The sequence below is a fragment of the Scatophagus argus genome, chromosome 3 (genome assembly GCF_020382885.2).
Source record: "Scatophagus argus isolate fScaArg1 chromosome 3, fScaArg1.pri, whole genome shotgun sequence".
Taxonomy (NCBI): domain Eukaryota; kingdom Metazoa; phylum Chordata; class Actinopteri; family Scatophagidae; genus Scatophagus; species Scatophagus argus.
Window position 1 is genome coordinate 18028744 of NC_058495.1, and position 69159 is coordinate 18097902.

The following is a 69159-nucleotide window of genomic DNA, read 5'->3' on the forward strand; positions in this document are numbered from 1 at the left end:
TGGCATGCTAAGGAAGCATTATTTTGGACTTGGCCCTCATGTTTATACATTTAAAAAAAAAATAAATAAAATAAACTTTTATTCTCTAAACCTGACTAACTGCTCCCTCTCTCCAACTGATTTTTATGTGATTTTAAAAAAGCAAATCTGCTTGGTGCCTGGCCTAATCCAACAGCAGATCTTCTAAACTAATGAGTTCCACAGCAACACAGCAAGAACACAAAAATGGCCCATCATAGTGACAAAATATGTAAAATGCTTTCTGTTATATTACAAAAGTACATACACAAGGCATGAAAGAGCCACTGTTTAATGGTTAACATGGCTTCTCACTTTAACAAAAGTATTGATTATTCACGTGATCAAATGGGTGGATTTGACTGGCGGTTATTGAGTTGACATCTCTGAGGTGCTGACATTATTGGCCCTGACCTCAAGCAGGCAACACTGCAGATACCCACTACATACTGCACAGCCAGCGCTTGACACGTATGGACTGTATTTTCAATCAGTCAATACAGCGATAACTGAATTAAATAATGCATTGATTGTATTCAGCTTCCAGCGATAGTAAGAGTTCAGTTAGGTTCTTCTGGGATCACTGTCTGCAGTTCACTGTATAAATAAAGGAATTAAATAGTGCTGTTGTTGCTGTGTGTTTACCAGCTTACATTGTAATTTATTTAAGAGCTCTTAATTGGACTAGTTACTCATTTGGCCCTCACTTTTCCCACAGCAGAGTGGAGCTCTATCACAGCACGCTGGGCATGCTGGAATATGGAGCTACAGAGACACACTGCACACAGCCAGCTGTTTGATGTCTGCAGCCGCTGAGCGTATGCTGCACCGTACAGCATAAATAAACACACAATCCCCCGATGAGAGGACAGATCGACACACAGGAGACCTTATTTCAGGCTAATGAACTATTAATGCTGATTTGAAATTCAAACATTTTTGGAGGGTCTTCTCTGCAGTCATTCATGGCTCTTAGTGTGTGTGTGTGTGTGTGTGAGAGAGAGAGAGAGAGAGAGAGAGAGAGAGAGAGAAAGGAAGTGAGAACAAACTAATTTGGATGAACTCTGCACACCATATTTTCATTTCTCTTCCCCAAACTGCTGGGTGTAGATCTCCAAGGGCCTCGTGTGTTGTTGAAGCTCTGTATTGAATGAAGCCATGTAAAATGTATGTCAATGGATTGAACCCGGCTTTGCACTCTCCACAGCTCAAATGTTAATGGAATAACTATAAGATGTATAAATGATCCCTGCTTTAATTCATAATAATGTTAAGACCTCATCGCCTGCCCACTCAGCCCAATAGATTATAGAAATAACAGTAATGACTCTTGGAACAATGAGCCAAATTGCATTATCATTCAGTGCCACCTCGGCTTTGGAATAACTGCCATTGAGCTTTTGCTCTTTCACTAAAGATCTTGAATAACAATAGCAAACATTCGATTTACACCGTGAAAATGAAGATGAAGCGTGTTAAACACAAATGGCTGTGTGGCTTTAGGCTGAGTGAATTATACAATAATTTTTATTTAATATACTCAGTTAATCGGGTAACACTAATCCATATCCAGGTGTAAGGAGATTTTTTTTTTATTATTATTAGGCTGAATTGCTGGTAACAAAAGCCACACATCCTACATCCAGCATGTATGTGTGACATGCTCAAGGGCCTCAATTCAGCAGGGTTCATTGCCCCACATGCTCTTCTCATGCATAAACCACATCCACCAAGACAAAAGAACCAGTCTTTTGATGTTTTATTTTCAGCTCAACCGTGATGTTGTTTGAGCTAATACAAAGGAATGATCGCTAACATTCAGTAGAGAAAATCTTGTGTGAAAGTAACTTCGCCAGATGGACAAGATTTCAATAGAGAAATAGAATCATATAAAGGAATAAATGTACAAGAGCATATAAAATATAATGTGTTATTAATGAAGTCTTAAAACCTGAAATATTTTTCTTCATTGGTTTTAATGTCTCAGCACTGTCAATCAGCTTTTCAACATTTCTCCTCTAATAAAGGCTGAACCAGTAAAGTCACCATCGTGCTAAAATCTGGAGCATGAAGGTGACAGTGAGAGCAGCAGACAAAAGAAGTTTCCTCAGAGGAAATATCACTTCATGTGCGATACTGGTGATGTAACTGTACAAGAAAGGTACTGTGGATACAAAAAATCAAAGTGTGCATGAAAATCAGTTTTCACATTCAAAACTTAAAGAATTTTAATGTGAAAATAATGGCTCAACTGTTCAAAAATCACAAGAAAAAACTTACAGTATTTCCAGTGATGTGATGATAAGTCAATATAAGTCAGTAAGGCTGATGGGTTGTGTGCATAATATACAGTAGACCTTTTATATTGGTTAAGCCTTGCACATGAAAAGTGGTGCAGCAGCAGCCTCTAGTGGTGCATTCTCCCTGGTAGATAACACATTCAGATTGTTGCAGATACAGTGCAAAATGCAACATTTTTTCCCAGTTAGTATCAGTGTATAGTATTGTTAAAGCATATAAAATGTTATGATTGGTATACATTGTTACACACATTCAACATAAATATAAAACAAAAATGTCAAATCAAGAAAACAATTAAGATATCAGTTTCAGGACAATGCCAAGGCAAACACAGCCCAAAAAAATAAACAACCAAAAAAAAAAAAACAAACACTCTGGCCGTTAACTTTTTTCTCTTTGTTCAGGCTGTGTGTTTCACATATGCTTGAACATCCCTGTTGCCGTGGTTACAACCACAGCTTGAAAGATGGACCAACACCAGTGAATGCATAGCTTCTGAACATCAGTCCCACGTGTTAAACACAAAGCAGAAGTTTTGAATGGTTGCTTGCTCATTAAAGCCCTCAAACCTCTTACAATCGCATAGTCACCACAGTTTTGGTCAATAATAAATCATTAGTAATCAAAGATGTTTTTTTTAAAAAAAACAACTCACTTAAACACTGCGTGCAGGAATATATATATATATATATAAAGAATCTGGTTAGAAAGACTTGCATAAAATACTCGATTAAAAAAAAATAATAAAACTGTTATATGATAAAATTGCACAGTAGTTTTTCCACATGATTGCGTGAATATACACTCAGTTATTGCAATAAGTAACTCAGAAATACAACATGGGTGAACTCTTTTTTTTTTTTTTTTCCTTTTTTCCTCCATTGTTTGCCATTACTTCAGCTGTGGTGAAGCGAAGAAGTTGCCCTGGCGATTGGAGGCAGCAGATGCTTTGCTCTTGCTTCCAAATCTAAAGTGTGGAGGGTTGGGTTTGAGGGACAGACAACAGAATTTAAAGCTTAATAAAATGAACTTCTGCAAACATAATTAGTCAAACAAAGAAATTAGATTCCCAGGCCAGCACAACACTCGTCATCCTGGGAAAGATCAATGTTGAACTAAGAAAGAAAGAATTTGAATTCAACACTTTCTAGCAATCGAGTTACTCAAGGAATCATTTCAGCCCCATTCATGACAGCGCAACAGTGAGCCACCATGACCAACACCTAGGTGACATCTGAGGAATGCAGTCCTGCTTTTTCTCTGTTTTGTAAGAACAGACTGTGAGAGGGTGTGTCAGTGTATAAGTGAGCTTACATGGTGGTGCTGGAGAGGGTGTGCATCACGCGCTGGGACAGGGAGCTGGAGGAGGGTGTTTTGACCATCGTCTGGTGCTCCGGAGTGGTCACTGGTCCCAATATGCTCACTGCAGATCAAAACATCCTCAGTTCAACATGACTCATTTTGTCAACCAAAGACAATAGACAGACAAAACAGAACATGCTGTATTATTCTCATGCTGTTCATTTTGGAGGAACTTTTACTCTTTGTCATCACCTGTCAGTGATTTACCTTTGTGGTCTGGAGTGTCAGTGTGGTGAGCATTGTCCATGCCTGTATTATCTGGATAAGCAAACTGTCCCCAGTACTTTGCTGGAATACTGAGCAAGCGCTCTATTACCTGAGACACAAAAGAAGTCCATTATTTGTAATCAAAACCAGAATGAAGAACAGAAACAGTGGCCTTGAAGTAAAGAAAAGCACAATAAGGCATATACTTGGACAAAAGCATTGGGACACACCCTTTAATTGTTGAATTCAGGTGTGGTACAGGGCTGTTTTTCAGGGGCTGGGCTCAGCCCCTTACTTCCAGTGAAGAGAAATCTTAATACTTCAGCACACCAAGACATTTTGGACAATGCTATGCTTCCAACTTTGTAACAACACTTTGTTGAAGGCCCTTTTCTATTCCAGCATGACTGTGTCCCAGTGCACAAAGCAAAGTCCATAAAGACATGGTTGTATGAGTTTGGTGTGGAAGAACTTGACTGGCCCACACAGAGTCCTGACCTCAACCCCATCAAACACCTTTGGGATGAACTGGAACAGAGATTGTGAGCCAGGTCTTTTGGTCCAACATCAACATTGTGAGGTGTCTGACCTCACAAATGCACTACTGGATGAATGGACAAAAATTCCCACAGAAACATGCCAAAATCCTGTGGAAAGCCTTCCCAGAGGAGTGGAAGCTGTTATAGATGCAAAGGAGGGACCAACTCCATATTAATGTCTGTGTATTTAGAATGTGAGATCATTGAAGTCCCTGTTGGTGTAACGGTGAGGTGTCCCAATACTTTTTTCTATATAATGCATGTTCTACTTGAGTAAAGGTGCTCTGCACATAATGCATAGTCAGAGCAGTTGTTCTTTATCCTCATGCACTTTACCCTTGGCTGTCTGTTTGTGTCATGCAGGATGGTCATAGGGTCTGGGTCGGGAACAGCATGACCCACAAGTGTAGGGCCAAACACCCTGGCCAGGTTGTTCACATCCATCTTGGTGTCAACACACTGAGAGACTCTGGGAAAAGAGCAGAGTGCAAAATTTCTTTCCTACAGTGAAAGTTGATCTGTAACGGAGAGATGTGTGAAGCTGTCTAATGGGTAGAAAGCAATGGGGGCAGATGGAAGTGAGAAATTTGTTAAACCAACGGGCTTGTTAGCGGTGCTGAAATGTGGAAAAGGGAAATTACTTCTGCAGATGGATCATCAGGCAGGCCAGTGTGTCTCGATTGGGTTGAGGCAGTTCACTGATGGTCTGATACAACATGGCGAGACTGTTGCCATCATCTTGGATTTCTGCAAAATCATTAACACCAATTATTTCATATTCATGTACATGCCTGTTTGTGCTACAGACAGATTAAGACCACTGTGGACACAGCAATCTTCTCTAAGTGATTCTCAGAAAGTCTCACCAGCGGCTTCCATGAAGACTTTGTTGAGGTGGAAGGTGAGCAGTGGCTCTGGAAGGTTTCTGAGGAAGTCTTTGAGGACACCTGTAATGACGTTAATGTCTTCTATTTTGTTAAGCGGAGGCAGAGTCTTTCCTCTGATCAGCTTCTCCTTTAGCTCTTTCACCAAGCGCTCGTGGCCAGAGATTCTGTACAGGCCGACCTGAGGCAAGGAAAAGATTAAAGAAACCAGCTCTCATCGTCTGGCTGTCTGTGATACAGCACTACTGAATGAGATGACCAATTAGAGTGAAATTATATCCTGTAATCAGTCAAAGGAAAGGATCAAAGCATGACATGAAGGTGAAAAGTATACACAGACTTTAATTAGGTCTTTCTCACCTCATGTAGGCCTCTGTTTTCAATCTCCTTAATGCAGTAGATAACCAAAGCTGGGATTTTAGGTGAGGTGACTGGAGCAAAGTCAGCCAGGGTGGCCTGCACACAAATTCCATCAATTTATGTAAGTAAGTGAAATTATGTAAGTAACATGAAAGTAAAAGAAAATAATGGAAGGTTATATAGTGAAAACATGCCATAAAGCAATGAGAAAAATGTACCTCTGTACCTCCCTTCATGGGAGTGCCAACAGCTGTGGGATTACAAGGCAGGGAGCAGCGGTCACGACACTCAGGGTGGGTCACCACCCTACAGTCCTGGCAGCGAAGGTACATCTTGCCAAACTTTGTCCTTCTTCCACATGGAGCACAGAACTCAGACTTGATCACCTTAGTGATAGAAGGAACACAGTGCCTAAGGTGAGCGGATACTTCAAGAAACAGTATCTCAACAAGATGAACCTGCTTGTGATGTCGAGGCAGGTGGATATACAATCTGAAATGCTTCATTTCACAACAGTAAGTATGTGGTCTTACGGTTTTGGTAATGAAGTGGTGCTTCTTCCCTCCTGCTCCATTACCTCGGAGGGTTCGGAGTTGGGCTGGGAAATCTGAGACCGGGGTGCTGGGAGCCTCACTGGCAGTCTCAGATTGGTCAGTGGTGGTTGTATCGACCCATGTTTGAGCCGCTGTGGACATAATCACGTGTCAGTAAAATCCCAAAATCAGTTCATTTAACTTTGTTGTAAGGTCTCATGAGGGGGATAAAAATGAATCTACAAAACTCTCACCACTCTTTCTGCTGCGTGTCCAGTAAGGCACAGTTTCAATGGTGGACACAGCCTCAACAGCACCACCATTCACAGGCACAGTGATGGTCGTTTTGGCCACTATAGACTCATTCATCTGAGTCCAAAAAACAAAACGACATTTAAAGATCTTTTAAACTGAACGAATGGGCATTTTTCTTGGTTTAGGATGGACATCACTGAGTTTTACTTTCTCTTGTTAGCCATTTTAGGCTATGTTATTTTAATAAAGAGACACAATCAACCAAAGCAGATGCAGACTGTTTTATATCTTTGTGCTATATTGTACATTGAGCAGAAGAGGTCAGCATTACCCTATCTGATGTGCGTCCAGTGGAGCGAGGTTTCTTCACTGTCTGTGGAGGAAGCTCAGAAAGTTTCCTGGAGGAACGCTGTGGATTTAATTTAATTTAATTTAGTTTTTAAGTTACTTTATTAATCCCAAGCTGGGAAATTACTTCCCTGCATTTAACCCATCACTGATTGAAACACACACACGCAACATACAACATGCAACATGCAGTGAAACACACAGGAGCAGTGGGCTGCATCAAACGCTCAAGGAGCATATTGGGGGTTAAGTACCTTGCTCAAGGGCACATCAGCCGGCTAATGGTGGGTGGGGGCATTATCACTCCACCACACTCAAATTTTTCCTGCCTGTCCTGTGGGGGAATTGAACCAGCGACCTTCCGATCACAAGCCGCTTCTCCAAACTCTAGGCCACGGCTGCCCCCAAATATCAATTAAAATATTAAAATATCAAGTAACTTTCAAAAACATTGGCTGCTGAAAACAGTACAACAAAAAGCAAGACAAAGTTGGAGAAACACACGAATCAAGCTAACAACTGTCTTTACACCTAACCTGAATCCAACTACCACAATTACTCATTCATTAATGCATGCACAAAGGCATCTAACTAATATGGAAATTATCCATCTGTCTGAATATCCTTAGATTATCTCACCAACTGTTCTTCCAATTGACTTCACACTTAGTCGTTGTATTGCTAAAGACGCAAGGAAGTGCAGTGTCTAATGTTAAGTAGTTTGAATGAATACTTCTCGAGAAACCAGCAATCGAGTCATTCCAAAAAAGCACAATTTGAATGACAACTGCACTTAACTATTCAAAATATAAGAGTCCCATTACTCACTCGTTTCTGCCGTTTACGCAGTCTTACAGTCTTCATCGCAGAGGCGTCCCAGTCCTACAAAAAAAAGTGTAGAGATGTAAACTACAGGACTCAAAAGACCAATTCGCTACAAGAGCCCCTAATAAGCAACTATTTGATCCACAAATCATCACGTCACTTAAACCGTGCAGTGATACTTTTAAGAAAATGAGTCCACATACCAGAGATTCATCTGTTTGGTCATAACTGATGTCTGACAGCAAAGAAGCCGATTCATCGATGGTAGTTAACCTGTAAGATAAGATCCAAGTCAGAATTTAATCCTCCTGTCTGATGTACTTCCTAAGTCTATGAGTAGTTAGAGAATGACATAATATTCTGGTGAATCATACGAGTTTTAATATAGGAACTTATACTTCTACACGGCATGTATACTGCACCTTTATACAATTAATGGCAGATAGTGCATTCACTAGCTACACAAAATGCCAAAGTACCTGAAATAAAACTGAAAGCTTAAGAAAGGATGAAGCACAAACGTAAGGTCAATATCTAAAATCATATTTACTATCTTATCAATACATTGAGAAAAAAAAGATAATGGTCATTTCAGAACAAGAAAAAAGGAAGTGACCTTCGACTGGAGTTGAGGTTACTTTTAGCAGCCTGTGCTGCCTGGGAATGGGCACTGAGGAAGGCCAGGGCGGAGCGCTGCTCCTCACTCAGGAGGACACTGCTGCCATTGTTCTCAGATATCAGCAACTCCCGAATTAGCTGTAGCTGACGTTCCTATGACAACAACAAACCAGGAGGTTGACAGGGAAGGGTCAGTAAATTAAAACACAGACAAATGCATTATTTTGTGATAACGAACAATCACCAGTTAGACCACAATTATTCACATACAGTGACCAATAAGGTGAGCTTTACCAAGTGCATTGATCAGTGGCATTATCTGCAAATTAACTTCTAGTTTTTTCTTTTTTCAAATTTCCTTGTATCCAAGTGTGCAGCTATCCAAGATTTATTATTCGTGTTGCACCAACCAGCTTCTCATAGACTGCTTCAGCCTTCTGCCGCCGCCGAATCTCCACATCCACCTGGTTGCGAGCGTGCTTTAGTTTGACCTCCAGGGCTCCCCTCTCAGTCTCTGTTTTAGCCAGCATCTCTTTACAGGAAACCAGATCCTCATCGGCCAGCAGCCACTTCTTACGGCATTCCTCAAAGTTCACGGCCATCTGGAGGAATTCTGAATAAGACAAAGGGAAGAGGAGATTGTTGCATTGCCACTGTGCACAACGTGCTACTTTCCTCTTGGGTGGGCAGGTGGCCATGATGCAAATTTTTTATAGATGGAGAACAAAAAGAGTTCTATGCTGTTAAGTGAGCAAATGAGCAACCCTGCTTTGCTGTTAGTTAAATGAAAATTAAGTTCATTATCTAGACAACTGAAGTGGAAATTTTACTACAACCCAATAACCATTTCAACCTCAATTTGTTCCATTGGCTGCACCGTCAGTTTCCACAGACTGGCGCTCTGGTCTTGTCAGCCTCAGTAGTGCTTCAGCATTCATCATCTGTGGTTGATAGCTTGTTGCAGCAACAAACATTTTGGGATGGAAACGTACCCAGCAGAAGTCTTCAACTACTCTAAAGCTAAGACTTAAACTCCATTGTATTTCATTGACAGGCTTCTAAAGAGGTGGCAAATACCAAAACACAGCGTGGAAATAACTTACGTGGTTCAATGCCCTCATTCAGACCTTCCATCTGGGCTCTCAGACTCTGGAACTGGTTGTACAGGTTCACCACAGACGACTCCATCGTGTCTTACTGCAGCTGGGTTAGCTAAAGTTGACATAAGCTTAATTTAGTAGAGAGAAATGGCTGAGTTAGATGATAATACTAATCTATGTTTCTTTATCTGTTTTAACTTTTTACATCATTGTTGGCATTGTGTTAGCACCGTTCAGGACTAGCGTTAGCACTGAATGAGCAGTAACATGACGGGAGAACCTTCAGACATGGAACAAAACAAATGACTACATCACAGTACGAAAAAAACCTCACCTTATTTTATATGTTACTTCTCCATTGTTTTCATAACAACGTTACGCCAGGTCTGCTGCACCCGTGTTGAAACTATCAGCGTGCTAACATTACCGTTAGCAACTTTGTGTTGACCTGGCTTCGCTATCTATCGTTACGTTGTTCGAAAATACAATAAAAAAACAACACTTACCTGTGCAAAGTTGTTCCTGTGGTAGTGCGGCTGACATGTAACGTGACAACGTCCGATACTAAAAGCAGAGGTTAGATGTTTATTCCAACACCAGCGGCAGCAAAGCCACACCTGCCTGATAAAGTTTGCACATTCTTCTTCAAAGTTCAAAATCAGCGCCGGTTTTCTTCCTCGTCCGCTGCAGTGGCGGATGTCCCGTGCACTCTATCGCCCCCACACATTCAGAGTCGCAACTGCACAGGGTTAAAGTTTTACTATTTAAGCCATCTCAAGAAACGTACAGCAAGAAGAAAATTAAATTGGTATTTGAACATGACTGTCTGCCAGAACCTAAGGTTTCCCCACAGAATACACACACACACACACATATATACTCATTGTACCAATAAACTCCATTAGTAATATCAGTAGTTTTGATATATGAGACGTTTATTCCACAATGAATAAAAAGTTCTCCTTGCTCCTTGCTGTGCATCAAAGTATGAAGTACAGTATAATTATGTGTGAAATCCTAAAATCCTTTGGAACAGTCAGCAACTGTGTCTTGGTGTCTGAATGTATCATTAATCAGTCACGGATGGCATATCTAGGTGCAGCAGCAGCTCTACTGTGCAACATTTAATGAGGCTAACACGCTCTTACACTAAATCACTTGCAAACAATTTGTATGTATGTGAATTTTTAAACAACTTAACGGCAGACTCTAATGTATGTGTGCACGTGTGTTTTTATAATGCATTGGCAGTATGATTTAGCATTACACTTGTCCTCGGAACTTTGTGTGTTCTTACTTCATGTGCCTTGCAGGTCCATTACAGCTGATGTGAGATAATAGGATCTGTCAGTCAATATGCACTCTGTCTTTATCAGTTATTCATCTCTGTATGTATATTTCCCCCAGTCATGGATCATTTGACTGCCAGAGTTCTCTCTTTACACCATTCTCTGTCTGCCCTTTCTTAAAATAAGTGGGCTATTATTGCTATCTGATAAGTGTAATCTGGCATCAACCAAGTGCGTGATCAAGAGTGAAAAATGGAAAATCACTGAGCAGTTGCTTTCAGGAGAATTTTTTTTCCTTTCACAATAATGCTTGTTTTTTTAATGTGATTACAGTATAGTGCAATTAGATCTTAACTGATTGTTTACAAGATTAGACAACATATTGTAAAAGGCACGTGAATACTTCACTGATTTTATTCAGACAGGCAGCATAAGTCAAGATACACCCCCACAATCACATTAAGCTTTGCACACCAGTAAATTGAATGTCATTCCCGCACATATTTTCTTACATTTACAAGCAGTGTTTAAGACCAAGTGTTTACCTGAATAACAACTTCACATATGTGTAGCTGTCTGTCAAAAAGGTGCATGATATGACAACAGCAAGGTCCAGATTTCACCTCAAAGTGCATCTCAGGAGTGAACAAAAGGAGGCTCTAATGCACCTAAGTTTCCGAGGAAGCACCTGAGGATTGTGCTGACTACAGGATTAGGCCTCAGTGGCACCACTGGAAAGGTAATGGATCCACAAACGGCCTCATGGGGAACACTTGGCAGATATACCTCTACTTAAGAGGATGCACTGAGGCAGACCACGCCCTCTTTACATCCTGTGCATTTTTTGTGCTCAAAAAGCAAAGCAAAGTTTAAGGGTCAGGATCAGATAAAGAAGATCATGATACATTTTTTTTTCTCCCCACGATGTGTATATAATTTCTGTCCACTTTGACATATAAATCATAAATGAAGAAAGGTGCCTATCTTTTAGTGAACATAAACAAAATTATCCATATCAATAAAGGGAGCGGACAAAAAACAAATGCCTAGAAAATTTTATGCAATCCAATACACTATCCCTGCAATCAATTAAAGTATTGAGATGGTCAGGTATTAAATTTCTCTATTTATTTAGTTTGAGGCCGTAGTTGCTGATTACATAGTTTACAATGTATTGTAAAGAGTGCCTCTTACCAAAGTGTTGTACATATTCTACATTGCTTCACATCTCTTTGATAGAGTCTCAACAAAAAAATGAACATTACAAGCTTCACAAAGAGTTTCCTTTTTATTGCAGAATTATTATATTGACTGTCATTCTATTTTAAAAGTGTACATGTTTTCATGTCAACCTCTCCACCCATATTTTACAGTGTGGCACCGAAAGTCAATTTAAATATAACGTCTCCTGAGTTAACAGGATGTTTTAACAAAATGGAATGTCACACTACTGGCAAAACCACTTTCATCATCTGCGTAAGGACGCCAGATGAATCTGTTGGTGCTAAGTGAGTCTGCAGGTATGTGGAAAAGCTCTGGCAAAGTGACTACAGGGAAAAGATAATGTGCCTAGGTGCACTCCAAACATCCCATCAATTGAATTACAAGTGGAATATCCCTCTCAGAGAGTGTTTACTGGAAAAGGCTGCCCTCTTTCCTTCACTGCTTCAACAACAACAACAAGATATTTATCTTCCATTTTTTGAAACCCAACACTTGGTAAACACCCAAAACCCAAACACATTTAAGAGTGGATTAAACAGCTTATATTTTCCAGCTTTAAAAATGGTAGGGAACACTATAAAAATATTATTTTTATTGATTTAAGCCTTTTTGAGCAGCAAATCTTGTTGCTTAAAGGAAAGATATGAACATCAAACTAAAAGAAAATAAAAATGCTGCTCCTGTCCACAGAATCCATTACCATTTATAAATTGTAGATGTAAAACTCTTATGCAGTGATAAAACTAGTATCTTACACTGAAGTGAAATAAGTCCTGTAGTGTTCTCAGGGGAACAGCAAGAAAGAGTCAGGCAGTGCTTAAGGCTGAAGCTAATTCACAACGCATTTGCAACACTCGGTGTTTCTCAGGAGAGAGCAGATAAAATGAGAAAATGAAAGGAAATTGACACCTTCACAATGGCTCAGCATAACTTGGCATTCGAGATTACTTACAAATTGTTGTAACTGCATGTCAAAGAGCTTTCAAAGTTAGCTACAGTTCGAATACTAATGTTTTAAATAATGTCATAAATAATGGTCCTGTGTGCAGAGATGTGTACTGCATGTTAAATGATCACTGATCCAGCTGTCACAGTTTCTCATCTACTAATCCCCATGAGAAAGGAGTGCAACTTCCTGGGCACAGCACATAGCTGCTGAAAATAAAGAAAGTAAAAACAGGCAACAGTGTGAGCTTTCTCTAAGGGTCTTCACGACCCCATGGTGCAAATGACAATGACGACGATGAGAATGATAGTCAGTGCAATGCCAATGAGTGCAGCCAGTTTGCAGATCTTGGCCCTACGGAGGCCAGCCTCTTTACGCCTGAGAAGAGCATCGTAGCCCGGAGTGTAGATGTCATCCATCCAGAACTCCATGTTGTTGGGGTTCAGAGACTCCTGGGCCTGAGGAACATGATGCCATTTAAAGATTTTTAGAGCAGACATCAATTTACAGACTGATTATCTACAAATACTAATCTAATCTAAGATGTTAAAGGAAATTTTCAATATTGTATCATATATTTGTATTTATATGTATTGTATCATTGATCTGTGTTGAGGTTATTTTATGACACAGAATTTCACATTGCTCAATTTTCCTCAAGCCTGCATGATGAGCTAGAATGTATAAATTTTACTGAAACAATCCAGAAACCATCTTTATTCATGCATAGGCTACAACCACTGACTTCATGTTAGAGACATGGCAGAAAACAGAAAGTAATAAAAAGGTTCAACCAGGTCAAAATCTTACTTGTAAATCCAAGGTGGTGACTCGTGCCGCTCTGTCATCTACAGTCCATATAGGCCTTCCCCTCCCCTCAGCTGATTTGGGCTCCACGATCTTCCCAGAGGTCAGCCCACCTGTCAGACTGCTGTCTTTCTGACGAAACAGGGACGAGTTAAATACTTGTTCCACCAGGTTGGAGGACTTCTGGGAGATTAGATTAGTTGTGCTGCTTGACTGATCTCCCTAGAAAGAAAACAGTCCAAACACAGATTTTATATATACTACATAGGCAACAATACATACTTTAACCTAAACCCCCCCATGCAATTCAGGCAAAGTTGACAATGTTAGTTTAAATCAATACCACATGATTTTGAATTGATGTGCCATGTTTGTTTACAAGCCTGACTAAAACAGAGTAAAGGTTCAAATTAATATCTCACAAACTGGCCTGATTAGCTTGTCAACTGACCACATAATGTCATACATCAGCCATAGCGTCAACTATAGGCCTAACACATTGTGTAATTGCACAGCATGGATACTTTCATATGCCAAGAAAACCATCTCTCATCTAACTGCTGTCATTTTTTCACGTGCATGGAAAATACAGTATAAAATGTACTGAGTGGGGTCACTCTACCTGTCCGTGTGAGGCTTTGCCATCTTTACTTTTCGAGAAAGACACTGTCCAGTCTCTTGCAGAGGTAGAGACATTTGGCTGTTTGGCATCAGAGACATTTTTCTCTTCCAGCTGGGTTTTGGAGGCACGACGAGACGACGCATCCTTCTTCCCCTCTTTCTTTCCCTTTGAATCAGCCTGCGTTTTGCTGCTCTCTGTTTTCTCCCCAGGAGTGTTCCATCGACTCCAGTCCAGGCTACTTGTGCTAGTCCCTGGGTACAGATGTCCAGATGCAGACAGAGGCTGAGGATCCGATGACTCAGAAGGGGTTAGAGGGTGGCTCATAAAGGAGGAGACACCGCTGAGAGGCTCCAGCCATCGCCCACCGGTGCCTTGTCCTCCACCACCACTGAGAGGCTGCTGGATCTTTTCATCCAGTCGCTGCAGAGCAGACAATACCTGGGAAATCTCAGCTTTTACATCATTCAGTGACTCTAGTTGTCTTTCTATCTGGCTCATACGGAGCAGCAGCTTACAGACACTCGCCTTGAGCCCATCATCACTACTTTCCAGAGAGTGGAAAAGCCTTTGGAGTTGGCCTAGGCGGCCACGTCTTGTCTCAGTGGTGTCCTGGTTAATGCCTCCCGATCCATCATTGGGGTGCAGGACTCCCGTGGAGCCGCACATGCTTATGTCATCTAAGAAACGAAAGATGGCACTGATGTCATCCTCACCAAATTCAGGGTCATCTAATGAGGTCATGAAGGAGAGCCGATCAGCGTGGACCAGGCTACGAAGCCGCCGGGGATCCGGTGGATCAGTCTGGGTGCCCTGGGCCTTGAATACATCGCCTCCGCTTGGCAATCCACTATCCCCGCTCTCACCTCCCGAGGACTCCCCCAAACTGCTGATAGCAGGGGTTGATCGTCTTGGAAGTTTCCCCGCTTGTGACTCCATACCCAGTCCAATGCTTCCCCGGCCTATCCGGTCTTCTAGACTGTGACTCTTGTTATTCCAAATGGGCCTCTGGCTCTTCGGAGGTTGAAGGTGCTGGGGGGACCACTCTGCGATTGATCCTGGTCCAAAGTAAGTTGAGTCCTGTAGGTCATCAAGACTCTCATGTTTAGCCCGCTGCTCTGGAGACTGGTGGACTGTTGTTGGTGACGGGTAAGGGTTTGGGATCATTTCAAAGCTGTGATTGTCAAAACCTTTCTGCCCCTTGCTGGGGCTGGGAGACTCACTGCTAACGGTCACCTGGGGTATCAGAGGCGGCTGGTTATGGAAATCCTTCCTAAAGATGTTTCTTTTCTGGTCGACAGATGATCCCTGTTCAGGTTCAAACACCTCCATAGGCGCAGAATCTCCGCTGGACTCACTATCCGTATCCAGTGGCAGGTAGATATTCTTCATGACTTCATTAGGGATTTGACTACTAGGGTACAAAAGTGTTGTGTGAGGCAAGTCGAAAGACACAGCCCTCGCCCTGATTGGAGGGGAAGACACAAGCGAGATAGGATCCGGGGGAAGACTTGCTCGCTTTCGGGCTGAGTAATTAGATCTCGGAAACAGCATGTGCTGGTCGATAGGCCTGCCACTGGAGTCAGAATGGGCACGTGCTCTTTCTCGACCATATACGTTCAGCTGGTGGATTCCAGGCAGGCTGGGACCTGGGGACTGGTCGACGGGGAGGACCGTCTGGCCTCTCATTGGTTGGCTATCATCAGTGGCCCCACCCGTCATCTGAATGAGATTGAATATAGTTACAATGTCAGCAGCGACACCTATGGGTGATAGCCCCTGGCCTCTGGTATTAACCCTGTCCCTGAAGAGAGTAGCTGGGAAACAGGGGTCCCGACTGGCAGCAGCAAACAGTAAACTCCTGAGCTCGATGAGGTGCTCCAGGTCAAAGCGGGTGCTGACCATGCGACAGAGGTCCTGGAAGGACAGCAAGTGACGCATATTGGCCAGTTCCTCCAGGATTCCAAGAAGGACCCCAGGGTATTCCTGTTGCAGGTTAGCCATGGCTGCTCACCTGAGAGGGAAAACAAGGCTGTTAGCAAAGCAAAGCACCTTTCAAAAACAAGGCAATTCAAAGTACTTTATAAAAGATGTAAAAAGCCAATAAGACAAGATGTGACGCAAACATAATTAAAGGGGGAATTTAAGTCCCATATCCAATCTGACAGGTGAATGCAAATCCAAAACGGCAGACTTTTTTTCCAACCTTTGATGAAAGTACAGTAAAATCTATATTAGCTATGACATGGGGTTGATATGAATAATAAAGCAATAGTATGCTACATGTTAATTAAAGTCAAAGAACGATGACGATACATCGAACGTTTGGTATTAAAATAAAATGGGTCGCAGCTCTCCACTAATATTTTTTGGACTTTAAGTTCTACGTCTATACAAAAGCAAAAGTGCTGCAGATTTACTCTTTTTAAGTACGACAATTAAAGAGGACTTTTTCAGCTCGGACGGTAAAAGCCCTGTTAGCGGGAAACTGGGAAAAACGACCTTATTTTTAGGCCCTAAAATAACCGATCATCTGATGTGATGACGCTGGCACACTTGGCACATCTTTACCTCACTGCTGCACACTTTTAATCCTCTCATTTCTACGAACAGCTCCGGGCCATAGTCACCACATGAATGAACAAATGCGGGATGTATCGATGAATACATTTAAATGCTTTCGGTAACTTTAATCCAGGCACCTTTGAAAACCTGTCTGAAGATGTAGGACAGAGAAAGGACGCTACAATCTGCCAAGCGAGTCCTCTTATTGCGTTTGCGTGCCAGCTGGGACAACAGCTCAGTGTTGCAAATGCAATTCGGGTTGTAAACTTACTCGAGGTGTAGCTTGCCGAGGTGAGCCTGGGAGTATTTCCACTTACCCGAATCTACTGAACGAGAATTACAGTCACGTCTGCGTCCATGAAAAACGTCAAATAAAAATCCAGTTTTACGCCAGCAGCGTGGCCATATTCCAAACTGATCCGGGGCAGCTCATATTGTCACCCTCTTTTCATGGGCTTCTCTGTTTGTAGCAGCGAATAGCCGACAGCCCAGGCAGGAGAGGAGAAAATTAGAAATCAGGTCATCTTCCCACAAGTCCCTGCAGTCCCCTAAGGGACCTTAAAATACATCCAAACGGTTTCCCCTCTCCACAGATCAGCGACACGCAAAGTCAACAGTGGATTTCTAATTGACACACTGGAGGAGAGCCATTTCCTGTCCTGTCCGGACACTCCAGAGGGTTTGAGTGGGTCAGGAGCATATTTTCTTAGGGTGCTGTAATAATAATTTGTTATGTGTGCAAGTTGAGCATGCTTATAAAGGACCGATTAAAAATTGATGGTTGCTAATTGACACTCCGAAAGCTCCAAACTGACAGTAAAGCATGAGGTAGAAGAGGGTAAATTGAAGGCTAGATTACTGCCCACACACAGAACTGTCTGCATGTCTTCAGCCCTCCCAGACTTTTCACCATTACTCTGCATTATCATCCATAAAAGGCTGTACTTAAAACCCCATTAGAGCAAGAGAAGGGCAAGGCTTTCATCCCTGAGTAGTAAGCACTCTGCTACAATCAGAACGGACATCTCTAATTCACCTAACAACTAAGAGAGCAGCACATCCATCATCCCAAGTGGAATCACTGGGAATCAATGCGGTGAATGAGCCGTGGTATGAAAAGCAAATGTAGGTGCAGGTACAGCGCAATAATGTATAACTGTCAGGCCTGCAGCATGCTACTTCTGTATGCCAGGGGAAAAAAAGGAGATAAGATGAATTTTGTTTTCTTAAAGATAATCTGCTTTATTTTTTTTTTTAAAGAATTGCATTATTTGATGAAACATGACGCTAACAAAAACACAGACTAATTGTTATCATTGTGACATTCCCTTAAACCACCGAAGCCCTCTTGTTTAATACAAAACAAACCTGGTGGCAGCTGACAGGTAAGCGAGACTGAGGATAAACTTTTCTACAGGACAGTATTGTATGACATACATAAACATCACTGTGCTAAGACTTCAGAGAAGATGAGATTCTCCTTCTCTTTTCTTCTTTGGTTTTGATTTCACTGCTGGAGTTACAATCGTTGGAGTCAGTGAAGGATTCAAAGCCGGATCTAATGCTGGGTTCAGGGAAAGCAGGTCCAGTATAGTAGGGTTCTCATTACCTGTAGAAAAGATATGATCATGAAGGACAGAGGAGCGGTGTATAGATATTTTTACTGTCCGACGTCCTTACCTGTGTTGTCCTCACAGCTGGTTTCTGGATCTGGATTCTGGAGAGAAACACGGGCCAAGGCTGCCAGTTCAGTTATAAAGCTTTCTTCTGCCTCCTAATGGACACAGATACACAGTGCTTACAGAAAATAGCTACGCAAGCTCGTAAATCACAACACATACCTATTATCATGTAGAAAAACACAGTGGACAGTAAACATACTAACCAGCAGCTGTGCTTTGATCCTTTCCACTGTCTGATCCTGGGCTACTTTTTTTCGCCTCAGTTCCTCGTAAATCGTTTCCTGTTCCTGATCACACTGCTCCAACACCTTCCTTTTGTGGAGCTCAACCCTGACACACGAGAAGACACACAAACAATCCCAGTTAGTCTTAATAAACATATTTAAAGACTGACAAAACTGTGTGGTGCAGGAAGGTTTTGGCTGCTGTACCTCTGTTGAAACTCAGCAGATGTGGGTTTCTTGCCCCAGTTCATCAGCTCCCTCAGTAAGGATCTGTTCAGCTGACTCTCTCGTTCCTCATTCTCCTCTGAGGGAAAGGTTAACAACAGAAAAATTAACACACATGGTGAAACACACTGTTGCAAGGTTTAAGATTTGGTAAATTAACAATCCACACATCCTTATGCTCTGTATTTACAGCAAACACTACATATTACATCCACACTGGAGTTCATACAGATGTGGATGCATGCATGTGTGCTGTGACTGTCATCTCACCCTGGTTTATGTTTGACTCATCCAGTTGGAAGTTTTTCATGATGTCCTGCAGGTGGGAGTTGTAGCTTCGGACCAGTGATGTGAGAGAATCTTTGGTCACGTACACACTCTCCGAGGCAGCCTCTATCAGGTGGCGCTTATGAGTGGAAAAAAAAAATACGGTAATGTGCCAAGAAAACACACCTAAAGCAACAGAAATTTGATCCTAATTAATGAGAGATTAATAAAATAATCCTCTCAGAGAAATAACCCAAACGCTACCTTCAAGTCGTCGCACGGTCTGGGAGAGGTCTGTGAGTGAGTGGGCGGGCGCTCCATCATCTGTTGAATGGCGTGGCTGAGGGCGTTGCCGAGCACCAGCTGTGCATGGCTCTGAAGAAGCTCCGTCCCAGTTTCCAGCTCAGACAGGAACTCCTGCTGGAAGCTGTGGCCCACCAGTTGACTCTCTGGACCAAGATGCCTCTCTGCTAGGCTGGCATTGCTATTCTGTGATTGGTGCAGGAACAACAACTGTCTTCATTCTGCTGTGAGCGTCATCTACTCCTACTGGGACAGACTGTACTTTGCAGTGGTTTACAGCTGTTTTGTGGTGCTTAAAAGAATGGATGTAAAATATAATAATAAAAAGAATAAAGAATAAGAATAAAATAACACATTTTCTCCTACCTTGAGAGTTGAATTGACGCAGGACTGGCCTTTACTGGGATCCTCCATTAGCACTGCTCTAAAGTCAGTCTGAGTGAGTACCTTCAGCTTGGAAAGCCTCATCTCCTTCAGCATGTGCAGGCAGAAGTGTCTGACCACAAAGTACCTCTGCACCGCTGCCAACAGGTGCTCATGTTTCTTCTCTATCAACCTCCCCACTTGGCTGAAATGAAGATTGTATTGCATTATTTCAAAGTAACTCATAAAAATTGATTTAGATACTGTATAAGTGGATAAGGCCACATGGGAAAAAAGCTGTGTTGTAAGTCTGTCATTACTGCAGATTTCTGTTTTCGTTCACACCTCAATATGCCATAAATACTTTTTGACAGAGGTCTTGCAGTCTCACCTGTCGAGTGTGTAACTCTGTCTGGCCACCATAGCTTGGACAATCTTCATCTGTTGTTCACTCAGATGTTTGAGACAGGCCTGAACCAGAGCCATCTCCTCACTCCACACCTACATATAATAGGCAATCGAAAGCTTGGATTTGAATAACATAAAACAACGTTTAAAACTGAATCTGAAAATTATTGATGATGCTCCAAATGGTTTCAACCTGTATATCTTTATCAAGCTGAGCCCTTATGTCCTCCAGTTGCAGCTCGGTTGTGTGCTCGGCTTGCTGCAGCTGTGCGGAAAGCTCCTGCTCTAAATCCAACCACAGCTCCTCACAGCGCTGAGCAGAGACCTTTGACTGGGATGGGACGGAGGCGAGAAACGCGTCCTTGGCAAGCTCTCCAAGCCTCTTTGACCAGGAGGTACGGAGTTTCTGAGGATGAAAAATAAAAGATATATAAGGATAACGGAAATACATTTGCATAAGTACACATATAAATCCAACTAAAAGAATTCCACCTTTTACCTTCAAGTGATCACAGAGGACTTCAGCCACCCTGTTGTCCTGCTGCAGCTCCAAATCAGAGATCTGCTGCCTATGTTTCATCAGCAGGTCCTGGTACACCTGGAGGAAAGGAGTCAGCTCAGAGTTAGATACCAGTGGATTTACATGTGCCTTTTTCTACCTTGTAATCATTGATACAGCTAAGAATATAGAAGAGATTTAAGAACCATCAAAGTCATCATCAGTAATCCCTGAGCTACATACTGATGTCAGGGGAGACAAAATGTTCCGACCTTGATGAGCTGCTGCACATCACTGTGAGCTTGTCTCAGCTCCAGTGCACGGCTCTTCTCCTTGGTGTGACTCCTCAGAAGCTTCTTCCTCTTGGACTCCATTCTGCTGCACTTGTCGTTCACCAGCTCTTTTGTCTTCCTCGTGCACTCTGGAACATTATCAGTGCACTTCTGGATGAGCCAGCAAAAGCTAACACAACAATAGTGATACAGTATGTTGTGATATAGAAAAAGTGCATTTGTTTTACTCAGTATTTTAAGTCGTTGTTGCTGCATCGCTATATGCTCTAATGAGGCTACAGAGAGTGAAAAAACTCTTGTATGACGGATGCTTTTTCTGTGAGATTACTGAACGTGAGTACAAGCGCTCATGTCTAGAAAGAATACCTTTGTCTGTGATTTTGAGGGACAGACATTTAAATCTTATCCTTATTATTGTTTTAAATATTTACAGAGGCCAAAAGATACACAGATATACAGGGGGACACTGCTGAATTGGACAACAGCACGCCTTTTATTACATAGTAGATCAGCTGTAACAATCTGTGTCAGGTACAGAGAGGTTGTGCATGGGAAGACATTCTGTGCTGTCCTGAAAGAACCTGACCTTATTTAAGGAGCTGAGGAAGACTCACAGAAAAAGGTCTATTTAGAGAAAGTACGTCATGTAAGTCTCAAAAGTAGGCTAAACATCGTCCACTGCTACCTGCCTCTGGAAACTAGTTGAGCATAATGTCAGAACATGACACACACATTCGGGTAACTGTGTTACTACGCTCATTTTTCACATCGCCTGCAATCCCCTCATTTCACCAACAAAATGTTTACTATAAAATGCCAAGCATCTTTTGTCTGTTGTGGTGCCTTGCAGTGAATTTGCTTCGATGAAACTGAAGCTGTTTTTACTTTAAGTGTCTTACCCTCAGTGCACTGTTGAAGGCCTTCAGTCAGAGTTGCCTGAACCTCTGAAAGTATCTTTTCCATGTGGCTAAAGGTCAAGACGTCATCACTCGTCAGCTGCTCCAGTGTTGTAGCAATTAAGCTCTGCCTCAGAGATACTTCCCACTTTAGCAAGGCAGGCTGAGACTGAAGAAGCCCCGTCAGCTCCTCCCACCACAACAACTTCTGTTGGATCCTCTAAGAGAAGTGAAAAGGAAAGGCTTTAGTGTAGCAAGTTCTCTCCCATAAAGACACAAGGGCAGCAAAATGACGATGAATGATTGATCACCGTCCAATAATGACTACTGCTTTACCTTAAGTTCAGCTTCTTGTGTGTTCTTCAGGTGGTTCTCTACCAGCAGAAGAGTCTGGATGAGAGAGAGAATCACATTTTGGGCTTCATCTGGAGAAAAAACACTGGTCTTCTTCAGCAGATGCTGACACAAGTCCTCCACCTGTTTGCTGAAACGTCTGGACTGTGAAGAGACAAGGACATCAGTTTTCTGTTCAGAGCCGTCTGTGTAAATAAAGGTGCTGTAATAGCCTTATTAGTATTATATAATTATTAAATCATTTTCTTTTCTGGCTTTTCCTCTCCACTTTTACCACTTGAAGGCCATGTTCAAGGAAATCTTTCTGAGCTCTCTCTATTTCCTCCAAAGTACAGGGAGCATCATCATTTTTCTCATTGGCAGTGTGGTCTGTTGGCAGCAATTTCTTCAGCTCATTCAATTCCTGAAATGACAATATGTAATTCCAGTGTTTCTATGTGATGAATAAGTAAAGATATTTGTTGGCAAAAAAAAAACACATCTGGCTCTACCTTTTCTTGCATTTGAAGAATATTCTTGGAGAAGTCAGCATCATTTTTATCCTTTGGAAAACGACAACTGAATATTATTTTCACCAAGTGAAGAAAAATCTACAGCAGGAAAAAAAGCAATAGGTGAGGTTAAAACGACCATTTGAGCTTTGACAGAGTTTGAGGAATGTACTTGATAACTACGATATTAATGTGTTTAAGAAAGAAAAACAAAAACTAACCAGACATTTTTCTTCCTGAAGCTGGGAACAATGCTGTTGTATATCCTGCAGCGCCAAACAGTAAAGGCTGATCCTACTTTCAAAACTGCAGCGATAAAGAGAGTCTTATCACTTCCAGCAAACTCGGATTCGTGTGTACTTGCTGTAAGGTTAAAGTGTATCGTTATGCTTTCACTTTCAGAAACTATGGGTTTTTACCCTGGTTGTGTCAGCGTGTGAGGGTAGCGAGAGACCCTGGTGAAGCTCTGGTTCTGCAGGCTCTTGGGGACCAGCGAGGAGGAGATAAACTGACTGCTGTCATCGTTGTCCTGATCTTGGCTCAGAGACTCTCCGTCCGTGGGGGAGGATGACTCCTCATTGGGCCCAGCTGGCAACTTGGAGTGCTCGTGCAGTGATGGATTTGATGCTCCATCTGCTAAGGGCTGACAGATAGAGCAAAGGTTTGCAGGCAGGATGTCAGTGGCTAACTTGGTGGTATTCAGGCAAAGTAAAACAAGTATAATCATTAGCCAACTCATTGCGCAAAAAATATTATACCTTAATGATACTCAGTTGTCCATGACTTGGCTTGCTTTCATCATGCTAGCACTTCTATTAAAAGTGCTTTGGGTCAAGGCTTCAGTACTCATTTGTTTACTACAGTCACACTACAAATGACTGTATACCAGTATTTATGCTTAACAAAAACATAAAAAGGCCTGATAAAATGTGCCCCTGCTCAAAACAGATAAGCCTTTATTTCAGCAGTTTTGTAAAGAGTCTGGCAGAAGCTGTGTGGTTATTATGGTGATATGCTGTATATTTATGACATACTTACTCTGTATTTTTGGTTGATGGGATAAACCACCTTTGCTCTAGATGCAAATGCAGCCACATCGCTGTTCATGGGTGGCTGCTTCTTCTCCTGAGCAGTGAGCAAGCAGACTTAATACGTTATTGGGAAGTTAATTAGTAAACACCAAAAATGGGCAACCATGAATGCAGAATATGTTTTTTCCCAGGTATTTGACATTAATACAATGGTATATATTTCATGTATGTGACATCCATTAATGCAAAGCTACAATAAGTGTCAGACAGTGTGCACCTTGTGTTTGATTTTAAAGAGAATAATACTTTATCATTGGTGGTGCCACTTGGAGCCTCCTTTCTGCTGTTGCTGACACAGTCACTCTGGTTGTTGTCCAATTCCCCATCATCAGGTTCAAGCAGTCGCCTTGCGTTGTAACCCTGTCAGGATGATAACCGAGAAGATACATTCAAGGATGGAACATAACGCCGCGATGAAGACTAACAGATTGTGTGATATGTGCTTACTTGTCTCGTCAACAGCAAAGGTTTCAGGCAGAAGACATATAGGAGAGCAGCAGCTAATATCCCCGAAAGTCCTCCACATACTGTAGCCACCGTCAGCAGTCCTGTGTATATGTGCAGCGACTCAGCGAAACTGACCGACACATCAGTGCCGCATCCCGATATCAGTTCCAGCTCTGTCATTTCTTATCAAAGCGTTGGAAGAATAACGTTACGAACGTTAGCATTTTTGTCGCCAACATCCAGCTAAGTTAGCTAACGTTAACAAAACTCATCTTCTCGTGGAAAGTAGCTCCATGTTGTTCTCGTTGAGGTTTCTTGCAAGCATGTGATGTTTTTGCCTAAAAAGATTTTACATTTGAAACATTAGCAATCTACGAACTTTTTCCAGCAAAACTTTTTTCTCCCAAAACGACGAACTGTATCTATGTCGTAGCCAATGGGAGGACGCAGATTTCAGAAGATAACCAAGCTGCGTCAAGACATTAGAGCTACCCAGAAAGAGGCCGGAAAGAGATTCATTTGCCTTCACTATAATAGTGCAACAGTTTTGCTTGGTAGAAACTGAAGCAATTACCTTCCATAAGAATATTGACACAAATACAGGCGGCATCTGTTTCTATTGTTTCTCAGTATATTTAGGTAAAATATATATAAGGATCTACATTTCCCATCACACCACACGCTGACTTTGTTTTAATTTGAAATGCCCGACCGGAAACGGACATGAGTACTTTGTGATTCTTTAAAAATACTTGACCAGTTTCTCGTTCTTCCCAAGTTTTGGAACTGTTTTCCGAAGTTGTGGAACAACTTTGATTATGGACCTTGTGTTCGTGTATAAGTCTTTGAAACGGCGTACGTAGCTTCTCCTGCAATATTAACATACAAATAAGATATCCTTGTTTGTCAGAAACGGTAGTACGGTTGGTAATATTCAAGCAAAAGCTGTGGAAAATGTTTTCATCACGGTGGTTCAACAGTGGCACAATGCAGCCCGTTAGCTAGCGGCTCTCCTTGGTGAGGGTGGCACACCAGCTTACGAATGCTTCTGGTACACTTTATCGCGACGAGGGTCACGATTTGGTCATTTATCTTGAATATCCATGTGTCATGTTTGTTGCCGCCTCCTTTATATCTCCGTTGGTGTCACAATGTAACCCGGCATGAGACTCGGCATGCCGGTGTTTTGGAGTCTAGTTCTGGACATAAGCCTTGTTGTGACGGCGCTTCTCAGGATGCATCATGCCGCGCAACACTAACACGCCTTTCTTCCTCGGATAAACAAGAGGTAGGACGCCTAATGTTAAAAAAACGATGATGTTTTCCATGTTAAAAACCTCACATTTTCTTAAAAGTGTAATTGGGGTTATTTGTTTTTATTGTAACCTCGAACCGTATTTTAGCAAAAAGTACTTTGCGTTGTGTGTCTTAGATATGACCAGATATTGCACATCTGTAGGCTGTCATTAGATTCAAATATTTAAGGTTTGTTAATAAACAGTTAACATGGTCCATTTCCGTTATCAGAGGCTCTCCGGTACCCATGTAAAACACCATGACTCCAGTGGGAAATTTGCAGAGTTGACATTGCGCCGGACGGATGGTTTGTTTTGTTTTGTTTTGTTTTTGTTTTCTTTCAAAATAAATGACATACAGACTATTACACTAAAGATCTGTGTTACCACAAAAGTATTCATTTGTTTAATTAATGTCAGTTTTGTAACTATGTTTTTGCTTAGGCTGTTCAAACAACCTATACTTAACCTGACAGGTACCATGGAAATCAATGGGGCCATGGTGTTGTCTGCAGACGGTCCACTCTGTTCTTCAGCTGCCACTGGTCCATGGGGACACTCCATTTATGCTCCATTTGCCTATGTGTCAAACATTTTGCTTGCCCGGCGACGCAGAAGCACACTCACCAGATATAACCCAGGCCCTATCCTGCCTCAGGTAGGTTTCTAAGAGGCATTTTGGTTTTTGTACACAGTATGCAGATGTAGTAAGCAATGCACCTTTTTATAGGCATTTATGAGATTGTTTATTTGCATTTATTGTTCAAACGTTTCTGTGCATTATAGTATTTTCCTATTTTCCTATTTCCTATTTTTACATTTTTCAAAATTAGTATATGTTGAATTTCCATTCACACGCCAAGCAAATTGTCACATGATTACTTCTTATTGCATCCCATTCCTATGATTAACCTTCCTTAACATGATTCAAAAAAAGGATCATCATGCTGGAAGAAACTAATTGTACATTGTGTTAAATGTTCCTGCAGTTTCAGACTGTGGCACATCCATCTGCATTTGGGGTCAAATTTCACAAGTGTGCACAGGTACATCAACGTAATTGTTTGAATATAGCCCATTTAATCTATGCAAATTTAATTCCAACATATTTTTAAGTTTTAAACTGCAAATACTGAATTTCATCCAATCTGCTTCGTACTCTGCTTGTTGCCTCCAGGTGAAGATTGACACTGATCCTCCTCAGCTGACGTTCTTCCTGCTGATTCACAACATGGGCCCAGTGGGTGGCAGTGCCACCAACCTGTCTCAGGTCGCTATCCGGGATTCCATTTCTGGAATAGTACCTCTAAAAACTGAAGGCAGGGTGGTGGAGAGAGGTTACCAGGCGTTTGCCATTGATTCATTATCTGGTATGTCTGTCACTCAGTCTGTTTTAAAAGATGATTCGACCAGACATGCCAAGTTTGAATTTTCTGCACCCTGCATCCACAATACATAACATGCTATTAATTTTACTTCTTTAGCTGGATCCCAGGTTGTGGTCAATTATACTGCTCACATAAGGAGTCATAAGAGTGAAGTCCTGGACCTTCCAGCTTTTCTCACCTTCTCTAATGCATCACAGGTATTTTTTCCTCCTGTTTGTGCACTTTTTTTTTTCTTTTTTTTTAACTTAAAAGCAACTTTGCTTTTAAACTTTATTACACCCAAATAGTTTATCTGTTATTAATTATTTGAATTTCATTATGTCAGTATTTGCAATATACTATATTTGAATGTTGTTTTCTGAACTACACAGAATGATGTCAGCATGTTTGGTCCACTGACAGCTAATCTAACCTTGAGGGTGAATTCCACTGACAGGGTAAGTTGTGGACAGTTCCTTAACGAGAAACACACCAGCAGCCTCTAACATTGCATGTTTGTGTTTTTGCTGTTTTCAAAAAGTCTGATGTTTCTGCCTGTCATTTTAGATTTATCCTAACCATGGGGTCCATTTTGCTGGATTTGTTGTGGGATTCTTTGTCACATTGGTGTTGCTGTCACTGGGGTTTCTGGCCATGAACCTGATTGGTCCCAGAACCAGGCTGAACCTTCTTCAGCAAAGGGTACCACAAATTCAAATTCAATCAAAAATCTCAGTGTTGTGCTGTTTTGTTCTAGTTAATCAAACAATATAAACTGTTATTAAAAACTCATTAATTACACACGGTATAAATGTGTGTGTTAATGTTATAAAAGTGTTGTTGTTAATTGAAAATTTTATATTTTTATCCAACGAAACTGCATAGAGTCTATGACAGTTATATGTTAATATATTGTGCATATATTTTCTTGCTTAAGAGAAAGAGAGGTGATTCAGATCCAGAGTATGCAGAGTGCAACATGAATGAGACTGTCAAAGAAGAGGCAACATTTGAAGACAAGATGGTGGACATCATGGTGTTGGAGGATCCCCAGAACATGTATCAGGCTTTGGAAAAGTGAGTAGACCATTTATGAGGGATTTAAATATCTCTCCATAAGCCTTATGGAACAAAAAATGATCAAATTCACTGCCACCAGATTGCCAGTGAAGGAAAAAAAATCAAAAATAAGTTAATGTAATGTATTAAACAGAAGCTGTCAGTTTTCTCCTTGATAATTTTTCCATTGATTAATCTGTCAATTAATTGATTCATTGTTCACTTTATAAAATCTCAAAAAATGGTTAAAGGTCGTTCTGACCTCATAAAACAAGTTTTTGGCCTCAAGGGATCATAAAATGTCACATAAGCGTCTAATAGTATAAAATTATGAGATGATTACATTTTCTATTCAAAATCTCAAATGTTCTGCATAAACACTTTTCTGCCCATTATTCAGCATCATAACTGAAGAACAGAAGGAGAGATTGTGACCCTAATTCACATTTGGTTGGAAACTGAAGTCTTCAGTTTCAGTATAATATATGAGCTTGGACCAACCTGAACATAAACTGCAACTTGACTGGTGCAGGGAGGCATATAACCGCAAAGCGGTAATTCTAGTTACAATATATCTCAACAAAAACCCACAAGGTATGAGTTTACTCTTACTCTACATTTTATCCTTCTAAGCCTTGAAATGTCCACACTGCTGCGAGCCACAAATAACGTGGAGGCCACACGGATTCAGATCTACAAGGATGTGATGTCCTCCCTGCTGGGCGGCCTGCGGTCCCAAGGCCAGGCCAGCGCCCAGGTCCAGCAGAGGCTGCTCAGTGTGCTCCACGGACAGCTGCTTGGCATGGAGGGTCGGCTGAAGGAGGAGCGAGGGACCCGCATGGCTGCTCTTGCTGGCCAGTGTAACCTGGAGACTCGGGAAGAAATGGAAGCAGAGCACCGCAGAGAAGCTGCTGAGAAGGCCCAGGCTGAGCTGCTGTGTCAACATGCAGACCAACAGGTAATAAAGTTTAGTGTTTTTTCTATTTTCTCACTTAAAAGAGCAACCAAAAAGACAATGTGTTTTACTTGTGAAAAATAGGATAGATGAAGTGACGATTAAAGCTTGTCTGGGAAGTAAGAGATGGAAACTCGAGAGAATCATGTTAGCGTATTGCTTTCACTACATTCCGTCACTAACCTCATTTTGTTATGGTACTAGGAGCTCCTCCGCTGCAGCGTCCTCCTGGAGAAGCTCCACAAGCTGAGACAGAGTCAGCTCCAGCGCATCCTGTTGGTCCGACATGAAGAGGCCTCAGCGAAGGTCCAGAGGCAGATCATTGAGTGGCGTCGGGTGGAACTGCACAAAATTTTCTCTGAAGAAATGGAGGAGGCCATCAGGATGGGCGAATTGGAAAAGAGCACAGCCAAAAGTCTTCAACACGATTACTTTGCCTGTCAAGTGAGCAATCAAATTTTTATTTATTTCTCCTTCTTTTTCAGCTCTCTGTATTTGTGCTAATTGTTACATGAAGCAGAACATATAAAATATATCATGTGACATGTTCTTCCCCGTTCTGGCCAGGATCAGCTAGAGGAGATGCTGGATTTGGTCCTTGCCAATCAGCGCTTTGTGCTAGCTGAACGCCATGCACAGAGGAAGTTCTTGGTTCACAGCCTTCACAGCCTCAACAGCTTGATTTCTGACACCTTCACCAGCACCTCCAGCAATCTGGACAGCTGGTTCACTCACATCAGGAGGTCGGTGCCCATTATAGTTGCTGTTCACGTTTCACTGTTAGACTACACTACATATGGCACAGCAAGCTTCTGTGGCAGCTTGAAAGCAGTTTCTTAAGATTTAATGTGGGGTGCTTCTTTTTGAGATGTAAAATACACAATAGAAAATATAGATTTGCTAAAAAATAAACAGAAATATTTAACATATCAGTTTACAAAGAAAAGGAAATGTTATTCTGGTATTTTACAGAAAATGTATACATTATATCAAGTTCAGTTTTGTTGCAGCTTTAAGCAAAAGCTGTCTAAACCTGGCATGCTTTTCTCTCTCCACCAGAGGGAGCATTGTGCCTGAGGAGCAGATAGACCAGCTACAGGAGAAAGCCCAGAAAGAGCTGGTGATGGTGAGGCAGAGACTGGACGAGGCACTGAGCCAAGAAAGGAGAGCCATGCGCTGTGACCTGATTAAGAAGAGGCGGGAACTCATCTCTGACATGGTGAGTAAATCATGCAAATTTAAACTTTTATTCCAAACATATATTTTTAATTGATTGTGCATTGATGCCACAAAACCTACATTTACTACCTTTAATCCTGCCTTCCAGCTGCGGATCCACAAACAGAGACAGAAGGATCTGTCAGGATTGTCCAAGGGTCTGGAGGGAAGAATAGATGTCGCTCAGCACCTGCACTGTTGGCAGAACCTACTGACAGCTCACAGTTTGGAGTTAGCCGAGCTCATCAACAACCTCGATGAGGAGGCTGCAGCCGACATCCGCAAGGTGCCACTCTGACATCGCACCTTCGTCATCCAGTCGCTTTGGAAGATACATAAAAACCCATGCAGAAATATATCACTGAGTTTGACTAACTTGTTCTGTTCCTCTGCCTGTTCCATAGGTGACTATGCGTGTGATCCAGGGTGCCATAACAGAACTCAAAGCCATCCAGCCCTCTGCAACCCAGGCCCTATTAACACTCTTGCCTCCAGGGGCCCAACGCTCATTGCTGCAGGTAGAACCAGAGGCAGGAGCAGGACAAGCCCAGGGACAAGGAGTGAGTGCTCTCCTGCAGGGTCAGGAAAAGTTGCACCAGGAAGGCAAGGCAGCCTTGCGCACCCTCAGCTGCACTAGGGAGGCTCTGCGGAAAGCCATGGAGAGGGAGCTACAGGATCAAAGGGAGCTCAGGGAACACTGCAGAGCTTTCTTCAGGTCAGTGGTGCAATCAGGTCATTCAAACATGGGAAAATTATATGCATGTGTTGCCATGCATCTAGAAGAAGAAGAAAAAAAGAGCATTTTTTTTGGGATAATGTGTGTTTATCTGTCAGTCTTCCTTTTCTTCTTTCTGTCCCAGTTGTTTGTGTTCGTCGCAGTTGACTCTGTGTGAAGACGACCGGCTCAGGATGAAATTAGAATTTCAGAAGTGTCTCTCTGTGATGGACCATTGCCTGGTGCTGCCCCATGCTGTCTCCAGAACAAAACTCCACACAGCTCTGGCAGCTTGGAGAAAGGACAGCGAGCAACAGATGGTGAGCACATAATCACACATCATTAAATTCTCTTGTTTTGTTCTAGACTATGCACTGGACTTTGGCTACTGCTAGCTGTAATATTCTACTAAAAATGTCACAGTGGCAGACACCAAAGCACACTGCTTCCTTCTTTTGGTGTAATATCTGTGTTGCCTGTTTTACAGCTAATCACATCCAATCTATTTGAATAAAAATACAGTAATAATGGAAGGTCAAAAATATTTCTTTCTCTAAGACATGAACCATTGCAAATTTCAGTTCTTGCACTGAAATTTGTGCTGTAGTTGCCCAGAGAAAATAGAAAATTCTTCCTCAGCCTGCTCTTTAAAAATTGTATATAATGTATATGAAATCAAATTAGCAATACTTTTTTTTTATAAATATCCTCATGATATGACAGTTAAGATAAACCAAAGGGAGGAATCCACTAGTATTCAGCTACTGCATTGAAGTTTTTTCAAATGAATAAGGACTGACAGCCACCAATGCTAACCACACTGCAGTTGGCCTCAATTTTGTAGGCCTTTGGATGAGTGCATATTGTTATTCAAAAATAATAAAAGGCTGCACAGAGTGGTTTCATTTCTTATCATCATAACAGCATGGAGTCTTTTATGCATCCACTTTATGGATATTGTGGTTTTTGCAGATGAATATGCAATCCAAGGGGAAAACCAGTGAGACCAGACAGATGGCGGAGACATCTGACCTTCTGCTTTTCCAGAAAAGCCTTGAGGACAGAATTCAACTGTTTGAGAAGGAGAAGGAGATGGAGAGCGGTGTCATGAACAAAGTAAAACATTTTTTCTCAGTAATTTCATTCCAGTCAGCTTACCGTAAGTCGCTTTCAAGTGCAGTAAGTTATTGAAAGGCAGGAAGAGTCCAGTATATTAAGCTCATTCAGTAGCATAAACCTTTCTCTTTGGGTAAATGACAATGTTTGCCGAAGTACGTCTACACTGAACATAAGGTTGGTTTGAGTTCATACATGGTGACTGAAATGCATCCATTCCAATTTTGGCAGGTGATGGAGGAGATGCAGAGGCAGCGAGAGGATGACCTGCATTCTCAGGCTGACAGTCTGGCAATGCAGATGGCCACCATCCACTACCAGAAGGATGAGAGGAGGACCAAAGTTTCGGAGACCTCCAGAGCAATGCTCACTTTGCAAAGCCTGCTCATTCAGCAGCTCAGGGAGAGAAAGAGCCTGGAGAGACAAGACATGGCCCAGAGTATACAGAATCACTGCTTGGTAGGCAATGCTTGATTCCAGGGTTAACTCCTGCATTGGTTTCTTCTCAGACTTCTCACTGAACTTTGTAGATTTTTATCAGAGTGAAACTTGACTCTTTCAACAGGGCCTGGAGGAAGCAGAGCAGCAGCTTCAGAAGGAGAGGACAGAGATGGGTGGCCTGCGAGTGTACCAGTCCAGAGTCGAGTCAAATGCCGGACAGAACTGCGACGAGGGAGAGGAGGAAAACGAGGAGGAGCGGCTGTTTCAGGTGCGGCAGGATTGCAGGATGACGTCCATCCTCCAGGAGGCGCTCTACAAGCGTGAAGAGGTCGACACACTGTTGGCTGAGAGGTGAGCTGTCATGTCAGTGTTATCTCAGGAGTAATGAGGAATGTGGAATCAGCACGGGCCATTAAATTTAACAGTGCTTTCAGGTTGCAAGAAATGACTGCCAACAATCAAGCCTTGGAGGATTTAAAAGAACAAATGGGGCTCAAGAGACTTTATGCAAACTGTGACCAGGTCTGAATTTATCAAGACAGTATTTTTTTCGGTGTTATATTAACACAGCCATATTAATGGAATGTGTCCTGCTCTTCATCTCAGGATCTGGAGTTTGCGTCTCGGCTGGTGAAGCAGAGCCAGCTGTCGACCGACGTTCTCCTGGAGGCCCTGCGCCTCCTCCTCCCCACCCTGCCTGAAATTGATCTCCTTTCCATCACTGACGCCCTCTGCCCCAAGCAGCACCCAGTTTCATCCTCTGTGGAGCAGGAACACTCAGGGTAAGAACCAGGTGGAGCTTCTCTCTACTGGCAGACAGTTTCTGAGTTTTACACAGTGTAGTGTCACATCAGGTGAGTGTGTTTGACACAGAGGGGCAGTTGTTAATGCAGGTTTCCATTTGGGGTGGGTTTTTTTTCTGTATTAGTGTTATTCCTTTGGACTTTTGATAATTCTTGTGTAGCATCAATATAAAGAGAATGGAGACTATCTGTATAGTTATTAGACACACTTTTTGAAAATCTATAGATTTGACAGTTACACAGTACATCTTAAGATAACTGATGAACCAGTATGCCAGGTTTCAGCACTTACTAGCTTAGACTTGTCCACCCCATAAAAAGCATTTGTCTATTTAGTCTGTTCAAAGTAATATCAGGCTTTACCTGTTGGAAATGGGGCAAGGACATTGTGTCATACTTCCCTGGTCACTGATATCATTTTACCTAATGTCATTAAACTACTCGTGTGGGTTTTACCATACTGCACTAGTTTTCTGCTTCATGTTATACCCCTCCCCCCTTTTAAAGGAGAAAAAGAATAGAACATCAATGAAAACTTTTTGTTGCCCAGAGTCTCCACGATTCAGGTTTTGTGGTTTTAGAAAGTGGTTTTCTCCAGTGAAGTTGCTGATTAAGTCAAAACCGAGTTGAAATGCAGCATCTGGCTGAAGCAAACCCATGTGCAAGCGTCTTAATTTTAAACAACAAACACAGTTTGAACACAGTTCCACAAGGGTCTTTTTCCCCAAGCCAAGATGGAGAGATAAATGATTTTGCTCATCATTTAATTTCCCCCTCTTCCTGATGCACTGGAACACTGATGCCTGGCCCCCGCTGAGTTTGGATTACTTTTCTTATGAATAATGTCTCATGCATGAGGTCTCTTTGGATCTGAGCTGTCTGGCCAAAGGACAAGTGAATCAAAATGCTCAGTTTGGAACAATATGCAAGACATGTGTTTGCCTTCTCTTTCTCAGATCCTTTGTTTCTGCAGCTAGTTTGCAGAACAGAGTTTGCACATTACTTATTTTTTAAGATATGGAGCGAACATTTACATCCTCGATTCCAGAACAGGTGGTGCTCTGTGTAGAATGTAAGTAGAAACAGAGTTGAATCTCTTTCAAACAAACACGCAGTGTGCCAGCTTTTTTTGGAATCACGGTTGTAAGCAGAGAAAAAGAAGCTGAGAACTTGCTGGATCTGACCAACCAGGGATAATTGACTAGATTGTCGCTACTTTGAAATCCTTTGAAAATTTGTTTTTATTTATTTGCAGTGCAGTCGTCCGTATCCAAACATATAGCAAATTATCAAAGAAAGTTGAAGTGGAGCGGAGCGAAGAAAACTGACTCCTCGTCGACCAGGTTCAGATATGTCTGAGAACACGGTCTAAGTCGGCATGTGTGTTTAACTGATTCAGCTTCTGATTCTGACTGAATTTATTTTTAAAAAATGCAAACACGTGTCACCTAGCTATAGTTTTAACATTTTAACCAAACATTTGCACCCTTACTTGATGGAGCACCGGCAGTACACTCACACGTCTGGCCTCTGAAGTGTTTCTTTCATCCACTGCTGTTCTTTGCCCTCCTGCTTCTCAGCATCCTTCACTTTACATTATGCAACCTCCCGGTTTGATCATTCACACCGTACGCTGTTTAAAATTTGCAGTTAAGTGTGGTCATCTTTGCTACATGTAATCAAATGCCTGTAACCTGTGGGATGCCCTTAACGTAATGAAATAACATGTGGTAGCCCCGACAAAAATGTGCTTTTCTATTCTGTGTTTTTCAAGAAACCACAAGTTCTATGTTTAGAGGCCAATCTGAGATGTCAATCCTCTTGATGAAAACATTCCTTGTGTGAGTTTCCAGTTGGAATTATCCATATTCATTAATTAATCTGACAGGCCCAGCGTACTGTGCCCTGCCAGGAAAGAGACAGAGTCCATTTTACGTTAACAGGAAAGATCACAAGGCTGTCCCCTCTAAGCCAGTGAGAAGTTATTGCAGTGTATCTGATAGCCAGGCGTCCTTGACCATTTTATGATCAAAGCCAAAGCAGAGATTGTATCACAGTTACCAGCTTAATTATGTACTGATGACTCTTTGGCCAGGTGTGTCGAGGAGGTGAACAGACATTTCTCTGTCAAACTGAGAGAAGATGTGGTGCGCAGAAACATGCTAAATATGCCAAGCTGCACTGTGGAAAGAGAGAGGTGAGTGCTACTCTACTAGCTGCTATTTAAAGACTTGATGTTACACCGCCATTGAGACTAATTTGTAGCTCTGTGGTCGGCGAAACCATACACGAATCTTTTCATAATGTGCAAAATGCCTTTCATCAGTTACATGGCTGAGCTGCAGTGACCACATGCATGAGGTAAGCGCTTCAACTCTCCGGTCCCACTAACAACAGCGCCTTTGTCTTCCAACTCTCACAGACTCCAGGCAAAGAGGCAAAGTCTGATGGAAAAACTGCTCCCCAGATCCTGCCTCCCAGTTCCAAGAGATGTTGCACCAGCGCTGGTCGAAGAGAAGCGAAACGAGGACAGTTTGACTGTTTGTAAATCAGGCACAGTTACGCAGCAGAACAGTGACGCCGCAGAACAAAGGGCTGTGGACACAGTGAATGAAACGTTATACAGCGCGGCAGAGGAATACACAACGCCAGCCTCTGCCAGCGCTGCCCTGGGCGCCCCTGATACTGGAGAAAGGCTGTTTGTGTTCCGGGATCCACCTGAATCATTGGACCCCGTGGGCGCCCCTAAAAGAAAAAGGAAAAAGAACTTTCTGAATCTGAAGAAAGGCTCAGTGGCTCCAACAAACCTACCTTGAGACTTACAGACCTTGTCTTTCGAAAGTTTTTTTTTTTTTTTAAGGTAATAGTCCTTTATGGTGGTATATTATAATACAAGAATCCAAAAATAATTTTGCTGTGTAGCGAAAAAAAAAATGTATGTAGAACCTGGCTTTGTTTTTAAGTAAAGGCAGCTGACTTGTTTCCAGAGTTTTGTTTGGGGATTTTTTGTTTCTTTGCATCAGGTTGTTAACAGGGAAAGTGATTTGCAAGTTTCCAAATGAATTTTGGACAAGAGAACAGATCAAAACCCTCCTTCCTTCCTCCTCCTGTGTACTCTTCACGTTCATGTCAAAGTCATGGTCAAAACTCCAGACATTTGGCAAGTCACTGTGTTTTTGTGGTTTGGTGTGAGGACTAAACCTTCCTACGCCTGAGATTTGCAGGTACATTTAACGTTGAATGTTGCTGGAATCTGCTGGCCTCCCCTTGTTGAGCCTCATGGCTGCTAATCAAACTCCCCCACACCGGTTCCCTCGCTGATAATTAATAACTATCATTAATATTCTATTTTTTAAGGAGTCGACAAGGCTTAAAATTGTGCGTGGGTATAAAAAGTTCCAACTGTGTGTTATCAGCAGGAGAAGCTCAATCATCCCTGCTACTTGGAGCTTGCATGAGCACAATATTTGCTCTCCAGCAACACAGCAAACCCCAAATGTTTTCCTCAGGCCTCCACGTCATCGTCCACCCCCCTCAACCCCCCCACCTCCACCGCTCCATCCTTAAAACTGCCGCCAGTCCCGCTCTTTACTGTGTGAAACTGTGCTGAGTGTCGCAGCAGCCGGTAGCTCTCCTGAGCAGCGCATCAGAGCCGACATGAGGCTGGGACTCGCCGCCGTCTTGTGTTTCTTCAGCTTCGCGTCGCTGTCGGACTGCGCGCCTCCGACGTGCTACTCCAGAGCGGTGGAGCTGAGCAAAGAAGTGATGGCTCTGCTGGATAAAATACACACGTACCACCGCACTGTAAGTACTTGGGCCGAGTTGTCACAGTGTGCAGACGAGTCTTCACATTGATTGTCTGTGTTCTGTATTCTAACGATGATGTTTGCTTGCAGAAAACGTGTGCCGAGATCCTGCCTGCGATCTTCCTTGACGTGCATGTAAGTTCAAACTGCTGTGTGCTGACAGGAATTTCAGGGAAATTTGAAATATTGCCATAACACTTTTCCCCTCCGGCTAACAACCACTTTTCCCACGGTGGTAACCATTTTCGTTTATTCCGGTTACATTTTAAAAGCCATGAGCTGTTTCCTCCCAGTCGCGCTCATCTCAAAGTTGCTTATTAGTTTCCAATGCGGACGCAGCGTGCATTTTCTTTCCCAGAATTAACAGGACCTGCCTGTGAAAATTAAGATTAATGCAGCTAAGGTTTGTCATAGATTACATCTAGGATTTAGTCTTGCATTAATATGATTTGTCATTACAGTACAATAATCTAACATAACTAACCAATGCTATCCATGAGGTTTTTGGTGAAACTGAACAGGCAGGAGCTGATAATGATGTACTCTGCCTTTTTGCTCAAATCAAACCTCAAAGCTCTCTGACTTCTTAGGGGTCAAGGGTCAACATGTAGAATGTGAATATATCACAAAAAACGTCAAAATCTGTGAATAACGGGCGACTAATGACTGTCTGTGTTGCCTTATTTCCCCTTAGAGGGAATGTGACATAGCCAAAGTGTGTGATGGTCAGTCTGTTGATACTGACAGCAAAATAGACCGCTTGGTTTGTATAAGAGCATCACTTAAATGGTGGGAAGGATGCAGGCATTCAGACTGAACCGACTGAATGATCCCGGTTAGATAAGAGCTGTGACTCTCACTATTCATAGGAATCTATTTCAATCCAAAATTAATCAAACCAGTGCGGTTCAATGTGTACTGGCCAACTGTTTGCATGTAATTTGTTGTTGCATGTGTGTGTTCAACTAAGGATGGGTCAAATGCAGAAGACAAATTCAGTGTGTGTATGTAAAAATATATATACTGTCAATAAAAAGCTAATGCTTCTTCTCTGTTTCTATGTTTATGCAAAAAAAAAAAGGTGTAAATTGAATTGAGTTTACATGGCCTGCAGTCTGTAAATGCTGTCATGCAAAAACAAAATTTTATCTTTTTAGAACTCGTGCATCACAACCAAGCTCCGTGACTTTCTCTACGTGGTGCTGAACCATCCTAACCAGTACTGCAGAGAGCGTCCCAGAATGGTGCTGCTGAAACGTAAAATCCAGAACTTGTATACCATCATCACCAGAATGTGTTATCGGGTGAGAACGTCGAAAACGTCTGCACTGTTTTTCGCCCTGAAGAGTTTTATTTTCAGGCTTGAGTGGCTTACACATGTGCACGTGTTTCTGTTTGGTTGGCAGGACCTGGTGTTTTTCACGGACGACTGTGAGGCCATAGATACCGGACACAGTAGCCCTTACTATGCAGAGGACAGGCTTCAGCTGCTGCAAGAGGAGAGATGAGCAGCACAGAGCAGATGACGGATGCACCTCGGTATATCACATTCACAGAAACACACGCAGAATCGGAAAAGCGCGCACAGTACGCCGCACTACATTAGATGCATCACAAGCAATGCGCACCGTCGTGCTGTTTCGTGTCGTACGAAGCTGGCTCTGTGTCGGCTGCAGACCCATGTTAGTGGACATGTGTGGCTGCATTCCAGCCCGGAGTGCAGAACTTTCCACAGGAAATTTTCTGAATGCCAACCATGCCGAAAAAACCTCAAAATAATAAACCAATAAGAGATGCTTGTGAGCCGAGCTTAACCGCTGTTTACTTACCAGGGCTGATCAAAGCTTCGTGTGTCATTAAGAGAAATATGTTGTGTTGCCATAACCCTTGGCCTGACTAACATGTCTTAAAGGAGCACTATGCAGTATTTTGTAAAACATGGTGGTTGAAAATGTTATGTGAGAAATAGATGTCCCAGGCATTGCTTTCTTGCACTTGGTTGTACAGTGCGTTCCTATAGAGTTTACCCACATAAAAATAAGTTAGCCTTTACTTTGGGTTTTATATGAAGGATGTGAGGACAAACGCTGCTGCTGCTTGTACTGAAGTTGAACAAAATCCATTTTTTTCATAGTAAAATGGATATAAAATAATGGAGCCATAACTGTCATAGATGTATTAGAAACACTGCTGTTGTATGCATTCTTTTTGACAATCTATATATGTCTCACATTATGTAATAAAACTTCTCTTTATGTATCAGCTTGTTTTATTGTCTGAAATCATTTGCAAAATGTCTGCCATTTGATTCTGGGAAACGCTACACAAACTACTGAGACCGAACTGGCTCATGTCCAGTCGGTGGATCAGCATGACGTCTTTTTCTAAAATTCAAAACAGGAGTGAGGTTATTTTCACCCTGAGTTACACTCTGATTTCCACTCAGCATGTGACAGTTACAGATGAATTTTATATTTATATGAACAGGGCGAAGTTGAACTAACTTGAACTAAGATACAGTTGTGTTTTTGGTCAAAGTACAAAAGTATTTTGTCTCTAAACTGGAAAAACTGTTGTGTCTTTGAAGAGAAATTGCGGTTGATGAAGTGTAACTGAAGCAGAGTGGTTTTAACACAGACCGCAGTCTCCAGTCTCTCTCTGTACGTCCAGCAGACAAAAACAAAATGAATACAGAGAGGAAACGTAGATTTGTGTTGTTCTGGCATCGTTATTTTCTTCCATAAGAGCTCTCTGAACAAGTAATGGTGCAGTTATCATTATTATGACAACATTGTTATGGCTTGGATTCGGGAAGAGGTCTGCCTCTGTCTTTAATGCCTGGCCTCTGCTGCCCCCTGCTGGCTACAGAGAGGTGCTTGTTCAGTGTATTCCGTGCGGACATATTCAAAGTATTCTGTAATTTTGGGACCATGTCGACCTTAAATATCTAATCTTTCTCTGTGTTTTACAGTGAGGAATGTCTGTCTTTGTTTTACCTGATCTGTCATTTTGATCTTGAACACACCTGGTTATATGAGGCCAGAGTTAAATGCCCCTGACAACCAGCCTCACCGGCCCTCTCAGCAATCCACGCTTTTCACGTAAGCCGCTGGTTTCCGTCCCCATCTGCACATTGTGAATACCTGTGTGAAAAAAATTACGTGTAGAGACTTGAATTCACTTCTGATAGGTAAGCCACCCCGGTGAAGCCAGCCAGCTTTTCTTTTAGTCAAATGAGGCCTGCGTTATTGCTGTGTGGCAAAGCTGTGTGTTGTTGTTTGCTCACTGACTGAGTGCAACACGACTTGGCTGCCAAGCTGTATGTATGTATGTATGTACGTATAGAGAGGGTGATGAGTGACATGGTGTGTGTGTGTTAAAAAAAAACAACTCATTGCACATTTTCCATGTTTGTGTTTGTGGATCCTTTTCCCTCTAAATCTGCCTTTTTGACCTCACAGTGATGAAGAATTTCCCACATTGCCTCGCTGAAGCACACTTTCTGTGGTTGCTCTGCTGTGTATTTTATTGCTGCGGGTGTTGCTGTCATGTTCTGCATCACAGGAATACCTTGAGCTGTCAAACAGGATGCTTCACATTTGTCCTGTTGACTTTGCATATGTCTTTATTGATTGCATAAGTGTCATGTCTAGTTCATGTGTTAAGCCTGTAGCCTGCAGGATGCAGGAGAGCCCCCAAAACCCCCCAAAAGTAACAGTGCGGATTGTGGAGGTTAACTTAATCCTCAGGCAGAGTTTGACAGTTGTGATCTGTCACAAGGTGGTGCTGGTTGTTTGCTTCCATGCTGCCACGTGAGATGAAGATATGTTGCTCACCATATATAAAGGTGCAGCTTTTTGTGTTTCACTCACCGTATTTATTAGCAATTTGTGGACTTTGAAGATTAAATTAGATTAAGAGATGCAGCGCCGAACCATGTTGGAAAAACTCAAACTGAAAAACAGAGAAGCGTTTCAGTGAGAAATGAAAACAAAGTGTCGCAGAGATAAGCGGTTAAGCAAAGACACGTGGATTCACAAGGAGTTTCAAACTTGGGATAACGCTGCAGAATTTGAACCAGCAACACTTTAAACTTCTAATAGCTCAGTGCTTTATTGTTGTAAAATCACAATTTGGTCATTCAGCAATGAGCCAAACTCTCACGCACTCACAGCTTCTTCAGTCCTGTGCGGAAGATTTATTTAATCTTACAACACATACCAGTCAGTGCGTAATCATTTAACAGCCTGCAGTTTAATTTGAGTTTGGCCCGTGTTGCAATAAGCATGTTTCGCTTTTCGTGCCAAAAAATCAAGTCCTTGCACTTCTCAACCACCCGGTCTGAACCTCTCACTGCTAATTAACCAACCAGCCCTACAAAAACGAAAATGTTAGTCAGCAGCATGTGGCTTGTTAAGAAATCAGAGTGCGGTTATGAAGCTTAACTGCTGCGCTTGTTGATCGTCATTAGAGGGGCCACATAATCCACGTTATTTTATATCATTAGGGCAAAACGAGAACAGAACATTTGAACCACAGTCATCCAGGTAATTTAACTATTTTAATGTTCTGTGACACTGCACCAAAAACATTAAATGCTGCACAATAAAAAAACAAAAACCCAACAACAACAACTTAGCTGGAGGGTGACAGCAATCATTCTCTGCTTTGTTGAAATAAATTACCCTGTAAAGGACAGATCAGAAACCCATTTACATTAAAGCATCGGCAATGCAGCTTGTGATTAAGTCGGTTTTATGAGGTTTTTAGGCAATTTTCCATCACATTTAGCACTTTTATTGCATCTTAAAAGAAATGTTGCCTCATTAGTCCACATAAGAAAATGTTTCCCCCTTAATTTCCAATAAATGATTGGCGTACTCACCATTGGCACACAAGTGTAATTACGCTGGATGGAGTTGTGTTGAAGTGTTCAGTGAGATTCAAAACTGGCACCTATTAGACCAAGGCTTCCTCTCCCATCAACAGCAAATGTACCTTATAAATACACAATTGTTCCACTGATTAACACGTTGAAGTAATTATTCAATGAGGGGTCACTGGAGGACGTCTGTGGATAAGGCCTGTTCACCAAGCCAAGACACCTATTAACAGTCTCAGTCAGTTCATGGGAGATTACTCTACTGCTTCCTCAATGGTGAGTGCAATAACCTCAACCTATGAGCGACCAAAGTTTGCTCATGATCGTACAGCATATAGACAGAAGTATTGGGACAGCTGACCACTGCACCAACAGGGACTTTAATGACATCACATTGTAAATACACAGACAGCTTTGCGTTTCTGTGGGACTTATTGCCCATTCATGCAGTAGAGCATTTGTGAGGTCAGACACTGATGTTGGGCCAAAAGGTCTGGGTCACAATCTCTGTTCCAGTTCATCCCAGGTGTGTTTGAAGGGGTTGAGGTCAGGGCTCTGTGTGGACCAGTCAAGTTCTTCCACACCAAACTCATCCAGCCATGTCTTTATGGACTTTGCTTTGTGCACTGGGACACAGTCATGATGGAATAGAAAAGGGCCTTCAGCAAACTGTTGTTACAAAGTTGGAAGCATAACATTGTCCAATATGTCTTGGTGTGCTGAAGCATTAAGATTTCCCTTCACTGGAAGTAAGAGGCCAAGTCTACTCCTGAGAAACAACCACATACCATTAACTCTTGTCTATAGAGTGTATACAGTAAGTAAATCTTAAACCTTTCAAGTAGGCCACAACACCACTGCCCTCTAGTGGACACTACAGGTCATGCAAGCGCAACGTGAAGAGATTTAAAACCTTAATTCTTCATTAAATAACTATATTTACATGGAGTTTAATAATAACTCATTTTGGTAAACAGGTGAGGCTACAGTCATACACCATGTAAGCAATCTGTAATTTTTCAAGTACCATCTTGATATTCATCTGCTTTATGTGCAGGCCTGCTGAGTCCTCGGCCTCCTGGAAATAAAAAAAGTTCAACTCCATAATGTGTTGAGAAATAAGATTTTGTTTTTTAATATTAACTTTTACTGTAGTCCACGACAGGCTCGCGGATGACTTTATGGTGAGCTTATTGCATTTATTTAAAAAAACATGTAATCGTTGTAATTGTTTCTAAATTCCCTGTATGAGAACATCCGTTTTTCCGCAGGAGGCTGATTTTATAGGTCTTTTTGGAAATAACAGCCGCAAGAAATTGGTGATGATGGCCATGCTTGCTGGTAACTGGACGTGGATTTATAACATCCCCGCTGCCTTAATATTAGTAACAGTATTAACAGCATGTGGACCTGACTTCCTGCGGACTCGCACCGGATTTTTGGCTGCGTGTTTAAATTAATGCGCTCTGCCGTAGTTAAATTAGGCTGTAGTGTTTATATTTCAAATGGACATTAAAATATTGACTATTCGTCCCTCTTCTGATTTTATTTTGCGACTCAGAGTTCATATGTGGAAAATTCAGATTTAAAAATCTGATGAGGAATTTAATGGATAAATGTGCCTTTTTATTTGACCTCGCAGGCTGTTATAAAACATTTTGGCACCAAAAGAAGACAACAACAACAACAACAAAGTATCTCACTGGTCATCACTGGCCACAGCGGGGGGGAAATCACAGCATGCTCACGTTGCTAACGGACCCAGTGATTTGGAAGTTTCACCCAGTATAGTTAGAAACCTACACTTACATATATATATTTGAAACAGCATAAAAAACATTTATTTATTATCGCTGTGTTTTATTAACTCACTGTGCACATTTTGCCTGAAAATGCTGAAAAGGCCCAAAGCCAACAGGTAGACCCTCCCCGCGGAGGAACACGCCTGCTGTGGCTGATAGTGTATTGATTTGGGCCTATTGCAGGATTATTTTATCAGCTCAGTTTTCAGTTTAGTGAAAGGGAATTTTTAGTCATTTAAACAACACGATGCCTTTTTTTAATTGAAACGAAAGTGGGTTTTTTTGTTTGTTTGTTTTTTTTGTTACTCCGACTCTGAACAGAAGGTGGTGGTGGTGTAGTACGTGAAAGAAACAGAAAGTAACTTGTGCTCGTACAGGATTAATCCACGGATTATTTACTTATTTATGTATTTATTCTTTAAACTCAGCACATAATGGATGCGTTCAGTGTCGTGTACATGGATGCAGTGTCCCATGAAAGGCTGATGCGTCACCCTGCCCACACTTTATCTCATATCTGGAATAAAGCGACGCTACCTGATTGAGCTTCACACCACAGCACACATTTTAACACTGTTCAGTGTTAGACAGTAAACGGACATTTATCGACGCTATAGATGAGCCAAATAACATCAGCCCATTTCTGATAACAACGTCCTTAAATTAACTCGTGTGGCAAATCGTTTAAAGATAACTCAGTGTATAAGAAAGCTTCATTACCGATCAGGTGTCGGAAAGGTTTAAGTAATATTTGTTGGCTGCTATTAGACAGATTATCTCCGCAGAGGTCACCACAAACGAAGCAACCAGCAGTTTTGACGTAAACAAATCAACTTATATTTGTAATATTTGTCGCTATAAAACTAATGCACTAATGGCAGCTTGTGTGACGAACTCTCTCTGACTCTCTCTTAAATAACTTCCATTAATTCAGCTTATAAAATTCCCCCACGACGTGACATGTCTCGGAAAACAAAAACAAACCCAAAAACAAATAAAGGTTAAAGGTCCATTAAATCCTCTGCTTTAATAAGCATTTTGAGTCAGACTTCTAATAACCCATCAGTCCGTCTTTTGGGGATGAAGAGGCTTTTAACTGCAGAGTCAAACGGCCTCCTGTGATCTTCTGGGTGACATAAACTGAGGAGTTTTGTTTTCTCTTTGGCTCCTGGCGTGATAGAAAGCTTAGGACAAAAGAATGAAAGAGTTAAAAAAAAATGGACGGATCCCCTTTGGTTCTTTTGTGTCAAGTTTCTCTTCTCTTCAGACGGAGCGTTCACCCGTGTGATTTAAGCTTATTGTCGCGGGGTTTGGATTGATTCATGCCTCGTGGATAAAATGGAGCGGAGGCCGTCAGGAGGAAAACACAGCAAAAAAATAATAATAATAAAAATAATAATAATAGGCTAATTTTTTTAAAAAAAGAAAAAACCCTTTGGTCGGTAAAAATGCACTTCGAGTGACATTCAGATTAACTTTAAAGGCAATTACGGATATTAGTATGATTGATTGGTGACAAATAAACGCGTCCGTGAATAAATCACCTCGTGTTTTGTCGAGCTTGTTCAGGACAGCAGCCTGTCAGCGCTGAGTGGGAAATCACAGCGCACAGAGCAGAAGTGTTGCCCGTCCCAGTCCCTCGTTGACATTTTAGGAATGATAAAAGTTCCGCCTTGCCTGGAGCTACAGCCTCGCTGGAGCCGGCCTCTGTCTGCGGCAGATTGCCTTTGCTCATTACAGCAATTATTTTACTCCAGTTTAACCCCTGCCTGAATGGCAGAGAGAAGCCAAGAGAAAGCTTTTTCAAACTGGTGTGGAGTGGCCTGTAATCCCCCCTCCCCGCCTCCTCCACATCTGATCCCTGTTTTGTCATTCAAGTGTCTTCCTGGTGGCAGAAAACGACTCCAGCGTTCATCAGGAGGATAAAATATTTGCTTTACGTGTTTCCCCCCGGTGAGGTGATATGAGAAGTGGCTGAACACCCTGTCCTCTGCATAATGGGGTGTCACCTGGCTCGTTTTACACCCTAAATGCTCCATAATGACACTCTGCTGGATTGTTTACAAGCACTTTAACCCAGAGAACCAATCTCCAATATTTTTCGGTGTGTTTTGAAGTCAACCCCCCCGCCCACACACACACACACACACACACACACACCTCCTCCTCTCCAAATTTCCACCCCCCCCCCTTCTTCAACTCCAACTCTTCTGGCGCCAACAAAATCTAGGTTAGTTGTTTCAGAGCAATAGGCAACAGCTGTAGCAATACATTCCAGCAAATAACATATGACAAGTTTGAATTGACACAGCGCACCGGTGGAGCTGAAATACCTGCGCAGGAGCACAGAGTGTGTGAGAGACTTCACTGCAAAGATGAAATTAAATAAATGTGGGCTGTCAGTATTGTTGTGGTGTGGGCCACATAAAGCATTTAGTTTTGTCAATGACATCCCAAAGTGTAGGCTGTGAGATTTAAATCACGCTTTAAATTAAGCTGATCCTTCCTGCTTTCTATTTTTCAACAAGCCTGAGGACCTAATTATTATCTTCTGCTTCCCCCACCATAAAAACATGTTTCCCTTTAGATGCTTAAAATGAATATTTAAATTTTTTTTTTCTTTTCCAAGCAGAGATTCTCCCTCTGCTTTATAAATGTACTATAAAACAGACAAATATTAGTGCTACAAGCACCATGCGTCAGGCAAAACGAAGAACCGCTTAATGAAAAAGAATAAACAATTTATTGTTAAGTTATGTCACAAATATATTCATAATATAAATGAGGATATTTTTCAAATATACATTATTTTACAGTACACATATCCCTTCCGAAGGGAATCAATCCAACAACAGACAGTGCTGTTATAAAAACAAATGCTGTGGTTCTCCAAAGTCACAAAGAGCATTTATTGACACTGGATTCAGTAACCCGCTATTGTTACGCATTGATATGAATGCAAAAAAAAAAGAAAAAAAGAAAAATGATGGGGTTGTTTTTTGTTTGTTTTTTTTGTGTTTTGTTTTGTTGTCAGATGCGATTGGAAGCCCAACCTAAGTTTGTTGGTGCATAATGTCGAGATGCGCAATAGTCTGTGATTTACCCAGGAGCTGCTGTGATAGCCGTTTTACCTGTGTCTGTAAGCAGCCGTGAAGGTAGCGGAGTGGGCCCTCTGTGACACTGTGGCACAGCCCAGTGTCCATACTTGACTGTCCAGTCGTCAAAGATCAAAGGTCTACAGGCACTAAATTGTTCTCCACCTCTGCACCGCAAAAAATGTCCATCTTAAAGTCATTTAGTCTCACACTCAGATTATTTTTCTGGATTAAGTTTTTCTTTTAGTATCAACACGTTCTTTTTTGTTGTTATTATTATTGACAAAACAGATTCAAGACTCAAGATTAAATGACTAATAAAGTTGGAATATTTTCGCAGTGAGTGAACTTACTGGCGAGGTCAAGAGAAGTGGATTAACGTCAAGGTCCTCAGAAGGGGGTCTGTTTGGAGGTCTCGTCCCCCCCCCCCCTCCGACTAGATGTGACACTGAGCTCACAGCCTGGATGTCTCTTTATTTAGTACAGTGTCACCTCGCCCGTCCGGAGGGCCCCCTCTCTCGCTCGAGGCCCTTAGAAAATAGTCTAAAACCTCTTGGTGTCCCACTGTGTGCGTGCCCCTCGTTCTCTGTCCCTGTCAAGCGAGGTGGTACATACTGTATCCGACGTGAGCGGCGTACAGTCCCACGGGGGAAACCGGCAGCGAGTGCCTCTGGAAAGGGTGAGACCCTGCGTAGGACGCGGGGACGTGCGCACCCAGAGGAAAGGAAATCCCGAAAGCAGGAGGCAGCATAGGCTTAGCTGCCATTTTCAGTTTTTCGAGTTCTGCCTCCTGGAGCCGCTTGGCTTTGGCTCTCCTGTTCTGAAACCAGATTTTGACCTGGGTTTCCGTCAAGTTTAAGGAGCTGGAGAACTCTGCGCGCTCGGCGATGGAAAGGTACTGTTTCTGGCGGAACTTCCTCTCCAAGGCAAGCAGCTGGGATGTCGTGAAAGGGGTCCGGGGCTTTCTGTTCGTCTTGTGTTTTCGCAGCGGGCAGGCAGGAGGACTCAACCTTCCTGTGGACAAAAGTGGACAAAAATTTAAAAATCTCGGAATTAAATGCGCAAAACGCGTACATCCCAGCCCGGCTGAAATCCACGCAGAAGTGATACATTGAGAAAAAGTTGTCATGCAAAACACACTGAGTGGGTAAAACAGACGGGTACAAACATGTAAACGACCCATAACATAAAATCACACATACTTAATCTACATAATATTTATTTCTATACTTTGTACTGACGCCAAACTTACTTGGAGGTGTGGGAGAAAAACGAGGACTCTGTATCCATGAAGTCCTCTCTTTACTGTCCGGACTCTCGGGTTTGATCAACACGTCTTCTGGCATGTTCATGATGTCGCCCACTGAAAACGAGGAGCTCATGGCTAAACCAGGAACTGATGTATCCAGACTACCGAAAGCACTCATCCTTGCGCCCTTCCCCAGAGCCTGGGACGTGCCGGGCACGGACGTGGCATCCGGGGATGACACCTCTCTGCTGGGTTTCCTATCAGCCATCAGTGCCTCGACGCTGAAGGGCAAAATAGCAACTTTGGGCTTCCCAGTCTCCTCTGAGGGGCTCAGACTGGTCTGCATATCGCCTCTGCCGACGAGGACCGAGCGGGTAGGAAGATCTTCTGTTTTCAAACCAGCGGTCAAAGCTGACATGGCGATCGATGGGGCCATACAGGTCCGACCGGCACGGGAGAGGTGAACTAGCTGACTCTCGTGGGTACAGTGGAAAGAGTTACACAAAGTTAGTGCGAGGCGCCCTTAGGTGACGGTATCCTCATGTTTATGTGACCAAAGTGCATCGCAGGGCTATAATAAAGCAGGCGTGGAGAGAGAGGCGACCAATCAGGGACGAGAGGGGCTGGTCCATGTGAGCCTCTCAGAGAGAGAGAGAGAGAGAGAGAGAGAGAGAGAGAGAGAGAGAGAGAGAGAGAGAGAGAAAGTTAACAATCATTACTTTTTTTTTTTAAAACAACCCACTTCAGATCACCATAAACACAACAAACTCTTAATGGGCCATGGATTAATCAAGACTGAATCCCACAAAATGATGTTTTACCCTAAAATAGACCCTGTAATTACCTTACAATTAAGTTATTGACATTTTATAACTGAGGCTGTAAGCATCGGTGTAATGTCCATTATTACTCCCCGTGTTTGATCAATTTTCTGCCCTAAACGTTTAAACAAGCCTTAATCAGACAGACTCGTGAAGGATGACCGACTTCGCTCTCAAAGTGTTGAAGTGATTCTTGAAACCCTGCACAACAGTTTATTCTGTCTCTCTGCAGTTTATTGATGACTGTGGGGCTCTCATCGGATTGAAACACACAGGCCTTCGCAGTCATTTTAGGGGTAATTACTGGGTTTGGGGGGGGGACTCGGATTCCCCCCCGCCCCCCTTTGACTACATCCATTAAAGTCAAAAATGATGTGGAGTTGGGTGGGGAAAGCAGCGTGGAGCCGAGGAGAGCTTTAACCCGGGACTGTCACTGATTTACCTGGCCATACTCCTGTGTGCCTATTCATTATCTGCACTCCATAAAAGAAGGAATTTCTGTTGTTATTATCGTTTACAGATAAAACATGTCACTGGAGCCACATGCTATGTTTCATTTAGAATGGAAAAAGTCCGGTTTGATTTCATATCACAATAACTGCTGAACCTCAGAGCACAAACACGAAAACACACCTTATTCGCGGTGTAGTCGCTTGTCCGGAAAGCGTCTGCGTCGCTAATTGCCAGGCATAAACAATCTGTCACGATTTGTCAGTCGTCCTAATGGGCAGACAAGTTATGTTGTTTTTAGGCGCCAGCAGCGCCCGGATCAAAGCGTTCGACTTTAGGGAGACTATTGAAAAAGCCTGAACCCGCACGGAGAGCGCAGCACCGCCTCCTCCTCTACCCGCCCTAGCCCAGGGACACTGAGCCATTCAGCTTGAAAAATTAGCTTTTTCTCAGCCGATCGCACGCCAGTTCCATCCATTCAAATGAGCGCCATAGTGGAGTGTAATAGCAGGCTCCTGAGAAGAAAAGGTCAGCGCCCACTGGCGCAGTCAGAGAGTCCCCGACTGAAAAGGATTCCTCGGCGCGAGTGTTTCCCAAGATACACATTAGACCACAGCTCCCTGTCTCACGGAGGTGTTTGTTGTTATGACTCTAAGCGGCAGTGTGTGTGTGTGTGTGTGTGTGTGTTAAACACAGTGCGGATTGCGAGACCTCAAAGCATCCTCATTATGTGTGACTGTGCCATCAGTTTCAGAGGGGAAATCAAAATGAGGTAAACTCTCTCCGGGAACCAGTAAAGTTTGTAGTGGTTCAGTCAAGTTATGGCTGAAATATTCCTTCACTTGAACTTTGCAGACCCGGAAGATCAATAATTTGCCTTTAGAGGTTAATATTCCACAACATTTAATGATAGTAGCCTCATTTAAAGGGGAGGGAAATGAAAATGGGTTTGGAGTGTGTATAATGCTCTTATTATGCTTAGACTTTCTTTTTCAAAAAAAAAAAAAATCTTTAAAAGTATTTCTTGCACAACATGCAGGCCTACCTGAAACTAGTGCAGCCACAGGTGCTCTAACCTAATCGTTGTCTTTTTACAGCAGAAAACCTGCTTCCAGTCGGTTTATAAAAACTTTACTCGCAAGTTCTTATTTATCAGCAGCACATCGTGTGTGTGTGTGTGTGTGTGTGTGTGTGTGTGTGTGTGTGTGTGTGTGTGTGTGTGTGCATCTGCGGTGTGTTTGGAAACACTTAAAGCCACTAACCTGGAACGTGTGGCATTGCTCCGAAAGCTTTGAAGTCACCCGGAGTCTCCAGGCTCCCACATCCGTCTGAAGTTCCCTCCGCTTGGGGCTCAAACACTTAACCTGTCCTCCAATCCCAAGTCGTTAAACGGGTCTGTGTGAACACAAATAGGCGCACATTCAGACGCATTAACGTGCGCTGGTTTGGGAAGGTGTTGCAACAACGCGCTGCGGCCTGCTGATTTTTGCCTGGAGATGGGTCGTTCACAAACCTACAAAAACCAAGCCTGTGATTAGGTTTACTCCCCACCGGTTTGATTTGATAAAAACGCAAATAAACAACAAAATATTCTACTGAAAATTATGAGTAAACATCCCTGCAATCAACGATATTTGCTTCACACTTTTCATCAATAGCTGGTGATTTATTTACGATCTCGGCCTAAAGTTGATATGAAAGCACGTCTGTTTAACCTGCCTGTGGGCCTTACGCTCCCAGTTTGTCTTGTGGACAGAGGGGACAGTGGTGCTGAAAAACAACGTTGCTGGCAATTAGCATCCCAAACACTGGCCTTTTAAGAGGAATGATGTGCCACGGAGAAGACGATTACCATAACGTTTTATTTAAATCCCCGAGGCAACAAATGAGGGCCGAGCTGAGCTACAAAACAACTGTAAGACCCATCGGACCTTTATTTAACTTTATAAACTAGGCCCTCTTTGATTCCCAGTCAGGAGGCAGAGGCTCCAGACAAAGGCCCATTGTTGCCTCCTCTGAAAGTTGTCTTAACTCCTTTCATGCGAGGTCTGTCAATTTAGACTGTAAAGACATAAAAGGGAGAGTCGATGTCAAAAGGCATTTTCGGTGCAACTAAAAGAACGACATGCGCGCCTGGATATAACTCATATATCTCATAGGTTTTAGATTTAGAGAGGATTTGGGGTCTGCTCAAAGTTGTCTGATGAAGGTAACTCTTTTGGTAAAAGTTGGGGAATCCTGTGAGGCGAGAAGTCTTTTAATGTTTAATAAAATCACGTGAGCGACATTTTTTTTTTTGAGTGATTTCCAGTTCATTTGAAAGCGTCTTTATGAAGCACCTCGTAGTGAGATGAAAGAAAATAGCCGCCAGTCCAACCCAGAGTCTCCATAATTATATATAATGTATCCCATTTCAAAGCAATTAGCGAAATCAGCCGGATCGGAGCACTTTGCTGCCAGTAAGTAACAATGCCTCAGGGCCATTTAAGCTTCTAGATGCCATCCACACTCTGGCTCACCTGCACACTAATGCGTCAGTCAATTTGGCAGGTGTGCGTGCGTGCAAAGTCCAGAAGTCTTCACGTCGTGTTCTGAATGCTGGGTTGTGGGTAATCCGTTAATCTCACCACAGAAAACAATGCTTGTTATTATTATTATTATTATTATTATTATTATTATTATTATTATTATTATTATTATAAAACAAATGAATAGGCCTTCTACAATCTGAAAAATAAACAAGCTGTACAAGACACATCAGCAGACAGGGTTTGGCATCAGCTTTGCATGAAAAATTAAACTTTGTCATAAAACATCCACAGCTAAGTCAGTGTGTGACATGAATCCCAAGTGTGTGCAACAGTAGAGTTACTGATCATGCTTTCATAATTTAACCCTAATAGATGATTTATTACAATATTTATTACAGTGTAATTCAAATTTTGTCATATCCTGTTATTATAATTTAATCAGAATTGGACTGATTTTAGCTCATTAAAAAAAAAAAAGTAGTCACGAATCTATAACAGCTGCAGTAACAAACTCATAGCCTGTTTATTAGCCTCATCCAAGCCATCAGTTTTATTTACAGCTCTTGATGTTGCAGGGAGAATCGGTAGTTGACTCCACAGCAGCTCGCCGAACAGCAGGAAAACATGCAGCGGCTCGGACAGGAATACACTCCGAATCTGAAGGCACGCCGGATGACGACGGAAGCCTGGATGCAACTGAAGTTTCGCAGATTAAACCGCCTCATGCGGCTGGGAGAAAGACCCCCCCCCCCCTCACCTTTGAATTACACTATAAGTGAATCAGACACACCGCCTATAGTGAACTTTATTCCCCATTCATCTCCCTCACCTTTCCCCCGGCTGACAGGCGGGATGAATGTGTCCCATCGTGATGATAAAAACCCTCTTGGGGCTCCGAAAAAAAAGGTGTCGTCGCCATCTTAGCGGGGGGTGGTTAGGATGGGTGGGGGTGCAGGGGGCATATTGTTAGGGGAGAGTCCTGGCATCGCCTCAGAATCACCCGGAAATGATGTAAAAGTGATTTAAGATTGTCTGAAAGAAAATCTGAGTCCCCGCATTCTTTTGCTTCTGACAGCCATCAGGGACTGTCAGAAACCGGAAATATTCTCTAACGTCCTCTTGTCTCTTTTTCATTTTATATCACCTTGCATATAAAGAGCACGTTTTGGGTTGATAAGTTTGAAGATATGGACTATATCAACTATTAAATAGTTCCAGTGCTCTGCTGTGATTGGCTGTTAAATCCGCGGCGGCACTTCAGCACACACCTGTGACCGCATCACTGTTTGTTTAAATATTAATGCGCTGTAGCCTGACTGAAAGACATCACCGTTACTTCAGCGTCATCCTATGGTGTTTGTAATGATGAACGATGTAGGGACATCGAGAATAAATATATTAAATTAACCTGGTATATTTGGATATAGGCCTACTTTTTCCCCACAGCTATTATAATTAATAATAATTAAAATAATTACCAGCTGGTCTTATTAGTATTATTGTTAAATAATTAAGCATTAAAATAATACAATCAAGGGATATTTTAAGTAGCCTAATAAAAAGAAAAACTGAAATGGATCGCTTTGCAGAGAGGTTTTTCTGTTGCCTTTATATGGAAAGCAGCCTGTGGCTACAAAATGCCTTTTTTCCCTCCGTGATTCAGCCTCTCTCTCTCTCTCTCTCTCTCTCACACACACACACACACACACACACGCGTACACACAGTCAGATAATATCACTATCCCTCACACCCTGACCTCTGCATGACTTTAAAATCAAAATAATTTTAACATGTGAGCGACGGTATCAGTTTTCCTGGCCGCCTTTCACTCCTCTGAAAAACTTAGATAAAACTGTGCCTTTTAAATTTACAACATTCCATCGTTCAATCAAAGACATCTCAATTACCCGAGGTACTGGTGTGAAATTGAATTATCGCCCCTTTATTTCTTTCACGCCATTAAACAGCAAGCACACTAAAATCATTTGCAAATCACTGGCCTGGGTAATATGATATAGGCCGTATAAATGGACTGATTAACTAATGACAAATCATGGGATTTAGCCTATTTTGATAAGTCGATCATTTGGGCTTTTCAAACGCCGAGTGCGTTTGTTGATTAGAAACTAAATAGAGTCTTAAATGAAATGCTCAGTAAGCGCATAACAAGCGAGAGTTTCGGCAACAAATCTCCATTGGCGGGGATTTAAAAGATGTTTAATGATGAGGTAAATGATGTGGAGCATCAAAACGCTGCCACCCACATTCCCCAGCACTTAAAACAAATTGCAGGAATAATGACAACATGTTCAGTCTTATTTCAGAAAAGAAAAACTATGCTTTTGCAATAGTAAATAAATAAATAAACAGCTGTATATTATTATTATTATCATTATTATTATTATCATCATTATCTGCCCTCAGTAAAAATGTGTGATCATAGCAGCTACTGCATTCATGACATCACTCATTCATACAATTAGAATAAAATCCCTAAAGGTGAGAATTTTAATATTGAAAATAAAACCTCTCACGAGTAAATCCCTTTTTATTCGACAGCATGACATCACAAGATATTGAACTAAATATCAAATAATTATAAGTTGTTATGTTTAAAGAGATAATATTTCCCCATCAGGATTTTCCTTCCCCAGTAATCTTCCCCCCAGAAAACTTTTCCCATTTTCATCAAGATAGACAAGAATAATAACTGTAGGTAATTGTGTTGGAAATTAAATTCTGTGGGAACAGACATCAGATAAAAAATAAAAAAGGTTTTGAAATGCAATCATATGGATTTATTCAGTGGTGTGAGGTTCAGCCATTTTCAGATATCACCATAAAATCTCTGCCTTGCCCTTGCAGTGACACCATGTATATAAAACCATTCTTCACACACAAAAAAAACAACCAAACAAAAAAATCCTTAAGCCCATCATTTCGGGCTGGTCATCCTGCTTTAGATGTGGCCAAAGAAAAGCAAACCCAAACAGCAAAGGGGGGCAGAAACAGGGAGTTTGTCTGGGAAGCCTTACTGTGGACAGCGAGCCACCGCGTGCCCTGTCCTTCACATCGCAGCGTAGCAGACTCGGCTCCATCCTAATCTCGTAACCCTCAACAGTCTGCAACTCAGCTTTATGCAGAGGGGGTTGAGCCTCTTGTAGCTCCCCGATCGCCATCCCATCTAACCCGCCCCTGTTCTGCCTCCACCCAGAAGAACGCTTTGTTAGTGACCCTTTTCTGACTCTAGCTGCCTAATCCTTTAAATGTGGGCAAAGCCTGAAATGATGAGGAGTTGGGCTTTTTTTTATTTATATACAGGTGATGTCCTTTCCCTCTCCATGTTTCCCTGTGGTCAGCAGGATCAGCCTGAAGATACAGGAGATCCTGTGGTTGTGATAGGCCAGGCAGCAAAGTCTGCATAGAGCAGTCTGCAGCAAGAACGCAGCCGGATTTGTGCCACATCCGGCACTCTTCAGAAGGGTGCATCCCCTTGATTTCTTGTGAGCAGGTCTCCAATCAAGAGGGCCAAAGTTTTATTGACCCTATCTAGTGATGACCAATCCACGTAACCAAGCAGTCACACAAAGCAATTCATTAAAAAGATTTGTTATATGCAACGTCAGGATGCCAATACTGCTTTGAGGTCTTTTAGCTAAAGGAAAATTGGTCTGATCAACTTTACAATACCCCTTTAAATGTTAGAGCACAACTTAAAGAATTTGAAGGTAGCTACAAAAATATTTCACCAGAGTAACCGCCAGCTGCTGCCCGCTGTACTATTTTCTATAGCTATCTTGGGCTGTAGCTATAGCTACCATTAGCTCAGTTAGCAGTACAGCTGATTGGATTGTACCTGGACTGTGACCTTGGCTCATAGGGGAAGTCAATAGCCAGCGAACACAGCTGGACACCAGATCAGGACTGGACATCGACTCAGGAACTTGAATTCAGAACGTGTACGATTGTAGTTTCCTGTTTAGTATGGAAAATGCGTATAAGAATATTTCCTTTCTTTACATTTAGTGATTTTTAAAAAAAATATTAGAGAGCTTGTGAAAGTTAGCAAAACTCAGCGCTCATATAGGTCTCCAAGCTAAAACTACTGGGGCGCCATCGTAGAGAGGATGCCCAAGACTAGCTGGTTTGCATGATATGGCCATAATTTTAAAATTATAGATTGCATACTGCATGTTCCAGTTATATTTTGTTCCTGAGGTGCTGCGACGTCTTGTGAGATATATGGTAAAAATATGCATCGGCCAGTTAAATCATACAGCCTGGAAGTTAAATAAACCTGCCCTGTCTGAATGACTGAGTTCACTGACAGTAAAAACCCACTGAAGCTCTGCCTTAACTGGCACTGCTTTAAAGTGAACAAATCCGTGCAGATTTCATGTATATAGAATGAGCAAAAAGCACCAATGCAAGCACACACTTACTAAGATACAATAAAAAAAGCCTGTAGTTTGGCATGATTGTTAAAATTTGGGAAATTTAAAAGCATTATGGTGCATAGATGTTGATTTGTAAGAAAAACTATACACTCACCACTGCCTGTTTAATGATGCAATAGCATGTCACTTCAAATTAAAATCATTAGCCATTTCAGGGTGTTGTCACATAGTCACATACGTACACACATAGCCAAAGATGCACCTACAGTCGCAGCTGCTAAGGCGGTGAGTTCACTTGAGCAGCAGCACTTGTACCCACCACCCTTCACAGCCCCACCCCTCTCCCGAGGGAGACATATTTAATTTAATTAAAGCCTGTCGACACTATTGATTTTGGCACTTTCAATTATAGCCGAGCCGTTTATGGGCTCTATGGGCTGTGGATCTACTGATCTGTGATGAGGGGGGCCCTATCAGTGCGAGACCACATGGACGAGGAGCCTCTCCGTCTTCCTTATGGCCCTGCGCTGTCTGCAGGAGACACTGACGTATGGTCGTTGCCTCAGTCCCGCTCCCCTCCTGCTACCCATAATTAATCCCTCATTAGACAGCTCTTTATTGTTTAATTTGTGCTGTTCGTAATCAAATTGGGCAGATTAATTGCTACAGAATTTAGAAACGGGGTTGAAAAATAACCACTTTAATTGCCTTCAGGTTTTATGATGCCCGAGGCTCTTTAGTGAGCCATCACTGGACACGGTGAAATATCTCACAGCCTCAAGAATTTTCTCTATACCAGTTTTTGAGTGATGAACTGTTATTGGGGAGCTCTTTTTAGAAAGCACGGCTGCTTAGCAGAAGCTCATTACATTGTTTCTTGGAGATATATTTTCCCTTGCAGTCCTAATTGCAAAAGTCAACTTTACAAATTCTTGTATTTATTTATGGTGGTGGCCTTTTGCTTGTGGTCTGTTTGTCAGTGGGGGCTGATTTCTTAGCCTATTTTAAGGAGGTATGTAAGTGCATTAGAGAGATAAAGTTTATATGAAAATATTTGTGAAAATTTATATTAGTTATATGTGGGAACTTTCCGTTTGTGTTTATAGGATGTCGAGTTATTATTAGTGCTTCTCATGGTGTAGTTTCTTCAGGGCAGGGCAGGGCAGTGCAGAAAAGCAATTTGAATGAACAGTGTTAGGTGTGACAATAAAACTGTAACAAGCTATTTGCTTGACACATTTTTACAGTATATATTTAAGTGGTGACTAACATACCAGTAGCTCCCAACACTTAATAAAGAAATACTTTTGTATGCTTTGCACAGGCACCTTGTAAATTCAGTTCTAAGCCAGATTTGAGTGAAAACAGAAATGGATATTACAGTCACTTCGTATGGGTTAAGGTTCACGGAGCTGAGTGAAAAAGTAAAGGTAAACCTTTGTTCCACGCGTGCTTGGCTAAGTTTTCTATTGCAAAGTTAAATACACGCACAATTTAAAGCTGGCTTGAAAATGACAAAGAAAATTAAATAAGTTATTGTCTTTATTTAATGACACGTACACAGCTGTTACAGTGATGTCAGGCTTCCTTCCCTGTGCTCTTACAGATTTAAAAAGTAGGCATAATGAAAAATCAATCAATTTTGTCAAATGTAAGACGTAAAATAGTGCAGCCAATATTATAATATAATATTATATAATAAAATATAATATTTTAAGTAAGAGAAAACCCCACAGTAGCCTGGTGAGTAAATGTAATAATAATATGTAGTATGTATTTACATAATGAGAACAGATTATAGACAGAATTAAAATCAATATTTATACTGTGTGGACAAGTATGTATGTGCAGGCAGCAGCTTGAATGCTCTCCAATATTAACAATCTTTCAGCATAAAGAAATATACATTAAGTGCAGATTAACTTAATTTCTGTATTAACTTCATTTCAAAGATGATGTTTGTAGTGATGTGACTTTTTGATGTAGCCTGAATATATCCAAGTGCACATTTACCAGATAAAGCTTTTAATAGACATTGTGTAATATGTGTATGCGGTGCAAATGAAAGACAGGCTGGGTGTATATATGTGTATGCAACTTGTCATGTTTCAATGACATCATTTAATGAGAGCATTGATGTCAAAAGTGGGGTAATTGCGTTGGCTGTTCTGTCACCATACACCTTGGCAATTAAAGCTCAGCGATTATGGTTCATTATCTCCCTGAGAGGCCAGCAGTCCAAACAATGGACTCGCACAAACCTATACACTAATTGCTAGCAGACACAACTAGACGTGCGGAGCCAGATGAAGTGGTATATATTTAGCTTCTGTCAAGTGCATGGGAATTATGAGGCTGAGTTACACAAATATGATTATTAAATTTCACCTGATGGACAGATGAGCATAGTGAGAAGTACAAGTGCGTGATTTAGTAATGGATCTAGCTGTTAACTACGCTGCAGGAGGACAGGATTGGACGGCTTAGTGGAAAATAGTAAGAGCCACTTGAATGGTGGAATTAAGGGTAATTTGGAGAAGGATATCGACTCCAGTGGTGACTCTTTCTTTTTTCAAGAAGAAAAGCTGGAAAAGAAAAGTTGGCTTTACCTTGAATCATTAAATCCAGAAGCGGCGTGAGTGACCTTCTCACAATGGAATCTCATTTGGATGTGTTCGTTTTAATGTGTGTTCATTTTTCATATTTATTACACACTTCTCTCAGTTCCATATTGGTGGGAAAAAGTTTTCCCATGAATGAACTGGTACCTTCCACCATTTTGTGCCCTCGCTAACCCCTTTGCCCTCTCTGCACCACTTGAGACCTTATAAGGCAGCATGGATTCCTCTAGCTTGCATGCTTCATATTATCTTCACATCCCCCTTATTCAATATCTCTGATGATTATCTTTGTTGAAGTTGAGGGCCATGACCAGGAGCCTCAGCCCTTTTATGCACAACTGGATCTCGGTTTATGTTTTCTGCATCATAGTGTAACCATTGTGTAATTGGTTTAGTTTCCAGCAAATGCTTGTTCATTGTTACTGTGAACTAACTCTGAAATGATTGTTTGGAGACATGCAGGTTTAGTTACAATTTATTGTATTTCCCTGCAACAGGTTCAGATGTTTTTCAGGAAGGCATGCTTTCAGCTTTATGATTCCACCGACCAGGTGATGACAATCAAACTCAGACGTCATCATTAAATAACTTTTATGTAACCACACTTCATTTAGTCCAATGTCATGCAGTTCAGCTCACTTGGCCTGAAATTCTTCTCAGAAGTTGGACGTGCTTTAGCGATTTCTAAGTGGAAACGACCCAGAAAATTCCAGACATGTTTTAATTTTTTCTGGACTCACTACTCAAAGGATATATCAATGTTATTATTCCTCAGTGAGTCCCAATGAATAGTCTCCATTCTGCACCTCTTTAGAGTTATAATCTCAAGAGCTGCACTCCTCGTTGATTTGGATACACCTGTGGTTACTGGACACTTGATAATTCTTGACATAGAAATCTTGGGGCAGTGAACAAAACACAAGTTGAACAGCTGCCTTGTCATGAATGCGATGGAAGAGCATCTGGTGAATCGGTTTATGGTGCAACCAAACAAACTGACGTTGTGTTAATAAAGAAGTCAGTCAAGAATCAGTCTTTTTCCATCTTGCCCTGAGCAGCATAGTTTTGGACACAACTGCACCTTCTTGTTCCATTAGTCCCTGCAATATTTGAAACTAAACTGCTCTTAAAGAATTCAGAAGATTAGTCTTTTCTTGTTTGTAGACGCATTGTTGATAGTAACAGCTGTCAGTACTAAACTCTATGACAGATACATTGTATTTCCTGCGACTGTTTCACAATAAGAGCCATACCATGCTTTGCCAGTTCAACACTTGTAATGTGAACCAGGAGGACAAGCTATTACATAATACAGCTCTGATACAGCTGTAGGAAACTGAACAGCAAACAACGAGGTTGATGTCTTGAGATAAAATTACAAGCAGTAACACTGGATTGCACATATACATTATTTCTTTTGAATCGCTAATGTGTATTTAGGTGCAGAGAGGTAATTACAGAACGTAACTACAGTGAATGCCGATCGCAGAAAAACTATTGCTGGTTATAAATTGTACGCCAAAGATGGGATTTCATTTCCTAAAAATCTTTTACAACTACAACAATTACAACTTTAATTTTCCATCACAAAACTAACATGCATACCCACACTTGTGCAAATGTCAATCTGTAGACTCATTATGAGCCGGGGTTGCAAAACTACCCTGGCGAAGGTGCACTCCTTGCTGTGTGGTGGAGCCACAGAGGCTGCACAAACATCTCCTCGGAGGCCCTGCTCCTTGTTTAATGAAACATCGCAGGGGCCCTGCAAACGCACACAGAGAGGCACAGCACAATCTGATGGACAGTGTCACCAAGCCATGCCAATTATGTTTTCAGCAAAAGCCCAGCAACCCCTCTCACCCTCCTTCATCGGTACCCCCATCCCACAGCCCCTCCTCCCAGTCCAGACATAGAATAACAGGACAGAGATATGATTACTAATCTGCCCCCCAAAAACCAAACACTAAAAATGTTGGGATTTGTTTGTTCAGTCATCAAGAAGTGTTTCAAACTGAAGTGTGGGTCTGGAGGGGTGATGGTGTAATGAGAGTTTGCAGCTTCAGATGTTTGTTTTTGTTCTGATTGGATTGCGTGAGGCTTGATGTGTCTCTGAGTGCTCACTGGCCTCATTATGGGTGTAGCAATCTACTTTTAATGGCAGCAATTTGTTGGCTATACCAGGGTTGTTGTCATGGACTCCATACGGGATTGCAAAGACACACACTTTATAATCCCCCTCAGTTCTGGACAACATAATGCAATACAGTAATCATATTTTCTAACTTGGTGGAGCTCTAATGTACTATATGCCATGTCTGCTGTTTGGGAGAACTCGCTGCAGGAGCATCTGGTCATCTTTCTCCCCCCCTTGTGTGATTCAGCTCACAGATGCAGACGATAACGTCTTCCTCTCTCAACTTCTGACTGTCTCCATTGAGGTGCCTGCGCTGCTCTTTCCACATGGACGAGGATGTGATTAAGCACTCGTCTTATGGATTCATTCAGGTTGCTGGCAAAGGTATTAGGCCTACATCCACCTGACAAGGAAGGATGACTATTTCATTTGTCAAATTCTATAACTGAATAGGGGTGAGACATCACATATGTAACTGAACAGAGAGCAAGAGACAGGGGAATAGAAGAGACAGCTGGTACAGAGGGAGGCTTTGAAGGTGATTTAGCAACTGGATTGAATGTAAACGTGATCAGAAGAATAGGTACCACGGGTTATTGTCTGCCAGAATAAGATCCTTAGAACTCTACATTCCAGAAATCATTAGCCCTGCGTTTATGCAGTACTGGCAGATGCACGATTGGAAAGCTTAACTGCGTATTTTATTCATTTTTGATATTGATATATGTAATATTCCCACTATCCAATAATCATAAAATATATAAAATAAAGACAAACCAATGGTATGAGTTGACATACTTGTGTAGTAGTATATTTCACAAGGAATTGAGTGTTGAGCATTCCCTTCAGAGGAATTCTTTAAGCTTCAGTTAATAGTTCAATGTTCAGACTTCCCCTTGTGTGTCTTTATTCTTGTGTGCAATGCAGCAGGTGAATCTCTCAACCAACAATGGTGGATAAACCTACATGTATACAAAGGCAAAAGATCCTATAAATGAACAGCAGAAGGCCTCAGAGTGAGAGACATGGTCATGTCTTTCTTTTTGCAAAACAGGATTAGCGAGTTGATGAAAGGGGACAGCGGGCAAAGTGACACGATTGCGGTTGGTGTCAGTTTCACTTTACAGTTTGAAAAGTTCCCTCTTCGCCCTTGCAGATGAGGAAGCCGCTGGTGAACCCTTCAGGCGTGGCTTTTCATCTGGCTATTCGAGGTTGACACGAGGGCCTCTAGAACTCCTCCACCCCCTGCAGCACACAGCTTATTGGCCATAAGAAACACAATTAAATTCAGCTAAAGCACGACCACTGACCGCTCGACTGTAGCTTAATAGGCTTAAGGGGGGAAAATAAATCTAATTGCGTGTTATTGGTCTGAAGTTAATTCCCCATGGCTTGACACTAGACTGAGTATTGGTGGGTGTACGAGGCATGCTCCTTGGTGCTGGAGCAGCTCGAGATTGACTCAATGAGAAGAGTTTTGACGGTAACGAAGCCAACGGGCCGCACTTGACTCTTGACAGGGGCTGAAAACCACTAAAAAGCTTTTAAGTGGCCTGTAAGTCTTATCAAGTGCACACTCTTGTATGAAGAGAGGACCCTGAGAGAGTCCACACACCAATGAAATGACGATGTCAGGACCACAGTGCAGAGTGATATAAGGTTTCAGTTTCTTGTGCAGTTTCATATGGCGTGAGCGGATTATAAAAGCTTGACAATGTTCCAGTGACTGCAGGCATGGGAGGTAAGAGGCGGTGTCATGAATTAATAGTTTCATTATACAGTTTTGAGGCATATTAAATGGGATTAATATACAATTGCCCCGTCTTCCAGTGACATTTGATCTGATTTCTGAGGCCTGTGTTAAACGAACCAAAGCGATACAACATACTTAACTTGCTGTTTGGTTTCTGAAATGGTTTCCAGTCCCGAAGCAATCCTGTGAACAGATTGTATTTTTCTCCAGTCCCACCATAATTGGAGCCTCACTTTTGCCCTTTTGTACATATTATTAAGTTGTTAAAACTATCAAGTCAGATGTTGGGCATTTAACCGCATAGCCACATGCATTGTTAATCCTCTCTCAGTTATTTCGACTCGACAAGGTTTGGCCACTCTCAAGGTTTTTCTCTAAGTGTACAATACCTTTCAGCTGTGCATATGGCCATGGATGTGCCGGTGCAAGATGGCTAAATAGCTTGTGGTGTAAATAGGACCCAGACGATTGCGCTCCAAAGTGGATGGAAACAGTTTTCTAACTTATTTACTTTGGATCGATCGAGAAAACCACCTATTTGCTTCCAAGCCCTTCTTCTTTGGAAGATATAAGTCTGTCTTTAATTTACTGAGCACTTCAACAGCTAACTTTTCACAATGAGTACTAATAGTTCTCCCCTGGATGGAGGCCCTGCAGGATGTGAGCTTCACAACATTGTGACGGCTTCCTTTGCTGCGAGCAAACAACACAGAGACAAGCCAGTTAACCTCCGACGACACATGGATTCGGCTGTTTGCTTGAAGGCCTCAGCTCGTTCCACCCCCACCCCATGAAACTGCAACCAGGCCTGACGGTGACTTCCCAATGTTGGGACAGCAAAACTGACTGGTGGTTTGTGGTCACTTCCAACATGATTCTTGGATAAATCCTAGTGTGTAAAGACATTGAATTTTCTAATTAGAGTCTTAGGAAAACATAATATAAAGCCTTCCTTCTTAGCTGTCACAAGGAGCACTTGGACTAATATTCTTATTTTAAAGGACAAGGAAAGGAAAAGCCATTAATAGTGATCCTTTGATATGATTCAGTGACTGTTCTGACCAGTCACATTTTCTTCCACTATTTTTAACTCTCGATAGTATAAATAATCAACCACTTTTCACTTTCTTTATTGAAGGGAGTTAGCAAAGTTGTATCAGGTTGTTGTTTTGGTTTTTTTTGTAACTTTGGCACAAAAGTACATTAATAAAGATGAGTCTTCAGTTTGAATTTAATTTGTAATTCTATAAAAGAACAAATACAGCTTTTTTCCTCTGCAAACAATAGAGAATTGAAAGCCTTCACCGCTGAATTTGGACCAGCATAAAAGGGCAGAACAGACTGCACATCAGTGTAAGTAGTGCTATGGAGCACATCCAAATTCTTTTTTTTATATGCTCTCCAAAAGATTATTGCACAGTCTGGCAGTCATAATGTCTTACTGTAATTTAACATTGATTTTTACTCATATGTTAAGACTGCACGTGATAACACAACATGGTACGGTGATATCAAACCCAAATGTCTGCAGATGCAGCTGCTAACCACTAATGAAGGCAGAACATGTGATGTAGCTCCGACTCTCCTCACAGACATGTCATACAGATGGAGCAGAGAGCGCTTATCTCGTCGAATGCGAGCTGGTAGTCGGTAATTAGCACAATCAGTCGTGTTGTTTTAAAGGAAAGAATCTCCTTGGATGTAAAACTGAGTCTTTGATCACAGTCTGATCACCTGTCTACTTATCTGGACTCTTCTACACATGAGGCCTCTGTTTAGTGTTCAGATGGTGTCTTTGTCAGCCGAGTGCCTTCTTCCTTTGTGTGGTCAAGCGTGGAGCAGATTGAAGAGAGAGTGGCTGGACTTCTGTGGTGAATCCATTGAACGCTGGTGAAACCTGAAGAGCGCATCAGGATTTTCCCTAACACTGATAAAACCCAGATTTAGTGCTGCTCATAAAACACAAGAGAAATTGTGTGCTTATTGCTATCTACTTCAGGACCTGGTAATAGGGTCCACTAAATTTCCATCTCAAATACCACAACCAACTGAGGTGGATTTTTTCTTTCTTTTTTTAAACCATTTTAACTCTGTGGGTGGGTCGAAGTTAAGATCTTTATTATTCTTCCTGAAAGTGAAAACAATCCTGACTTTTTTAGTTTGGGGGGTTTTTTTTGTTTTTTTTTTTACATACCTTTGTTTATGTGTCAAAATACACTGTAAACATAGATTGATTGTGTTGTAAGAAGAAGAATTCCATGTTACCTGTATTTCAGATAACACTGGATACACAGTCTTTAATATGGAAAAGTATACACATAATACTTCAAGACCAAATTCTGCAAGCTAAGGGGTAATAAGTGTTATCATTGGATTAGCTGGTCCATAAGCCTCCTTTCCGCTCTCATAGCTCTGGAAGAAAAGTCCTTTCACAGGCAATTGAACCCAACGTTCATATCCCTACGCATCACGACAATTATCTCAATATCCGGTTATAGAGCTTTTAAACTTGAGATGTATGGATAACTTCACTCTGCTGAATAAGTTTTAGTTCTCTTATTTTTCCACCTCAGAGATTTATTGTAACAATTTAAATAAAATAATACAATGCTGCCTTTCCTATCAATGCTCTGCTTTGGAGAAAAATGTTTCTTCAGCTTTGCTTGATGATTATTATTCTAATTTTATGCATTTAAAATACTAGTATAATTGTATTTTTTGAAAAATAATACAATCTGCAGATAAAGGTTTTATCCAACAATGGCACATTTCCCATGTCTTGTGTCCTCTTAACACCATCATTTCTTAACCACAATGCAACAACACCTCAGCAGTGATGGTGTGGAAAACAAGTGTGGCAACAGAAACAAGCCCGACCCTCAATTTAAGACAGCTGCCATTCCGTATGAAGCCCCAGACTAAGTTATTTCTAAATAACAGAGAGCTTTACACGCATACATATATGTGAATATATCAATTTATATTTTAGTCCAGTGTGTGTGTGCTCGCGCGTGCGTGCGTGCATGTATGCGTGTGTGCATGTGTGGCAGAAACAGAAGTTGGGGGGCAAAAGAGAGAGGAACTGAGTGAGAGAAAGCAGGGACATCCTCTGGTATCTAAATGATTACAATGAGTCCCTTTCAAGCCGTAGCGCCCATTGCTGTGACTTGATATGATTTTTATCAGATGCTGAAATGCTACATTACCAAGTGGGCAGTAAATTATGTCTAAACCAATTACAGTGGGACCCTGTGCGGCCCAACGGCCACAGAGGGCCAAGTCAGAGGGGATGAAGGAGGATGGGGGGGAGGGGGTGCAGGAATGAGAGAAGGATATGATAGGGGGGGCTTTGAGGGGGTGGGGGGGAATGGCTGGAGTTTGTCTTGATTAGTGGAGTCTGGGGGCACATGAGAGTCTGGCGATAAGGCCACTTGCAGGGTGTGTGTGTGTGTGTGTGTGTGTATGTGATACAGAGAAAACTGCAAAAGAAATGCACATAAACAACATACAGATTAGCATGTGTGTACCTACATGTGTGCGGGTAGCCATAGATTTATGTGTGTATGTAGGGAAGGTGTGTCTGTCATAGGTCAGAGAAATTAAAGGGAGGTAGTCATGGGAAAATGTGTTTCAAAGCTGAGCAACCCCCCCCCCAAAAAAAGCAATAAATTAACCTCAGTTACCAAATGCTTGTCGGGTGGAACTGCTGAATTGGTTTCATATCTCTGGTTTGGGAATGAGTGCATGTTCCCTGTTTTCATTGTCTGTAAAATGGATCTGAAATAAATCAGGGAAAATATTATGTTATGTGACATATATTACGTTATGTGACACCTTTGTTTAATAATGAAACATAATATATATTTACATTTATATTAATTTTATTTATGTTTCTGCCATGACAGAGGACCTCACATTAACCTTCTTAAAGAAACATGAATATCTGGTGTGAATGACAATTTTGATTGGTGTAATATTAATGTGGCCAGCCATTAAAATTGGATGAAGCATTAAAAGTCTTTATAATATCAGTTAATTTCCATTGGCTTAGCAGGCCATGGACTGTCAGTGTTGCTAGCAGATACTTTGTCCCATTTTGTTTTGTTAGTTACTCCATGTTAATTCTGCATTCATGAAAAGGAGGCAGCCAACACTGTCTAGACTTTCATCCTGTCTATAACGCAGCACTGAGTGCACGAGAGCTGCCAGTGACACAGCAAGTGTTGAAATAGTATGAATGAAAAGTAACATCTAGTGGGATTCAGTGCTAACATTAGGTCGCTCCTGCCAAATGTTTAATGTTGTAAAGGGGCAGACGGCTCAAATCGCGGTACATTACTAACACTATGTGTGCTTGTTGAGGGAGACGAAAAAAGTCATCATGTAAAAATGTTGAGGGGCTACTGGGCTATCATGTGCTCCAGTCACACAGGACAGAAGTTTACAGCACAGCTCAAGAAATGCAGCCCCTCAAATGTCTCCCACTGCCCTGGGAAACATCTACACAAAGCCTTGAAGCTGAAACTTGAACACTGTAAAACGGTTAAAACGTCTTTTTGAAAAATCAAAAATCCCGTGCAGTGGCTGCAGTATGACACAAAAAGCAAAGCAAAGAGAATTAAAATTTCATTTGGACTTTGAGTGATGAACCTTGAGTTGAAAAACTATGTGTGTGTGTGTGTGGGTGTGTATCTTATCCTGTCCATCTGCCCTAATTTGTTTATTCCCATCATTTTCATAAACACCATTAGAGGGCAAATAGGTGATCATAAACTGGAATGGCTCTCCCTCCCATTTACTCAGACAATTAAGATAACGTGAAGAGATTCAACAAAACATGTTGGCCTCCGCCGCTTTGAAGACAAACGGAATATCTTTCCCTTGTCTCTATTGTGCAGCTGATTCTGCTGAACTGTGTGATGTGGCTCACTGATTTATTGTTCCAGTGAGTTTTTTTGTCATATGGGGAACTAGCAAAATCTCTGTCAGAGTAAGATAAACAGCTGCATTAAAAGCAAGGTTTTTATGCAGCTGTCGAAGTTATTATGAGCAACGTAAAATAATCAGAAGCCTGAAAATCAACTCCAGCAGCATCCATGCTAAAGTGCTTATTGCTGATATGATGCATTTTACCCTTCATGCTTTTATTCCTGTTTATAAATTTTCTGTTTGTGCGCTTCCACATTTATTCCACTAAAATACTATTGGCCTGCCATGTTTAATTACATGTTCTGCACGTGATGAAGTCCAGTTTCTCTCTCACTGGCAGAGAATAGTTCATATGAACAGAAAAATGAATCACTTTAAACCACCTGAGCCTTAAGAGAGTAGAGAAAACTTTCATCCCACAGCCAACATTTGCCTCTTTTCTATTTTTGTGTCCATTTTCATTGTTAAAAGGGGCTTTAAAATTGAAATGAAAATCCCCTCTCTTTGTAATGTTTATTCTGCCTTTTCCCATATCCGCTCCCCAGCTCCGTCTATAGCCTCCCACCCCTATTCAACCATATTCCCGGATGCGAGCGGCTTGGAGCCAGCGATAGACAGCAGATGAAAGGGGAGACAGAAGGGGGAAGATGGTAATGAAGCAGAGGGAAGAGACAAGAGGTCCCTGTGGGGACTCTGACTGCCCCTTGGGACTTGTTTTGCTGTCAGGCCACGCTGGCCTCCACGTCCACAGCTCCCTGTGGAGAAGATGTGTCAGAGGATGTTCTGGGTCAGCCATGGGAAGAGACCATGTCTGAGTAGATAACCGCTTTCTGCCAAATTACCGCCGATGCTTTTGATGTCGGGTAGTGTAAATAAAAAGAGAATTAGCTTGAATCAAGGACTATAAACTGTGGAAACTGTTTGAATCTTACTGAAATCTGAGTTGCTCCACTGCCTACCTGCATGCAGGTAACTGAGCGCACGTGCAGAACACACACATTGACAGCAAACGAAGATGAAAGACTTGTGAATTAAATACACAGTCTTTTGGAACATTTCAGTACATCCTCATCCAGCCTCTTTCATTGGTGTAAGCCCGACAGCCTCTGTGAGTGGCAGGCGGCACCATGCTACGTCATCCTGTGTGCAGCTCTGCTTTTGCTCAACAATTTACCACTTTAAAAGGCCCAATGGCCAATCTGCAGACAATCGTCCCCCTGTAACACTATCTGGGCCGTGCTGATAAAATGCAGATGTGGCTCCTCTCAATGTGAATTTGTGACCCATTAAGCAGAGCCCCTCCTCTTTCCTCACTACTCCATCCCTCCTCTTGGCAGACACTCCAGACCGCCTTTTCACATGCATTCCCCAAA

At 41.9% G+C, this 69159-nt stretch overlaps 6 protein-coding genes across 12 annotated transcripts; 2 read left to right on the forward strand and 4 right to left on the reverse strand.

Annotated features, from left to right (window-relative positions):
• Positions 1 to 1760: 1760 nt before the first annotated feature.
• On the reverse strand, positions 1761 to 10025 carry LOC124056670 (rac GTPase-activating protein 1-like). Of its 3 annotated transcripts, none has more exons than XM_046384341.1 (17): positions 9857 to 10025; positions 9354 to 9453; positions 8661 to 8863; positions 8249 to 8403; positions 7836 to 7905; positions 7636 to 7689; positions 6791 to 6868; positions 6459 to 6573; positions 6205 to 6356; positions 5890 to 6057; positions 5672 to 5767; positions 5294 to 5492; positions 5069 to 5174; positions 4764 to 4896; positions 3889 to 3997; positions 3634 to 3742; positions 1761 to 3286 (listed from the first exon to the last, which is right to left on the reverse strand). In XM_046384341.1, the coding sequence occupies exons 2-17, from the start codon at positions 9436 to 9438 to the stop codon at positions 3211 to 3213; spliced, it is 1908 nt and encodes a 635-aa protein (XP_046240297.1). In that variant the 5' UTR covers positions 9439 to 9453; positions 9857 to 10025; the 3' UTR covers positions 1761 to 3210. The 3 variants fall into 3 exon arrangements, with proteins under 3 accessions (XP_046240297.1, XP_046240298.1, XP_046240296.1); XM_046384342.1 differs by having other exon boundaries at positions 9354 to 9462; XM_046384340.1 differs by having other exon boundaries at positions 9354 to 9478.
• A 1067-nt stretch (positions 10026 to 11092) lies between these two features.
• On the reverse strand, positions 11093 to 17891 carry LOC124056673 (major intrinsically disordered Notch2-binding receptor 1-like). 2 transcript variants are annotated; one of them, XM_046384349.1, is made up of 4 exons: positions 17118 to 17891; positions 14239 to 16249; positions 13620 to 13838; positions 11093 to 13267 (listed from the first exon to the last, which is right to left on the reverse strand). In XM_046384349.1, the coding sequence occupies exons 2-4, from the start codon at positions 16237 to 16239 to the stop codon at positions 13073 to 13075; spliced, it is 2415 nt and encodes an 804-aa protein (XP_046240305.1). In that variant the 5' UTR covers positions 16240 to 16249; positions 17118 to 17891; the 3' UTR covers positions 11093 to 13072. The 2 variants fall into 2 exon arrangements, with proteins under 2 accessions (XP_046240305.1, XP_046240306.1); XM_046384350.1 differs by having other exon boundaries at positions 16656 to 17891.
• A 125-nt stretch (positions 17892 to 18016) lies between these two features.
• Positions 18017 to 24831, reverse strand: LOC124056672 (ellis-van Creveld syndrome protein). Of its 2 annotated transcripts, none has more exons than XM_046384348.1 (20): positions 24344 to 24831; positions 24143 to 24256; positions 23844 to 23930; positions 23225 to 23448; positions 23027 to 23111; positions 22806 to 22856; positions 22589 to 22717; positions 22297 to 22458; positions 21964 to 22180; positions 21044 to 21192; positions 20772 to 20870; positions 20466 to 20678; positions 20256 to 20365; positions 19868 to 20069; positions 19463 to 19687; positions 19202 to 19337; positions 18914 to 19010; positions 18686 to 18812; positions 18481 to 18574; positions 18017 to 18409 (listed from the first exon to the last, which is right to left on the reverse strand). In XM_046384348.1, exons 1-20 carry the CDS (start codon positions 24521 to 24523, stop codon positions 18261 to 18263), a joined length of 2850 nt encoding a protein of 949 aa, XP_046240304.1. In that variant the 5' UTR covers positions 24524 to 24831; the 3' UTR covers positions 18017 to 18260. The 2 variants fall into 2 exon arrangements, with proteins under 2 accessions (XP_046240304.1, XP_046240303.1); XM_046384347.1 differs by having other exon boundaries at positions 22806 to 22904.
• A 250-nt stretch (positions 24832 to 25081) lies between these two features.
• Positions 25082 to 36300, forward strand: LOC124056671 (limbin-like). Of its 3 annotated transcripts, none has more exons than XM_046384345.1 (23): positions 25082 to 25631; positions 25871 to 25946; positions 26115 to 26296; positions 26628 to 26684; positions 26816 to 27008; positions 27123 to 27223; positions 27398 to 27463; positions 27573 to 27707; positions 27943 to 28082; positions 28698 to 29022; positions 29224 to 29463; positions 29593 to 29762; positions 30079 to 30238; positions 30347 to 30523; positions 30642 to 30952; positions 31098 to 31272; positions 31925 to 32068; positions 32300 to 32527; positions 32634 to 32860; positions 32944 to 33031; positions 33116 to 33291; positions 35408 to 35509; positions 35735 to 36300. In XM_046384345.1, exons 1-23 carry the CDS (start codon positions 25386 to 25388, stop codon positions 36126 to 36128), a joined length of 4113 nt encoding a protein of 1370 aa, XP_046240301.1. In that variant the 5' UTR covers positions 25082 to 25385; the 3' UTR covers positions 36129 to 36300. The 3 variants fall into 3 exon arrangements, with proteins under 3 accessions (XP_046240301.1, XP_046240302.1, XP_046240300.1); XM_046384344.1 differs by having other exon boundaries at positions 25083 to 25631; positions 29587 to 29762; XM_046384346.1 differs by lacking the exon at positions 35408 to 35509 and having other exon boundaries at positions 29587 to 29762.
• Positions 36301 to 36760: 460 nt separating this feature from the next.
• Positions 36761 to 39377, forward strand: LOC124056674 (cytokine-like protein 1). Its single transcript, XM_046384351.1, has 4 exons — positions 36761 to 37116; positions 37209 to 37253; positions 38276 to 38422; positions 38525 to 39377. Exons 1-4 carry the CDS (start codon positions 36970 to 36972, stop codon positions 38624 to 38626), a joined length of 441 nt encoding a protein of 146 aa, XP_046240307.1. The 5' UTR covers positions 36761 to 36969; the 3' UTR covers positions 38627 to 39377.
• A 7145-nt stretch (positions 39378 to 46522) lies between these two features.
• On the reverse strand, positions 46523 to 48777 carry msx1a (muscle segment homeobox 1a). Its single transcript, XM_046384353.1, has 2 exons — positions 48150 to 48777; positions 46523 to 47911 (listed from the first exon to the last, which is right to left on the reverse strand). Exons 1-2 carry the CDS (start codon positions 48580 to 48582, stop codon positions 47493 to 47495), a joined length of 852 nt encoding a protein of 283 aa, XP_046240309.1. The 5' UTR covers positions 48583 to 48777; the 3' UTR covers positions 46523 to 47492.
• Positions 48778 to 69159: the final 20382 nt, after the last annotated feature.

Coding starts and splice junctions, on each gene's coding strand:
- LOC124056671 (XM_046384344.1), top strand. CDS start 25,386: ATGCTTCTGGTACACTTTATCGCGACGAGGGTCACGATTTGGTCATTT. Junction 29,464..29,586: donor ACGATTACTTTGCCTGTCAA/GTGAGCAATCAA, acceptor CGTTCTGGCCAG/GATCAGCTAGAGGAGATGCT. Junction 30,239..30,346: donor GGGAACTCATCTCTGACATG/GTGAGTAAATCA, acceptor CCTGCCTTCCAG/CTGCGGATCCACAAACAGAG.
- LOC124056673 (XM_046384349.1), bottom strand. CDS start 16,239: ATGGCTAACCTGCAACAGGAATACCCTGGGGTCCTTCTTGGAATCCTG. Junction 13,839..14,238: donor GCAAAGCCTCACACGGACAG/GTAGAGTGACCC, acceptor TTTTCTTTCTAG/GGAGATCAGTCAAGCAGCAC. Junction 13,268..13,619: donor TCACCACCTTGGATTTACAA/GTAAGATTTTGA, acceptor CATGTTCCTCAG/GCCCAGGAGTCTCTGAACCC.
- LOC124056670 (XM_046384341.1), bottom strand. CDS start 9,438: ATGGAGTCGTCTGTGGTGAACCTGTACAACCAGTTCCAGAGTCTGAGA. Junction 6,357..6,458: donor GACACGCAGCAGAAAGAGTG/GTGAGAGTTTTG, acceptor TTATGTCCACAG/CGGCTCAAACATGGGTCGAT. Junction 5,175..5,293: donor AGTCTTCATGGAAGCCGCTG/GTGAGACTTTCT, acceptor ATGATTTTGCAG/AAATCCAAGATGATGGCAAC.
- LOC124056672 (XM_046384347.1), bottom strand. CDS start 24,523: ATGACAGAGCTGGAACTGATATCGGGATGCGGCACTGATGTGTCGGTC. Junction 22,459..22,588: donor TTGAACATGGCCTTCAAGTG/GTAAAAGTGGAG, acceptor GTCTCTTCACAG/TCCAGACGTTTCAGCAAACA. Junction 18,813..18,913: donor TCTGCTGAGTTTCAACAGAG/GTACAGCAGCCA, acceptor CTCGTGTGTCAG/GGTTGAGCTCCACAAAAGGA.
- LOC124056674 (XM_046384351.1), top strand. CDS start 36,970: ATGAGGCTGGGACTCGCCGCCGTCTTGTGTTTCTTCAGCTTCGCGTCG. Junction 37,254..38,275: donor CGATCTTCCTTGACGTGCAT/GTAAGTTCAAAC, acceptor TTATCTTTTTAG/AACTCGTGCATCACAACCAA. Junction 38,423..38,524: donor TCACCAGAATGTGTTATCGG/GTGAGAACGTCG, acceptor TTTGGTTGGCAG/GACCTGGTGTTTTTCACGGA.
- msx1a (XM_046384353.1), bottom strand. CDS start 48,582: ATGGCCCCATCGATCGCCATGTCAGCTTTGACCGCTGGTTTGAAAACA. Junction 47,912..48,149: donor TTTTTCTCCCACACCTCCAA/GTAAGTTTGGCG, acceptor TTTTGTCCACAG/GAAGGTTGAGTCCTCCTGCC.